General features: G+C 48.7%; 6 protein-coding genes and 1 pseudogene across 6 annotated transcripts; 3 read left to right on the top strand and 4 right to left on the bottom strand.

The window, feature by feature from the left end:
* Positions 1–4,773: 4,773 nt before the first annotated feature.
* On the top strand, positions 4,774–5,623 carry LOC123082840 (dirigent protein 22). The gene has a single exon (XM_044505075.1). It carries the CDS (start codon positions 4,835–4,837, stop codon positions 5,402–5,404), a length of 570 nt encoding a protein of 189 aa, XP_044361010.1. The 5' UTR covers positions 4,774–4,834; the 3' UTR covers positions 5,405–5,623.
* A 17,411-nt stretch (positions 5,624–23,034) lies between these two features.
* Positions 23,035–23,633, bottom strand: LOC123082839 (uncharacterized; annotated as a pseudogene).
* Positions 23,634–29,024: 5,391 nt separating this feature from the next.
* Positions 29,025–31,068, bottom strand: LOC123082837 (uncharacterized). The gene is made up of 2 exons (XM_044505073.1): positions 30,136–31,068; positions 29,025–30,025 (listed from the first exon to the last, which is right to left on the bottom strand). Exon 2 carries the CDS (start codon positions 29,935–29,937, stop codon positions 29,377–29,379), a length of 561 nt encoding a protein of 186 aa, XP_044361008.1. The 5' UTR covers positions 29,938–30,025; positions 30,136–31,068; the 3' UTR covers positions 29,025–29,376.
* A 127-nt stretch (positions 31,069–31,195) lies between these two features.
* LOC123082838 (uncharacterized) lies at positions 31,196–32,242 on the bottom strand. Its single transcript, XM_044505074.1, has 4 exons — positions 32,114–32,242; positions 31,868–31,992; positions 31,618–31,751; positions 31,196–31,457 (listed from the first exon to the last, which is right to left on the bottom strand). Exons 1-4 carry the CDS (start codon positions 32,166–32,168, stop codon positions 31,364–31,366), a joined length of 408 nt encoding a protein of 135 aa, XP_044361009.1. The 5' UTR covers positions 32,169–32,242; the 3' UTR covers positions 31,196–31,363.
* An 11,232-nt stretch (positions 32,243–43,474) lies between these two features.
* LOC123087841 (50S ribosomal protein L18, chloroplastic) lies at positions 43,475–45,793 on the top strand. Its single transcript, XM_044509957.1, has 3 exons — positions 43,475–43,819; positions 44,484–44,645; positions 45,465–45,793. Exons 1-3 carry the CDS (start codon positions 43,619–43,621, stop codon positions 45,612–45,614), a joined length of 513 nt encoding a protein of 170 aa, XP_044365892.1. The 5' UTR covers positions 43,475–43,618; the 3' UTR covers positions 45,615–45,793.
* Positions 45,794–46,553: 760 nt separating this feature from the next.
* LOC123087842 (serine/arginine repetitive matrix protein 2) lies at positions 46,554–47,799 on the bottom strand. The gene is made up of 2 exons (XM_044509958.1): positions 47,347–47,799; positions 46,554–47,024 (listed from the first exon to the last, which is right to left on the bottom strand). Exons 1-2 carry the CDS (start codon positions 47,691–47,693, stop codon positions 46,859–46,861), a joined length of 513 nt encoding a protein of 170 aa, XP_044365893.1. The 5' UTR covers positions 47,694–47,799; the 3' UTR covers positions 46,554–46,858.
* Positions 47,800–64,567: 16,768 nt separating this feature from the next.
* On the top strand, positions 64,568–66,677 carry LOC123082836 (mannan endo-1,4-beta-mannosidase 3). Its single transcript, XM_044505072.1, has 3 exons — positions 64,568–65,132; positions 65,257–65,469; positions 65,598–66,677. The coding sequence occupies exons 1-3, from the start codon at positions 64,782–64,784 to the stop codon at positions 66,447–66,449; spliced, it is 1,416 nt and encodes a 471-aa protein (XP_044361007.1). The 5' UTR covers positions 64,568–64,781; the 3' UTR covers positions 66,450–66,677.
* The last annotated feature ends 3,602 nt before the right edge of the window (positions 66,678–70,279 follow it).

Genomic DNA, 70,279 nt, shown 5'->3' with positions numbered 1-70,279 from the left:
GATCAAATTTTCAAATACAATGGTAACATTTTTTGCAAATACATCTTTGATGTCTACTTTTTCCATAAACATTGTATAGTTTCATATACATCTGAAACATTTATTTGATATATGTTTCAAATTTTCTAAATACATGATTAACAATATTTTATAGTTCACATACATTTTTTTGAAACGCGTTAAAAAATTTAGAATGTCACTTTTTTTATTCTATCAATGTTTTTCATATATACATTTGAAACATTTGTTTTATATATGTTTAGGATTTTTATAGAATATATAATTAATTTGTTTTAAAGTCACACCCATTTTTTTAAACACGTGAACATTTTAAAATGTCACAAATTTCTTTTAGTATGCTACCAACAATCAGTTTAGTTAAGCTAACAATTGTTTCATGTTATGTTAAACTTAGAATAAAAGAAAAAAAAAGTTAAAAAAAAAGAAGGCAAAAACAGGGGAAACCACAAACTTACATGGAACCTACCGGGGCCGGTCCATTCGCAACAAACTGTCGTGAGCGGTCGCTCCAACTCGCATTAGGCGAGGTATAAGCACGCCCCGATCCAGCAGCTCCAGTGTTTTTAGTGAGAACGATTCAGCAGCTCCAGTGTTTTTAGTGAGAACGATCCAGCAGCTTCTTTAAATCTATTTGGCGAACTGTTTTTTTCCTTCTTCAAGGAAAACAGAGAATTTGAACGTATCTTAAGTAAAGTGTTTATGCACAAAAAGAAAGGAAGGATTAAATCAAAATGCTAAACCAATTATAGAGCTCATGCTTTCTATAAAAATAATTGTCGATGGATGATGAACAATAAATCAGAACTGAGAAGTGTGGAAAGGTATATTTAGGCAATTGTCTTTGTGTTTATTGAATTTGTTTTTTCTGTGCCAGGAGCAAATGTTCAAATTCCGTTTTCTCTTTTGATTGTATGTAAATAAACAACAAGCAACATTTACTCCAAAAGATCTCTATTTCCAGAAAACGACCAATTGAAAAGAAGTTAAACTATTATTGTCTCATACTTTACACTGCTACTATCGTATTAACTATTGGCCTCATATTTGCCTAGACATAGCAGTACTGGAGAGCCAACTACTAAGTTGACATGTGTGAAATTGAAATTATCTAGCGTTAGTCGATTTGCCTGCATGTTGAATGCATGATGATTGGTAGTTAATGAATCGAGTGTGTGTGTGTGTATGGACGGCATTAGTGAAATACAGTTGTAAGTGATATGTGTAGTTTAGTTTAGTTTTTTTTGTAGAGTGTCGGCGATGATAGTATTAAAATACATATATAAGTGATATGTGCAGTTTAGTTTTCCTGGAAACTATCGGAGAATACTCAAATGTTTTATGTTTTATCTTTGTGTATGGAGATCATGTGCATGGGTCTCGGTAATGACATTCCCTACGAAACATGTATTGCTATTTATACAAAAGTATAAGTGTCTTAGGTTGGTCGTAATGGGAATATCATAAATTGTATCACGCATGCCAACTAGGCAATTTTGATGAGGTGGCACAAGATTAAATGAAGAAAGAGAGAGTTGAGTATCATATCATGATACCGTATCATAATAAATATTTTGCTATTATGTGTCATGCATGTCAATAAATAAGGTTATCTATGATATTTTGCATTACGAATCCCTCCTCCCCTCCCCTCCCCTCCCTCGCGTCGCCCGCTCGGGCGACTCGAGGGGCGAATCCGAATCCCGCCGCCGCACCTCCCTCCTCCTCGATCTCCCCTCGCCGCCACCAGAGGCAGCCGCCGGGCCTTCTTGGTGTGCTGCTGATGATGGTGGCGGCGGGGTCCTCGCTGCCTCGCCTCGCGCGCGGGGGGCTGCGGGATCTGGGGCGGCGGCCCGTCTGGTGTGGCGCCTCCAGCCCTTTGGCTCCTGGTGGCGCGGGCGTGGGCCGGCTGTCTTGACCGTGAGGACGGTGAGATCTCCGGAGGATGCGGGTCTAGGCTCGGCGTCGGCTCCGGCTTCCGCGGTGTCAGATCTGGCCGCCTCCACACCACCTCTCCAGCGGCGTGCTCCTCCCCCCCTCCAGATCCGGTCTGCTACGACATGGGGGGCTGGTTTCGGTGGGTGGGAGCGGATGGAGGGGTTCCAGGACCGAGGAAACCCCTAGCCAGCCTTGCTGGCGCGACGGCGGCGACGCCCGTGGGCGCCGCTCATCTCCTTGGAGGCGCCGGTCAGGTCCTGTCCTCCCCATCCCATGCCCCCTTGCTTCCTGGGTGAAAACCCAAACTTTGTTGGACGGCGGCGACGCCCCAGGCGCCGTAATCTTCTTGAAGACGCCGTTTTTGGGAACAAGTGGGGCGGCGGGCTTCGGTGTGGTGCGGTTTGGTGTGCGGCGGCGGCGACAGTAAGTCTCCAGCGGCAGCCATGCCTTCCCTGGTGCGGGGTGCTGTTATGGTGGTGCTCTTCGTGCGGCTTTGAGGGCCTCCGGTGCCGTGGATCTCCAGGAAGGGAGGGGATAGGGTTCCCCTCCTCCGGTGGTTTTCCCTCCAGCTCGCCGAGAGTGTTGAGCTTCTGTGTTTTGGTCTTGGCCCTTGCTGTTGCCCTTCATCCTGGCAGCTCACCCTCTTTCTCGCCCGATCTTCGGTTTTGGGGCTGCTTGGCTCTAGGTGAGTCGCCGTCGACATGTGAGGAACGCCTGGTTCCGCTCCTGTGGCTTCCTTGGGTGCCATTCAGATAGGTTCTAGGGTGAACTAGTCCATCGCTCAACGGTGCGGCGCCTTTCGAGCCAGGCGAGGAGGCAGGGGCCTTCTTTGACGATGGCACTGTCTGATTGTGTTCTCCACAAGCCCCTGGTGTTCTGGCAATGGCTTGCCTCTCATCGTCGTCGTTTCCTTGCCTTGAGCTGGCAGCTGCCTTCCCCTTGGTTGTGTGTGTGCAAGAGGTCCCTAGCACCTCCTAGCTATTAGCTTCATGTTGATCTGGTATAGCTGGTTGTGTGCTATGTGAGCTGTCTCCCAGCGCCTTTGTATCTTTGCTGTGTTTTTTTTCCTTTTCTTTGTGTGGTTCGTGGTTGTAATCTCTGTAATCCTGGCCGGTTGATGGCTTTGTTAATTCAAAGCCGGGCTCTTCTGGAGCCTCCGTTCTAAAAATATTTTGCATTACAGATGTAGTATCATATGCATGACACTAAGTTATGATACGGGTAGCCTTACTTCAGCACAGTCTTGGTGTGCATGATGGTTAGACCTACTAAAGTTAGTACTTTAAGTAAATAGAAATGCTAAAGTTGTGCCCGGCTCCCAAGGGAGGGGCGATGACGGCGGTGCGCCTTCGGCTCGCTTCGGTGCTTGTGGTCGTCGCTAGGTGGTCTATGCATATTTTTTTCTGGTGTTCGATGTACTGTCATGATTGAAGATGAATAGATTGAAAGTTTATCACAATTTCTTTTTGCTAAAGAACAGCGGAGGTGTCTCTCTACGAAGTTAAGAAATATTACTTGATCAACAATGCATAACCTGATTTTGTTGTTTCCTATTAGTAGTAGTATTACATTTGTTTAGAATTCTTAGTACACGTTACAGTTATAGACAGCAACTCGTTCGTCATTGGCATACTGAACATTCCGGAAATAGCACAAGCACGAGTGCAACTGATAAGATTGTTTCACATTTTCTTTCATCTTTGGTGCGATTGGATTTGAGAAAAAGACACTAGCTAGTGCAGCTGACCTGGGCAAAGCACGACCCACGAGTGCAAGTGTGCAACTGATATGATTGTTTCACCTTTCCTTTCTTTTTGCTGCCATTGGAATGGAGACACCATTAGCGCTGGTGCATCTGGAAGCACGGCCGGGTCTGACCCTACGTCCACTACCATGTGACATGCACGGGTGTTTTTCAGTTTTCTCAGTTCTGGTTGCTCGGCGTGGAAGCCAAGCACCACAGGATGTCAGGATCGGTCCGCTACCACAAAGGCTGTGACGACCAACATTGTGCACCCTCCCTTGTCTACGAAATACTTCCCTTCTTTCGGTAAAGAGTCTACAAAAATGCTATATAATTTCCATCCAATAAAAAGCTTGTGGATTGAGGTACATGGATGTTTCTGCCGGGATTTTCTTTGTTGTGGCGACTAACCGTGCGGTTTGATTAAGAAAACGACGCTCGCCGACCATCTGTTACGTCTCATGGCAAAAAATTGTGCGCAATTTCAACATGCACTATCGCTAACTCTAAGTACAATGGTAGAAATGCCATCCCAAGAGTGCGCCATGACTCTTATTTTGGTCACATCATGATCATCGATCTAATCAGTGGAAGTTCCATTATCATACATGTAATGGTGGGGTATACTTAACCCCACTATGGATGAATAACATCCGATCCGGTGCCAAAAGTGCCAAGCACGCACCCATCCATCCTTCAAACGAAGAAAAACGTGAAGGTGTACAATTATATGCCCATATGTTGTTGATTTCTGCTTCCATGATTTCACCACCGACAACAGAAATATGGTGATCCAGCTCCACTCACAACATTCCTCCAAAACCACAAGTCCACAATCTAAAATCTACAAGCAAAATCATAGCCGGTGATCCTCTGCATTGTGCTCCCCGGGTCAGGTGCCTATCACCATTGGCCAAGCAAAGTATCATTGTCCATGTTGCCCTACCACTGTCCACTCCACTTCATGGAGCAGCCTTGCCAATTAGAGCCTGCCACTTGCCGCTTATGTTCCCTTTACACTCCCTCCATCCCACTATAAATAGCTGGTGAGCTGCACTTGAAAGATCGCACAAAGACACAGACACTCACGTAAGCATCTACGGAGTAGCACACATTACTTGCTTAGCTCAAGAAATGGCCAAGGGAGCGGTGATGCTTCTTGTGCTCTTCACGGTGCTGTCAGCGGTGAGCCAAGCCCAGCTGCAGCACGGGCCCGGCCACAGGACCTTGTCCCACGGGCACCGCCGGTCCGCCGACCGAGCGGCGCCGACGCACCTCCACTTCTTCTTCCACGACACCGTGAGCGGCGCGTCCCCGTCGGCGGTGCGGGTGGTGGGTCCGGCCGACCCGTCGTCGCGGACCTTCTTCGGGATGGTGAACGTGATGGACGACCCGCTGACCGAGGGCCCGGATCCCGGCTCGGCGGCCGTCGGCCGCGCCCAGGGCCTGTACATGGGGGCGGACCAGGCCGAGCTGGGCTTCCTCCAGACCATGAACCTCGTGCTCACCTCCGGCCCCTACAACGGCAGCACGCTCGCCGTGCTCGGCCGCAACTGCCCGCTCACCGACGTCCGCGAGATGCCCGTCGTCGGCGGCACCGGCGCCTTCCGCTTCGCCCGCGGGTACGCGCAGGCCCGGACTCACTGGCTCGACTTCAAGACTGGCGACGCCACCGTCGAATACGACGTCTACGTCATGCACTAGCCTGAAAATGCTTTGAGGGCTTACTTTCGGCTATGCTTTGAGATTTGAGCGTTTTCTTTGTCCTACATATCGGTGCATTTACTTGGGTTAATTGTGCAAGTTGCAAGAATAAGTGGCCCTATGTGAAATAGTATACTCTTTTTATTAGTGGAACTTGTTTAACGCACATTTTGTTCTTTTTCTTTTTGCTTGAGAGATGCAAAAGCCTCGTATTTTGAACTTTTGTTGCATTGATGTGTAAGATCAAAGACGCAAAATCGCTGGGGCACGCACCTACCAACCCTGCCTGGCCGCTCGATTACCTCGCGATTCCTGAAGTAGTTGGATCCCATACGAGAGCATACTAAGTTTTAAGTTTCACTCGTTGAAATGTACGATTTTTCATCTAAAACTTACGATTTTCTCGCACGCCTTTACCAAGTTTTATAGATAAATTTTTATGACATTTCTTTTGCCCACTAGTAGAAAAAGAGGCTTCCGTCCAGCCTCATTAGTCGCGAAACTGTAGGAACCGCGACTAATGAAGTCTTCAGTCGCGGTTCGGCAGATGAACCGCGACCAAATGCCTGGGCCCAGGGCGCTCGCGGGCTTTAGTCGCGGTTGGCCAGGCCAACCGCGACTAAAGGTGCCCAAAGGCCTTTAGTCGCGGTTGGCCTGGCCAACCGCGACTAAAGCTCGCGGGCTTTAGTCGCGGTTGGCCAGGCCAACCGCGACTAAAGGTGCGCAAAGGCCTTTAGTCGCGGTTGGCCAGGCCAACCGCGACTAAAGCTCCTCCCCTATATATACCAGTTCAGCACGCTCACTTAGCCATTTGGTGCCACTTCTCTTCACAAGCTTCACAAGGGGGTGTAGGTTTGCTTTTGGTTCCTCTTATGCACACAAGGTGTTTGATGAAATGCCCTAAGAGGGTGAAACAAACATGATATGAAGTGTTGGAGCCACACTTGAGGTTCCTCATTTATTTTTTCCTCCTCGATCGCGGTTAGCAACTTGAACCTTTCATGCATGTGTGTCATTGATAAAATATGCATGTGTGCAGTTCATTGTTTAATTTATATTATTTGTAGCTAGTTAGTTTAACAAATGCATGATGGTTAATTATATATTTTATATTATAATAATGCAGATGAATCGGCAATGGATGTACGGTAACCGACTCTCCGGCGAGTTCACTACGGGTTTGAAAGATTTCCTCGTAGTGGCTAATGCGAACAAGCAGGGGGGTTTTGTTATCTGTCCATGTGTTATCTGTAAGAATCAGAAGGGTTACTCTTCCTCAAGAGATGTTCACATGCATCTGCTTCGGCACGGTTTCATGCCAAGCTATAATTGTTGGACCAAGCATGGAGAAAGAGGGGTTATAATGGAAGAAGATGAAGAAGGGGATGATTTCATCGATGAAAGCTATCTTGCTCATTTCGGTGATACTTTCATGGAGGATGCTGAAGGTGAAGGGGAAGGTGAAGAAGAGGCACGTGATGATCCCGTTGATGATCTTGGTCGGACCATTGCTGATGCACGGAGACGCTGCGAAACTGAAAAGGAGAGGGAGAATTTGGATCGCATGTTAGAGGATCACAGAAAGGCGCTGTACCCCGGATGCGATGATGGTCTGAAAAAGCTGGGCTGCACACTGGATTTGCTGAAATGGAAGGCAGAGGCAGGTGTAGCTGACTCGGCATTTGAAAACTTGCTGAAAATGTTGAAGAATATGTTTCCAAAGGATAACGAGTTGCCCGCCAGTACGTACGAAGCAAAGAAGGTTGTCTGCCCTCTAGGTTTAGAGGTTCTGAAGATACATGCATGCATCAACGACTGCATCCTCTACCGCGGTGAATACGAGAATTTGAATGAATGCCCGGTATGCACTGCATTGCGTTATAAGATCAGAGGCGATGACCCTGGTGACGATGTTGAGGGCCAGAAACCCAGGAAGAGGGTTCCCGCCAAGGTGATGTGGTATGCTCCTATAATACCACGGTTGAAACGTCTGTTCAGGAACAAAGAGCATGCCAAGTTGTTGCGATGGCACAAAGAGGACCGTAAGTCGGACGGGGAGTTGAGACACACCGCAGATGGAACGCAATGGAGAAAGATCGACAGATGGTTCAAAGATTTTGCAGCTGACGCAAGGAACATAAGATTTGCTCTAAGTACGGATGGCATGAATCCTTTTGGCGAGCAGAGCTCCAGCCATAGCACCTGGCCCGTGACTCTATGCATCTACAACCTTCCTCCTTGGTTGTGCATGAAGCGGAAGTTCATTATGATGCCAGTGCTCATCGAAGGTCCGAAGCAACCCGGCAACGACATCGATGTGTACCTAAGGCCATTAGTTGATGAACTTTTACAGCTGTGGGGTGGTGTCCGTGTGTGGGATGAGCACAAACAAGAGGAATTTGACCTACGAGCGTTGCTTTTCGTAACCATCAACGATTGGCCTGCTCTTAGTAACCTTTCGGGACTGTCAAATAAGGGATACAATGCATGCACGCACTGCTTACATGAGACTGAAAGTGTACATTTGCCAAATTGTAAGAAGAACGTGTACCTTGGGCATCGTCGATTTCTTCCGAAAATTCATCCAGTAAGAAAGAAAGGCAAGCATTACAACGGCAAGGCAGATCACCGGCCGAAGCCTGCGGAACGCACTGGTGCTGAGGTATTTGATATGGTCAAGGATTTGAAAGTCATCTTTGGAAAGGGTCCTGGCGGACAATCAGTTCCGAAGGGAGCTGACGGGCACGCAGCCATGTGGAAGAAGAAATCTATATTCTGGGAGCTAGAATATTGGAAAGTCCTAGATGTCCGCTCTGCAATCGACGTGATGCACGTTACGAAGAATATTTGCGTGAACCTCCTAAGCTTCTTGGGCGTGTATGGGAAGACAAATGATACAAAGGAAGCACGGCAGGACCAGCAACGTTTGAAAGACCCTGATGACCGGCATCCGGAATGGTTTCAAGGTCGTGCCAGCTACGCTCTGACCAAAGAAGAGAAGGTCATCTTTTTTGAATGCCTGAGCAGTATGAAGGTCCCGTCTGGATTCTCGTCCAATATAAAGGGAATAATAAACATGGCGGAGAAAAAGTTCCAAAACCTGAAGTCTCACGACTGCCACGTGATTATGACGCAATTGCTTCCGATTGCTTTGAGGGGGCTCCTGCCGGAAAATGTTCGAGTAGCCATTGTGAAGCTATGTGCATTCCTCAATGCAATCTCTCAGAAGGTAATCAATCCAGAAGTTCTACCACGGTTACAGAACGATGTGATCCAATGTCTTGTCAGTTTCGAGTTGGTGTTCCCGCCATCCTTCTTCAATATTATGACGCACCTCCTGGTTCACCTAGTCGAAGAGATTTTCGTTCTCGGTCCTGTATTTCTACACAATATGTTCCCCTTCGAGAGGTTCATGGGAGTATTAAAGAAATATGTTCGTAACCGTGCTAGGCCAGAAGGAAGCATCGCCAAGGGCTATGGAAATGAGGAGGTAATTGAGTTTTGTGTTGACTTTGTTCCTGACCTTAAGCCGATTGGTCTTCCTCGATCGCGGCACGAGGGGAGACTAAGTGGAAAAGGCACGATCGGAAGGAAATCAACGATATGTATGGACGGCCATTCTCTGACTGAAGCACACCACACTGTACTGACCAATTCCAGCTTGGTGGCTCCGTACTTTGAGAAACACAAGAATATTTTACGCTCGGACAACCCGGGGAAGCCTGAATCCTGGATTAGGAAGGCCCACATGGAGACTTTCGGCAGTTGGTTGAGAAAACATTTAATGAATAACAATGATGTTGTAGATCAGCTGTACATGTTGGCCAAGACACCATCTTCGACTATAACGACTTTCCAAGGGTACGAGATAAATGGGAATACATTTTACACGATCGCCCAAGATAAAAAGAGCACCAACCAAAACAGTGGTGTCCGCTTTGATGCAGCAACCGAGAATGGGCAAAAGGTCACATATTATGGTTACATAGAGGAGATATGGGAACTTGACTATGGACCCTCCTTTAAGGTCCCTTTGTTCCGGTGCAAATGGTTCAAGCTAACAGGAGGTGGGGTAAAGGTGGACCAGCAATACGGAATGACAATGGTGGATTTCAACAATCTTGGTTACCTTGACGAACCATTCGTCCTAGCGAAAGATGTCGCTCAGGTTTTCTATGTGAAGGACATGAGTAGCAAACCGAGGAAACGGAAAGATAAGAAAACGATCAGTGCATCATGCGATGATCCAAAGCGCCACATTGTTCTTTCAGGGAAAAGAAACATCGTGGGAGTGGAGGACAAGACAGACATGTCAGAAGATTATAATATGTTTGCTGAAATTCCGCCCTTCAAAGTGAACACCGACCCAAGCATTAAGTTAAATGATGAGGATGCTCCATGGATACGGCACAATCGTAAGCAAGCAGGGACACAAGGGAAGAAATGATGTGTAATAATTTATTGTATCAAACCTTTTGTCAAACCTTCAAGGGGTTTTAAAATGAATTAGTTTTATTTTTCTGATTTTTTTGATATATAATTGTATTTTTAAGATTTGAAAATGAAGAAAAAAACAGAAGAAAAAACAGAAGAAAAAACAGAAGAAAAAGCAAACAGAAGAAAAACATAAGAAAAAAGGAAAAACAGAAGAAAAAAACAGAAGAAAAAAGAAAAAAGGAAAAAGGAAGAAAAAACAGAAGAAAAAAACAGAAGAAAAAGGAAGAAAAAACAGAAGAAAAAAACAGAAGAAAAAAGGAAAAACAGAAGAAAAAAACAAACAGAAGAAAAACATAAGAAAAAACAGAAGAAAAAAGGAAAAAGGAAAAAAGGAAGAAAAAAACAGAAGAAAAAACAGAAGAAAAGGAAGAAAAAACAGAAGAAAAAACAGAAGAAAAAGGAAAAACAGAAGAAAAAAACAAACAGAAGAAAAACATAAGAAAAAAACAGAAGAAAAAAGGAAAAAGGAAAAAAGGAAGAAAAAAGAAAATATGCCACCTACTGGGCCACCACGGCCTGAATACGACTAGAAACCCATTAAAGGGCCAGGATTCAGGCCCGCAGAAGGCCCAGTAGGCCCACAGGCACACAGTGACAGAATAGGCCCGTAAGCCTGCATTTGAGAGGAGCTCGAAGTGGTAAGCGCAGCCGCGCTTATAAACCACTGTCGAAGCCTCTCGGCTAGCGAGGTGGGACTAAACATCCCACCGCACCGCGCCAGTTCTAGCACAGCCCTTTAGTCGCGGTTGGGGAGGCGGACCGCGACTAAAGGATACCTTTAGTCGCGGTTGGGGTGGCGGGCCGCGACTAAAGGGTACCTTTAGTCGCGGTCCGCCTCTCCAACCGCGACTAAAGGGTCTTTCTGCGCGGGAACGGAGGCGGCGCCAAAACCCTTTAGTCGCGGTTGGAGAGGCGGACCGCGACTAAAGGGCACCCTTTAGTCGCGGCTGGGGTGCGGGCCGCGACTAAAGGGTACCTTTAGTCGCGGTCCGCCTCTCCAACCGCGACTAAAGGTGCGTCCATAAATACTGCACTTAGCAGTTTTGCCACTTCCCATTCTGCTCTCTCTCGACGCCGAAGCGCTGCCCCGACGCCGACGCCGACGCCGAAGCCCTGCCCCGACGCCGACGCCGACGCCGAAGCCCTGCCCGCCTCCGCCCGTGCCCTGCCTGCCGCCCGCCCGCCGCCCTGCCGCCCGCCGTCGCCCTCGCCCCCGTCGCGCCGGACTGCCCGTCCCCGCCTCTCCTTCGTCGGTCCTCCCCGCGCATCGCCGCCCTCTCCTTGGTGAGCTCCCCATCGGGCCCCGTCCGGCCGTCTCCCCGGCCCCCTCCGAACGCTGCGCCCGCCGGCCCGTCCCGTCGCCGCGCCCGCCTCTGCATGGCGGCGCCGCGTCGCGGCTCCCGCACGTCCCGGTTGCGCGCTCGCCGGACCGGCCACTTCCCCTCCGCCCTGCCGCCCTGTTCCGGCCGGCGCCATCGCGGCCCTTGGCCGCCGGAGCTCGTGCCCGGCTCGTACCCGCTGCCCGCTAGCGCCGGCGCCCGTTAAGGCCCCCTGGCCCAATGACAATTGGGGCCCACGCCCCAGAAACGATTTAAAAAAAGGAGAGAAGAGAATTTAGAAAATAAATAAATAAATATATTAATTAATTAATCAGTTAATTAAATTAATTAACTTAATTAATTGTGTTTAGTAAACCTAATTAAATAACTAATATAACTAATCTGTTAATTAATCTAATTAACTTGGTTAATTAGTTAACAGACAATTTAATTAATTCTGTTAATTCTAAAAATGATATAAAACTTTAAAAATTAATATAAAATAATCCGTAACTCGGATGAAAATACTTTGTACATGAAAGTTGCTCAGAACGATGAGGCGGATCCGGATACGCAGCCCGTTCGTCCGCCACACATCCCTAGCATAGCAAACACGTAACTTTCCCCTCCGGTTCATCTGTCCGAAAACGCGAATCACCGGGGATACTTTCCCGGATGTTTCCCCCTTTCGCCGGTACGACCTACTGCCGCGTTAGGGCACACCTAGCACCGCGTATTGCCAGGTTACGCTTTGTGATGCTTTGATTGCTCTGTTATTTATTGTGTTCCCCCTCCGTTACTTCTTTCCGGTAGACCCCGAGACTGCCGGCGACCCCAAGTTCGACTACGGAGCACCCGTCTCGCGCTCTACCGCGACACCCTCTCCCACCCCTTCCTCGCCCCCTCCTTTTGCCACCGCCCTTTCGCCACCGCCACCGCCACCGCCCCCCTTCTTCACTTAATTAATTTGTTTTTACTACATGTTTTCAGGACTGACATAATGGCGGACGATAGAGCTGACCCGATTATGGACAACTATGATCCGGACGGTGAAGCACATATGTTCGGCATCATAAACGGCGATATTCAATATGTGCCGACCGGAGAAGAAGAAGATGATATCTCTTCTTATCTGAACCTTGACGGTGAAGATGAAGGGCGCCGTCAGCAAGATGATGCCGAACAAACGTCGATAAACGACGATCTTCAAATGGAAGTAGCAACCACCTCCGGCGCCGAGGTATATATATACATTGAGCCTCTGGTGATACAAACTAACTGATTTGAATAAATATGTGTGTACTAACGCGCGCGACTCTTTCTTATTTTAGCCCTCGGCCGGATCGTCGAAACAATCGAGTACGTCGTCAAAGCGTGGCGCAACCAAGACGATGAAACAAGGAGAAACATGCACCATCGAGGTTGTCGACAGTGCAACCGGCAGGCCGCTGGAGCCCCGCAAGAACGCCACCAAGTTTGTCAGCCAATGCGGAGCCATTGTTAGAGACAACGTCTCGATCACCGTCCAGGAGTGGAATGAGCCAAAGAAGGCACGAATTGATGGTTTCACTTTTGTCGATAAGAGAACAAAAAAAGATTGCTTCAAGAAGCTTATGGAACATTTCGTTCTACCTCCGGAATACAACAAATTCGATGAGGAGGGTAACAAGATTGAGGAAAACAAGGAGAGGAGGAGGCTAGTCAAACAGTTCGCTCTTCATAAGATGGCCGACGCATTCCGGAAATTCAAGCAAAATCTAGCCCATGACTTTGTCAAGCAGAACAAGACTCCGGATTTCAAAGGACAATATGAGAAACTGAAAGATGATTGGCCAGAATTTGTGAAGCAAAAGAAATCGGAGCAGTTCATTCAAATATCGAAAAAAATAAGGAAAATGCGGCTAAGAAGGAGTACAATCATGTTATGGGGCCAGGAGGGTATCGCCTTTGGGAGCCTAGGTGGGAGAAGATGGAGAACGAGCTGAGGGCGCGAGGAATCCGTCCAGGTACGGAGGGATGGGACCCAAGGGCCAAAAGCTGGTGGTACGGGCATGGGGGAACGCTGAACCCGGAGACAGGGGAGTGTGTTTACCGGGGCAAATTAATTAAACCCACCCAAGCCCTTATTAACGCAATGAGGGATGCTCAACAGGGGAAGATCAAGTTCAACAGAGAGAACGACGCGCTGACAAAAGCCCTCGGGAATCCTGAACACGGAGGACGTGTACGAGGCATGGGGCACATTCCGTGGAAAATAGGGTTCCCCCAGAACGATGACCCGTACGGTTACAGAAGCCGTAAGAGAAAGATGGATCAGGAAGCAGATGTTGTGGCGCGGTTGGCATCGGAAATGGAGGTGATGAAGAAAACCATGAGTGTACTAGTAGCCGAAAGAGATGCAGCTCGGGTGCAGCATGAAGATCATCCAGCGGATCTCGGAAGCCAGCAGCGGAGAAGCAGCGTGGCTTCCACGGAGGCCCCACCGGAGCCTCTGGTGGTCCAAATTACTGCACCGGAGCCTCTGGTGGTCGAAATTACTTCATCGGAGCCTCCTCGCTACCCCGTGGACGATATAAAGGAGATGAAAGAATGTCATCTGTATTATCCTATCGGGAACATGTCCATGAAGGTAGCCATCGGCAGTGCTTTACCATGTTTACCTGGAGCACTCCACCACAACAACCCCATTCAAGATGGCTATGCTCGTGTCACGGTGGAGGACATAGTCCAAGGGTTTGAGGACCTGGAGATTGACATTGCTACACCTGAAGGGGAGAAAAGACTTGGAGATGTCAAGCGCCATTTCATTCTATGGCAAAAGAAGTTTATCAAGTTTCCAGGCGAGGCGCCAAGGACAACAAGTCCACCCCCCTACGGTGGTGGTGGTGGCGGTGGCGGTGGTGGTGGTGGTGGTGGTGGTGGCGGTTCACCTACACCTCCGTCACGTCAGCCGACGCCGCCCCCCAGTCCACAACGTCCGGCGGGTGATCAGCCGCCGCCCCCCAGTCCTCGTCCGGCGGGTGATCAGACGCCGCCCCCCAATCCACCTCCGGCAAAGAAGCAGAAGCAGTCCTGGATTATTAACCCGGACCCTTATGTACCTAAGACCACAAAGGTACCGGAGCCATCACTGAAGCCTCTCCCCACAAGGCCTTGGGAACGTAGTGCCGAGGAAGTCGACGCGGCCGCGGCTGCTGATTTGGAGAAATGGAAGGCGGACTGCAAGAAGAAAACAGAGCCCGAGCCCAAGCCAGTATTTTCTGATGAGCAAAAGAAGTGGGCTAAGTCATTTTTGAGCACACCGTCCCAAGCCGCGAAGAATCTGCCTAACGACTATGCACGTGAACTTCGCAGGCAGGCACTCATGTTCAAGGAGAACAAAGAGCGGGAGAAGGCCGAAAGTAAAAAAAGCGGGAAACAAGTTGCCCAGCTCGGGGAACAAAGTAAACAATCGATTGCCCCGCTTATAGTGGAAGCCTTCTGTCCTGATGCCCCCGAGATCATACAAGCTGCGGCAGCACAGGGATTGACTGTAACGAGTGCCAGAGAACAAGCGGCCAACTTAGGTATTACTCTTCGTGAACTGTTAGGCCTTGATGAGGCGCCAGTGAAGGAGGTAGTAATTACATATGTCAAGAATGGGCCTCTCGTCGAGCCTGCGGAGGAAAAGGATCTACCTCCACAAATGAAAGGTCTGCTGAAATGGTACAAGGGTTACATAAAAAATAAAAACGCCAAAGAATATATTTATGCGGAAGTTAGACATGAGCATCACTTCAAACATTACTATGTACAAATTGAACTGAGTGAATTGTTCCAGCTTTTCAATCTGCGCGAGCTCGATAAATCTATCATCAGTTGCTACGTTCTGTAAGTGATTTATTAATTTCTACCCCATCTCGTTCATATTGCCTGCACTATATATATGTCCTAACTATATTGTTGTGTCCGCTATTATACATGCAGAATGAAGATTAAGGAATGCAGAGTAAGGAACATCCATGATGTTGGGTTCATTGACCCACACATCGTTAATGGACATGTGTTGGAGCGTTACCCCGCCGACGTGGAGGCAGACCTGTGGCAGTTTCTTACAAAGCAGGAACTCAAAAGTGATATTCTATTTCCTTACCATTTTGAGTGAGTGTTTCTGTCTTGAGCACATTCTCTTTTGTTTACTCCATGCATGGTATGTGGCCGGCTAATCGATGAGTTATGCATGACGTACTGTGCATGTATCGTGTCCGCAGGTTCCACTGGATTCTGCTAGTAATTAAAGTTAACACCTCAGAATGTCTCGTCCACGACTCTGTGAATATGGATCCAAAGCTTTGGGGCGGCATGAGAAGAATGCTGCAGAAGTAATTATTTTCATTCATTTGCGCTCTATATCGATCGGCCTATTTCGTTCATTTCCTAATATCAAGTAACTAATTAATAACTCTCTTGTTCATTTAATTTTCTTTGCCTCGTAGGGTTTGGAGACGGTTCGTAGATACAAAGGTCGGTGAATTCAAAAAAGAGCTAGAATTCAAAATGTTAAAGGCTAAGAATGCTGGGGATATTCAGCCACCGGAGACCAATCTATGTGGATACTATGTCTGTGAGATGATCCGGAGATACACCTCTGAGCGGGTTCCGAGTGATACCAATGCTAAGAGGAATAACCTCCGGTGGATGCTTAGTCCAGAAGCTCGCTTCCGACCACTTCAAGAGGAACTAGCTGGATGGTTCAGCAGGGAAGTCCTCCATCCTAAAGGAGAACACTATTACGAGGACGTAGAACTTTATATGCATTAAATCATGTATGGAAACTTGTTCAAAATTGTATATGGTCATCCGATGATATTGAATATATATTGTATATTCCTCTTGAATTCTTTTTGGTTCTAATTTCAAATTTATTTGAAATTGTACATTCATATGCATGTATGTAGTACCGTAGAATATATGAAACTCCTTCAAAATTAAAATAAAGCACAAAAGAAATAAAACAATACAAATTAAACAGAAAACAGGTTTAAGGGGGGAGGTTTAGGGGGGGCTAAAACCATAAACCTGCGGCGGCCTTTAGTCGCGGTTGGCCAGAAGAACCGCGACTAAAGGTCCTCCGCCCCGACGGCCACCTGGCGCCCACGTGGACGGGCCTTTAGTCGCGGTTCTTAAGCAACCGCGACTAAAGGGGGGGGGCCTTTAGTCGCGCCCGGTCGGTCGCGGTTGCGCAACCGCGACTAATGGCAGTTGCGAACCGCGACCAAAGGCCTTTTTTCCACCAGTGGCCAGTTGCAGGCACAAACATTGTGATCTCATCGGTCGCACGTGCTAAGTTTCAAGAGTGGAAACTTAACATTTATTTCAAGATTTTTCAAAAATTATTAAAAATTTGGATCTTATTTGAAAGTCCTTGCCAAGAGAAACACGAATACGAACATTTGATCTTTTTGTTCAAAAGATATATAAGTTTGAAAATCGAAAGCCAAAAATAAAAGCACGCCTGAGGGACTGCATGTTGTGAGACCTGCGCGCCACACATCCTTGTCCAAATCAAAGAAGGGTGACGTCCGATGGTTACAACACGGCTTCTCTTACTGGTAGACACTGCCATCGCCTAAAGCAACGTCGCAAGGCCTCTCGATTGCCTTGTCATTGTTTGTTCAGAAACTAATAATTTTCAAGTATTGTGGAGAAACGGACTTCTTACAGATCATTAGCTCACTACTATCTTCATTTCACAATGTAGTGTATATTTTGAAGTAAAATGCACGTATGGTCCTTAAACTTGGTGGCGTTGCCCATAATGATCCTCAAATTCAGAAAATGCTTCAATACGGTCCCAAAAGCTGAGAATACTACTTCAATATGGTCCTTAAATTTGGCGAACTAATCCTGGGATACGTCTCACACACCTTTTGTGTGCATCGCGCACAAGGGATTTTTGCAGAAAACCGCCATAGATTTTATTTAATTACATAAAAAAACTAAAATTAGAAATGTGAGTCCCACATGTCAATATGGGAGTGATTTTTTCGGAATTCCGACATTATCCGGTTTAAATAATGGTGCGATGAGCGCACAAATATCACTCATCACCACACGCAAATGCAATCCAGGCCTAGTCACGCCAAGCGGGAATGGTTTTACCATGTGGATGTGCATGGAGATATTGGCCTACTATATCTCATCGATGCATCCAATAAGTTGCATCTGATGTATTTACCTAATGAGAGCAGGGCAAGGGGACAAAACTCTAATATATTGGAGTACTAGACACATCCGTTCAACCAATGCATGCATTTTTTCACTCCTCGTGCAACGATTAAATCTTCGATCAAGCCACATGATAGTAAACGTGGTAGTAATGAAATGCCTCAAACGAGATTTTTTAGAAAAGGAAGATCAAACCCCGGCGTCTGAAACAACATAGTATCTTGCGGTTACATTCTGTAATTAGAACTGACCTGATGGTTATAAAAATGAAACATAGTATTCCTAGTGACAGAAAGGGGGATATTCACATGTCTATATATGCTCATTTTTATGTGTCTCCATATTTTTGGGAGATGTTACGAACCTATGAACAAGAACCCCTTCAAACAAAATACCCACATCAAACATGCATTGCGTACATTAAAAGCTAGCAAGTATTCTTATTTTCCCGACACGGCGAATGAAAGGCCAACATGCCAAATAAAAAAAGCCAACATGTAGCCAGGACGTGTTATTGGAAGCCACTCGTCGACCTTGGATGAAGCTTCGGATGGGAAGTTGGTACCTCGCAAAAAAAACTATTTGTGTGGGAGGGGGTACACCAACTACTGAAGTGTGTGGATGTGGGTGGGGGAGGGGGGGGGCTTGGCCCTCCTCTTCCTGATCAAAGCTTCATATAGAGAGGCCTATTAATCACTAATTGTACATATGGCACATATAGAGCATATACATGACACTCACATGCATTGAGTACTTAACAATATTTTCTCAGATGTGGCGAACCAAATCTCGGGGTATAGTCGACACATGTCGCTGGCAGCCAATTATCGCCTTGAATGAAGTTCCGGACAGTGCCTTCTGGAACACCACAGCCGGGGCATCAAAGAAGAAATTAATGGAGCCTTCGATCTAGCATTCATAGTAAATCTGCCTATGATCCCTGGCGTAAAGGGTGTCCTGGTAGCCGAGGATGGCGCACAGTTAGACAACAGACCTGTCAGACTCGGACAAGAGTGTCGCTACCTCGTGCTTTGGGGGCTCCTACCATGTTTTCAATGGTCATGTCGTGGGCGATGAAGCCTTGCCCTAGAATTATAACTCGAAGCTCACAAGCTAAACGAGTAGCTTATGACTCGGCTCAAAATCCTTGGCTAATGAGTCAAGCTGAGTTTTAATCTGAGCTCGTTAACAAAATGAGTTTAAGGAGTCGAGCAAACAAGTTACTTGTTTAACTCTTAAAGCTTGTTAATCAGAAGGAACATAAGTTAAGCATCAATATTGTAGTTGATTGTTGTCATTTGTGGCGTGCAATATGTGTCCCTTTGGCGTAATGTTTTTATTGGTATGACTTGTGAAGAAAACCAGGTGTTCATTTTATATATATATTACTACATATATAATAAATATTATTTGGTGTGCACATTTTACAATATTTTACTTGCAGTTTTGGTTAACCGAGTCAAAATTTGAGCTTGTTATGATAATGAATCAAGCTAAGCTAACTCATTATCCTAACAAGCTCAAGCGAGTCGAGCCAAACCATCTTGGATCGAATACTAGCCCTGACGGTTGCCATTGATCTAGCACACAAGTGAAGTTGCGCATGCATGTTGGCATGCATACAAGTATATTGTTGGGTGTGACAAAAGCTCAGCGGACTAAGATTTTGTTTAGGTAATTGATCACACGTATAACTCTGTCGATCACATACATCTCTACACCTTTCATGAAGGTTTTTCATTGGCTACATCTGAGAGCTGGCATGTGAGGGTATTTCTAATAGTTGTAAGATAAGTGTTGATAGAATTTTCCAAAAAGGAATATTTTGGGATGTGGCATAGAATAAACGAGGAGAGAGAGTAGGGTTGTAAGTACATGAACCAACAACCCTTGGATAAGCTCCAAAGTGAAATGAGAGATCAAGATTATAAATACTCTCAACTCTCACTGGAGACACTACATACACTCTATTAGAGTAGTTGTATGATGAGTTGTTGACTGATGACATGGCTACTTTTACCAACAAACTATTAGAAATGACCAAAGAGAGTGCATTGAGGGTGAGATGGAAGAATTAATGTTAGCAGATTAATATATGGCTTGGTTCAAAAGAAGTGGACCTTGTGGTGGAGACTGTTTGTGCTGAAGCCGAGCAATTAGTTTCGGCATCCCAACAAGATTATTCTGCTCACATGCATAGAGTTATGGAGATCAGTTGTTGTTATCTCAAGAAAGGAGGATTCATATAGTTAAGATCAAGTGTAATGTAAATTTAGCTAGTCATACTCTTGCTCAAATGGGGCGCATGCAACAATGTACTGCTTGTTGGCCGCATACGTCCCCCGATGAGATTGTGAGCATCGTTGCCGCTGGTTGTAATCACATTACCAGATGAATGAAATTTCCTTCCCCGCAAAATAAAAGTCGCCCTCAGGTCTGATAAACCCGTACGGAGGGAATATGTTTATTCCCCGAAGGTCGGTTTCTGGTTTGTTTCTCGTAGTGCATTGGGCATTTGGGCTGCACCACACGACAAGACTTATCATAATGCTTGCGGTTTTATTTTGTCTTTTAGGCTGAGCTTGCCTCTACATATGTTGTGTTCTGCCTTTTTTGGCTTGGCTCTTCTCGCCTAGGCTGGTGTTTCTTTGATCTTTTCCCTTTTCTGAAACAAAAGCAGTGGGTTAGGTCTTACCATTTGGGAGCTCCTATGTGACTGACACATTAAGTATCAAAATGCTAGCGTTTGGTGCAGGCATGCCCGAATGGTCCGACCTATTGTTGTCATTTGTGGTCTGCAATATGTGCCTCTTTGGAGTAAATTTTTTATTGTTACGATTTGTGAAGAAAACTGTGTGTTAATTTTTTATTAGATTATTACATATATGATAAATATACATCACATATTACAACATTTTACTCACAATTTGCGCAAGGCAAATCAAGTCTAAATTTGAGCTTGTTATGTTAATGAATCCAGGTATGCTAACTCCTTATCCTAGCGAGCTCTAGTGACTAGCAGACTAAGATTTAGCAAAGGTGTATTTTTTTGTGAAAGAGCAAAACTATACTCCCTTTGTTTCAGAATATAAGATGTATTGTTTTTCGTGCAAGTCAACCATTTCAATATTTGACCAAAATTATAGAATAAATTAACATCATATGTAATATAAAATATGAAACTAGTTCTCATGATGATCAAATGATGTAAATTCCATATTGCAGATATTGGTATATTTTTCTAAAAACTCGGTCAAACATGCACTCATTTAAGTTTTTTAAAAATACACCTTATATAAAGAAACAAAGAGAGTATCGTTATAATACTATTATTGGAGCAAATATTATTATACTATCGCCAAGGTCACATGAGCAACAATAAAAACATGACATGCCGCATAATACTCACTCCGTTTTTTTAGTCTGCGCATAAGATTTGTCTGTCAAACTTCATAAAGTTTGATCGACTTTATGGGGAAAATATCAATAATCATAATAAAAAATCAATATCATTAGATGCATCACCAAATTTACTTTTATATTATGTAACTTTAGTGTGGTATAGATGTTGATATTTTTAATGTAAATTTAATCAAACTTCACTACATTTGACTTCGGACAAATCTTATATGCAGAGTAAAAAGAAATGAAGAGAGTAATATAGAAATCAAACATGGGCCAAGCCACTTCAATTACATGGCGGGTACGTAAGTATTTACAGGGTTATAAGGGCATCTCCAGCCGTTGGCCCCCCAGAAGGGGCAAAAAATCGCTCCCTGGGGGCGCACCGGCGCTAAACCGCGCACTGGGGGCGTGATGCCCCCCAGTTGCGGCGCCCACGTTTTAAAAAAAAAAGTCAAATACGGCGCAAACACGACTCAAATTTAATGCAAACATTGGCGAGTTCGTTCAAACTTAAACATAATTTCCAAAAAAAAAGGAAAAAACTACCGCGGGCTACCTCCGCCGTCTCCCTCGCCGCCCGCCTCGCCGCCCGCCCATGCGGTTCTACATGCCGAGGAGGCGGTAGAACCGCGTGTAGTCACCGCTGTCGTCGTCGTCGTCGTTGTCGTCACCCCCGCCGACGCCTCCGCCGTCCCTGCTGCATCCCTCCCCCGGTTGGCGCGGCGGGTTGGACGGTCCGGGGGCGTCGTCATCGTCGTCGCTGTCGAGGACCACGACGCCGTGCTCATCCTCGCGCCCACGCTTGCGGGCGGCGATCTCCTCCAGGGCCCGGCGCTGCCGGACCATCTCGTCGCGGAGGTAGTCGTCCCGCGCCCACCGCAGGGCGTCCTCGTCGGAGAGGCCACGCCGGGCTACCTCCTCGTACTCCGCGGGAAGGCCGAGATCCGGCTTGGGCTTGACGAGGACGAAGCGGTCAGTGGGGGAGGCATTGTCGCCAATGCAGACGCCGGAGCTGCGGGTGCGTGCGCTGACAGGCGCGCCCTGGGGCTCCGGCTTGACGGGGCGCGGGTGGAGGCAGGGGGAGCCGCCGGACGAGGAGGAGGACCCCCCGATCTCCATGCGCCTCGGGGTCCAGGAGCTTCCCCGGCGGCGTGTGAAGGACGGGGGAACGGGGTACTCGAGGCGCGGCGTGTTGCCGCCCTCGATGTACTCGAGGACGGTCTCCAACGTGCGCCCGGGCACGCCCCACCACCGACGCCGGCCGACGGCGTTGAGCCTGCCGGAGGGCTCGACGCCGTTGGTGGCCTCGAGCTGCTCGGCGTGACGGCGGCGAAAGTAGGGCTCCCAGAGCGGGCTGTCGGGGACGTACCGTGGCCCCTCCCTCGCCGCACGCGGCAGGGACGAACGGATGCGTGCGATCTCCGCACGCGGCGCCGCGCCGGTGGGTATCGGGGGCACCGGCACGCCGCCGGCGCTGATCCTCCACGCCCCGGATACCCGCATGTCCGGCGGGACTGGGTACTCGGCCTCGAAAAGAAGGCGAGCCTCGCTCTCGTGAAGATGGCGGCGGCCGAAGCCGTTCGCCGTCGCGCCGTCGCCTGGGAAGCGCTCGTCCATGGGTGCTGGAGACGGCGAGAGAGAGGAGAGGGAGGAACGACGACGGCGAGAGAGAGGATAGGGAGAAACGACGACGGCGAGAGAGTACGAGTCGCCGAGTGCGCTGGGGCGCATCTTATATAGGCCGAGGCGCCGCCCGTGCGCGAGCCGCCGTGAGTACGCATGGCGGGCGAGGGAGGGCGAGGGACGCGCGTCATCCGGCCTTCACTGCGCCGCCCGTGAGGCATCAATGGCGCAAGCTGACCGGCGCGGCAGCGCGGCAGCTTTGGCATTGATTCGCCGCGGGAAACAAGGCGATGAGGACGACGAAGGGGCGAGAAGAGGGTAGAGTCGCTGACGCGGCGGGCCCGTGGCTGTTTCGCGCCAAAACAGTTCGCCCCGGCGCCCCTGGGCGTCCCCAGCGCGCCGGGTTCTGCCTGGGTCCGCCGGCGCTGTTTTCGGCTCAAGCCGGCGAAAATTGGTCTCCTGGGGACACGACTGGACCGATTTTTCGGTGCCGGCGCAAAAAAAACGCGTGGGAAGGCCTTCCTGGGCGCGGCTGGAGATGCCCTAAAGCTGGCCGAGCAAACTAATTAAAGGTGACGATCAGACGGCGGCGGCGGCGCCTTGCCCAACGCCCCTCTCGCGGCGCTGCTGCGGCGGTGGCTCGTTGAGGAACGCCCAGCTGCTCCTCGTCCACCTGCATGCACACAACCGAGGTACGTACGTCATGGATGCACGTACACATGCATCCATGCATCATGCATGTTACGAATATGTACTCAAGCAGCTCATGCTAAGGTATACGTACCAGTCGCGGCTCGTGCTGGGGCTAGCGGCAGCCTCGCCGGCCGTCACCGTCCACGCTGCCCGTCATCACCGGAGGCGACGAACGGGCGTAAGACAGAGTCGACGGACGCGACAGCGGCGAGGTGAGGACGGTCGTGCCGCCGTTAACGTTGTCCTCGGGCGCCGGCGGCTTTGTCTGCTGCCTCCAAAAGGCCTCCACGTCCTCCTTGGTGAGCGACCGGTTCCTCATGAAACGAACTGCATAGACGCGTGTATGTACTGTCAGGGCTAATTATTCGACCAGCTGCTCTTGCAGCATCGATCGATGATGGTGGACGGTTGCACACGGCGATAGATAGTGTGTGCCTTTGTGGTGGTAGCGCATGTGAGCTCCAGCCAGCCATCAAAGAGCCCATATCGGCCTAGCAACTCGACCTACTAGCGAGGACGCGTGGTCCACGAGCGTGCACACAAGTGATCGATCGGTTGTGAATACCTGTGATAAACCTCTGCAGGTCATTTTATACACGCTTGCAAGCATGCATGGATAAGCCTGAGCTGTCCAAGCACGTAGTAGCTTGCGTACACATCGGCGTCGCCCGGCCGGTGCTGCGTGTATGGCATGCACGCGCCCGCGATTCAGTGCATGCATGAAGGCTGGTGCGTGTGCGTGCGGCTCATTTCGTCGATCGTCATCCTCTTGACCGTCCTGTTCGGCCGTCGGTCGGTCTCTAGTTAAGCTAGCTGCAGGTCATCGTTGTCGGCAGCTTTGAAGGCTAGATGCGGCTGCACTGCATGCATGGATGCCGTACATTCGCTGCGACGACACGAACGCGCTTGGGATGATGTCCATTCTCCTTTCTCTCTGTTTTCATTTCGGCGCCTTCGTATGGGAGGTGGCCGTGCGACGGTCTTGATCATATGCAGTAACAACTGGACACATGAAGCACAAGTATTGTCGCATGATGAGACCATGGTCATACCGCCGAGTCATTACTGTTAGCGTACGTGTGTGTTCACGTCGTGCGTCTGTGCACGTACGTGGGTTAGTCATGTGTTAAGCCCAAGTGGCCCGAGTCTTAAGGCTGGCTTTGTGTGTATGGTTAGGCATGTACAGCTATATATGGTGTAATCTCCGAATCAATCAATACAGAGAGAATTGCACGAGTTTCCTTTCCCTGCTGTCTTTCCAACTCTAGCATGGTATCATCCTGTTAGATCCTCAACTTCCACTGCCTCCACTCCTTCCTCGCAACATGAGCTCCTCGTCTGATCTCTCCTCCGGCGGCTCTGATTCCGACGAGGAGTTCGGCCCTCCCGTCGTCGCCACCCAGAGCCTCCCCACTCTCCAAATCCAGAGCCTTCGCATCCGCGATCATGTCATGGTCACCCTCGACTTCGAGAAGGAGAACTATGGCCTGTGGCGTCGTCAGTTCCTCGACGCCCTCGCCAAGTTCGGGCTCACTCATCATGTCGATGGCTCGCCGGCGCAGGCCACCTCCGACTGGGTGCTCGCCGACTTCGCGATCCTATCGTGGTACAACGCCACGGTGACTCCCTCGACCCTGGAGATCGTTGCGGACCGCAAGGACAAGGCGTACACGCTCTGGAGGTCCCTCCGCTCCCTCTTCCGCAGCAACCGGGATGCTCGCATCACCTACCTCCTCGACGAGTTCCATGGCTTCATCCAGGGTGAGCTCTTCGTCGTCGACTACACCTCCAAACTCAAGCAGATGGCAGACACTCTGCGGGACCTTGGGCATCGCGTCAAGGATCGGGATCTCGTCCAGAACGTCATGCGCGGCCTCGACGACCGCTTCCAGCACGCCGTGCCGCACATGACCAGCGGGCGCCTTCCCACCTTCATCAAGCTCCGCGCCTTTCTTCAGCTCGAGGAGCAACGGCTCGCCGCCCGCTCCGCCCTTCTGGCGCAGGCGCACGCGTTCTACGCCACTCGCCCTCCAGCACCGGCCCCCTCCTTCCACATGGCGGCGCCCGGTGTTCAACCGGCAGGTGCGGGCCCCTCGGCTGGTTCTCCAGGGTCGCGCGGCCGCAAGAAGCGCAAGCACAACTCGTCTTCGGGCGCCGGCTCCTCCTCCGGCGGGGGCGTGCCCGCTCTCGGTCACCATGGCGCTGGCTCACGCCCTCCTGCTCCCACTACTATTGCCGGGACGTTCCAGGGCATCCTCGGGGCGCGACCTCCTGCTCCCGCGACCCACCACGCGCTCCAGGCCACGTCCAGCCCGGCGCCGTCTCCGCAGTGGGACCAAGCCGCTCTCATCGCGGCGCTCCACCAGATGTCCGTACAGCCGCCCTCGACTCTTGGAGGCGACTGGGTGTTCGACAGCGGCGCGTCGTCCCACATGAGTTCTGGTGCTGGTATACCCTTCTCCTCTCCCACCCCATCTTCTCCTTCCTCCGTCGTTGTAGGCGATGGTTCCACTCTTCCCATTGTAGGACTAGGTTCTGCTTCTCTTAACACTCCCTCCCGTTCCCTCTCTCTTCTCGAAATTCTCATCTCTCCCTCCCTTATCAAAAACTTAGTTTCTGTTCGAGCTTTTACTCGCGATAATTCTGTTTCGGTTGAATTTGACCCCCTTGGCTTCTCTATTAAGGATCTAGCTACCAAGACGGTGCTTCTCCGATGTGACTCCACCGGCGACCTCTATACGTTGACGCCTCCACGCCACTGCCTCGCCGCCACCGTCACTGCCACCATCTGGCACCAGCGCCTCGGACATCCCGGTGCCGCCGTCCTCGCCAAGGCTTCTACCTACTTCAAGTTCACCAACAATAAAAGCTCCACGCCGTACTGCGATGCTTGTCGTCTAGGCAAACACACTAGGCTCCCATTTGCTTCTTCTACTTCGCAAACAACTTTTCACTTTGAACTTTGTCACTGTGATTTGTGGACAAGTCCCGTCTTGAGTGTATCCGGTTATCAATACTATTTAGTTATTCTCGATGATTTCACTCATTATGTGTGGACCTTTCCGGTTCGTCGCAAGTCCGACATTCATCGCCTACTCGTTCTCTCCTACGCCTATGTCCAAACACAATTTTCTCGCCCCATTCTTGCCTTTCAAACCGATAATGGTCGCGAATTCGATAATCACGCCAACCGCACCCTTTTCGCGTCCCACGGCACACTTCTACGCCTCACATGCCCATACACTTCTCAACAAAACGGCAAGGCCGAGCGTATTCTCCGCACCCTTAACGACGGCGTTCGCACCCTTCTTCTTCATGCCTCCATGCCGCCACGTTGGTGGGCTGAAGCCCTAGCTACTTCTTCCTACCTCCTAAACCGGCGTCCATGCAAACCTCGCCTCATCACTACACCGTTCGAGTTGCTTTTTGGCCGCCCACCTGAGTTCCGTCACTTGCGCGTGTTCGGATGCCTATGCTATCCCAATCTCATCGCTACGACACCTCACAAACTCTCCCCACGTTCGGTCGCATGTGTATTCCTTGGCTACCCAGACGATCGAAAAGGATATCGCTGCTACGATCCAATCTCGCGGCGTATCATTTTTTCTCGGCACGTTACGTTTGTGGAGTCTGTTTTTCCATTCAAAACGCTGCCTGATTCATCCTCTGTCTCCTCAGATCTGCCAGATAATCCCGCATCGCTTGATTACGTAGATCCCGCCGCCCCTGCATGGGCGCCGCCCGAGCCGGCCGCTTCATGCGCGCCACTTGGCTCGGTACCTACCTCCCCGATTCCAACTAACCCCGCCTCCCCGCCCATGCCATCCGGCCCCACGTGCATGCAAAACTGCCCCGCCTCCCCGCCCATGCAGTAGCGCCCTTCTCGGTCAACTGCACGTGAGTCTCCTCCCACTCCACCAGCCTCACCACATGCCTCCTCACGCATGCAGCCATGCAGTTCACAATCCCATGAGCCACCGGACCCATCCTGCCCGCGCATGCAGCAGCACAGTTCACAGCGCACTCCGTCCTCCAGCTCTCCAACTCCCCCCGCTGCGCCCGCATCACACGTCCATCCAATGCTTACGCGCGCCCGTCACGGCATTTTTCAGCCAAACCCACGTTACGCCAACCTGCAGGCGACGACCATCTCTCCGCGTCCATCCTCTGTCCGCGCTGCTCTGAAAGATCCAAATTGGCGCGCGGCTATGCAGGTGGAATACGATGCTCTCATGGCTAACTCTGCCTGGACACTTGTACCACGGCCGCCTCGCACTCATATCGTCTCCGGCAAGTGGGTTTTCCGGATCAAAACCAACGCCGACGGCTCGCTGGATCGCTATAAAGCCCGTTGGGTTGTTCGTGGTTTCGCTCAATGTCCGGGCATCGATTTTGGGGAGACCTTTTCTCCGGTGGTCAAACCGGCAACGATTCGCACCGTTCTCACCTTAGCATGCTCACGCGGCTGGCCTGTTCACCAGCTTGACGTGAAAAATGCTTTCCTCCACGGCGTTCTTGATGAGCAGGTTTACTGCTATCAGCCAGCTGGGTTCGTCGACGACACTCGTCGTGATCATGTATGTCGACTCTCTAAGTCGTTGTACGGCCTCAAGCAGGCGCCACGAGCCTGGTTTCATCGCTTCGCCACCTTCGCTGCCACCATCGGGTTCACCGCGTCCCGCTCGGACGCCTCACTCTTCCTACTACGGCGGGGCGGCGATACTGCTTACCTACTGTTGTACGTCGACGACATCGTCCTTGCTGCTTCATCGACGACCCTTCTTCGACACATCGTTGATCAGCTTCAGCGCGAGTTCGCCATGACGGACATGGGCGATCTTCACTACTTTCTCGGCATCCGGGTTCATCGCACGGCGCGTGGGTTCTTCCTCAACCAATCCCAGTACGCCGACGAGCTTCTTCAACGAGCCGGCATGTCTCAGTGTCATCCTGCATCTACCCCTGTTGATACGTCACCCAAGGTTCCTGCTGATGCTGGCTCCCCGGTGGATGATCCGTCTGAGTACCGTAGTCTTGCTGGCGGGCTTCAGTACCTTACCATGACGCGCCCTGACTTGGCCTACGCAGTTCAGCAGGCATGCCTACACATGCATGATCCTCGTGACTGCCATCTCGCCATCATCAAGCGCATCTTGCGGTATGTTCGTGGCACCTCCACCTATGGCCTCCTTCTGTCATCTTCCGCCTCTACGGAGATCGTGGCTTACTCCGATGCGGATTGGGCCGGCTGCCCGGACACTCGACGATCTACCTCGGGCTATTGCGTCTACCTCGGCGGCACACTCGTGAGTTGGTCCTCCAAGAGGCAAACCACTGTCTCTCGCTCCAGCGCGGAAGCAGAGTATCGCGCCGTTGCCAACGCCGTTGCTGACTGCGTGTGGCTACGGCAACTCCTTGATGAGCTTGGTTGTTCTCTCCCGAAGGCCACGATTGTGTTTTGTGATAACATCTCGGCGGTGTACATGTCCACCAATCCAGTGCATCACAGGCGGACGAAACACATCGAGCTGGACATTCATTTTGTCCGGGAGAAGGTGGCTCTCGGCGACTTCCGGATTGTACATGTTCCCACCACTCAACAACTCGCAGATATTATGACCAAGGGCCTCCCGGCAGCAGCTTTTCAAGCCTTTCGTTCCAGTCTATGTGTCTTGCCAAGCGACGACAGCTCGACTGCGGCGGGGTGTTAGCGTACGTGTGTGTTCACGTCGTGCGTCTGTGCACGTACGTGGGTTAGTCATGGGTTAAGCCCAAGTGGCCCGAGTCTTAAGGCTGGCTTTGTGTGTATGGTTAGGCATGTACAGCTATATATGGTGTAATCTTCGAATCAATCAATACAGAGAGAATTGCACGAGTTTCCTTTCCCTGCTGTCTTTCCAACTCTAGCAATACATTATACACGATCCCACCATGGAACATACTTACATACGTACGTACTGTATACAACTACAAACTCCTAAACACTACACTACCCTGCCTCTGCCTGATGATCCCTGGCGGGCCCAAAAACAAAAGATCCACCCACCAGGATACAGACAGGGATTCGGCAGTTAGCAGAACCAGACCTACTAACATACTGCTACTTGCAACTATTGTACGACGTACTTGGACATCACACCGGCAGCACCGCCACCATTACACTGCACTACAGATCCACCCAGCACCCAGCAGGATACAGGATTAAGCAGACACATGCGTCATCGTGAATCAGAGATGCACGGTGACGACGACGCTGCCGGAAGAGCCCCAGAAAGCGTCCGGCACGAACAGGAAGTGTTGGGGCTGGCACCCCTCCAGCCGGCGGACGTACTGCACTCTCCCCGACGCCGTCAGCGAGGGCGACCCAGGCCCGGGCTCGCCGCGCATCACCACCATCCTGTACTCAACTTCCTCGTCTTCTTGGTCGGGCTTGGGATGCGGGCAGATGCGGACCAGCGACAGCGACCGCCCGGTCAGGACGTCGCCGCCGTTGAGCAGGAGGATCACGCTCACCCTGTCGCGGTGAAGGAGCGTGTGGACAGGCTCGTCCCGTCGCAGAGTGACCGTCGCGCCCCGGAGCAGGCCGCCCACCATGTCACAGTTGGGCACCGGCGCCGGCGCCTGCGCGTGCTCGTCGTGGACGTGGTCGTAGAGCAGCGCGCCGCGGTAGGCGCAGCCGTCGAACGGGCAGCTGTAGGTCGCGTATGGGCACGCCTCCTCCTCGTGGCTCCGCAGCTCCGTGAACTTGACGGTCTCCCCGCAGCCGAGCTTGCGGAACTTGTGGTTCATGGATGTCGCCGATGCGCTCGTGGCAGCAGGAGCACTTGTGGTTCATGCCGATGCAGCAGTTGCCGCACGCCGCATGTCCGTTCTTGCACTGCTCGTCAATCAAGTCAGAGAAACAAGCCATGCAAGTTATTAGCAGAGTAAAGATTGAACGAAATCATGCTGCAACCAATGCAGAAGTCAAGTTTTTCAGACACTTGCCATGAAGATCTGAGAATCAAAAAGGCAGGGAGCAGATTTCACATTCAAGGGTGTCCATGTCGTGGGAGAAAACATTGTCCGTCTCTAATTCTTCCTGCGGCGCCGTCATGCGGTCCCGAGTTTCGGTGCTGATTTTCGCCTTCTTGGAAGCGCTCCTCTCTAATTCTTCTTGGAAGCAAACAACGACGACGGTTCAGCAACATGAACACCAAGCAGCATAATGCAGAAGAAGCATTGCATCAGCATGCTCGCCTGAATGAATGGAGGTCGGGGCGAAGGAATCTGCACCGGGAGGCGGAGGCCCGTCGTGTTTGGCGATGTCTCCTGCGAGGCCGGGTTTTCATAGGCAAGCACGAGAGCACTGGCCGACCAACGTGGCCACACGGCAGGACATGGCAGGGAACAACTGGACACGTCAACACGCCGCTTAATGTACGGACGCCACGCAGACCCACACGCGGAGCGGTAAAAATGATCCGTGTAGACAAGTGTGCCCGCACGGGGTTGTTGTGCTGTGGTCACCCTTCTGGTGGGACCCATCCGTCATAATCGTGCTCAAAACGGTCTAATTCGGTGGCTAATTTTTTTATAAAAAAATATGAAAAAATAATACTTTTTGACACAATTCTGTAAATATGTTTTTTACCGTTCACTCCCCCTAGCGGAGGAGCCCCGCAACCTAAGACAAACGATCTTGGCCATCACAAGCTGGAACCCAGCACCTGCACCGTAGCCTCCACCTCTTCCTTTGTCAGCGATTGGTTTCTTATGAAACGAGCTGCACATCTAATCTCGAGGTCAAATGCACTGCATGAACCGTAAATTCCGAAAGTATAGTAAAAAACAAAAAACACTGATTTTTTTAGGTCAGTATCAACAAATACTCTTCATCCTGCAAATTTTCTCCCCGAAAAGACATCCGCAGTGCTCCAAAATGCTTCCCCTGAATTTTCGTTTTTTGTAACATCTGAGATGCCAATGCAGAAAGTGACATATACACATAGTATATCTCCAAGGTTACATGAGTGATAATACAAAAGGTGACATGCACTCCACATCGTATAGAAATCAAACATTAGCAAAACCACCACTCCAATTACATGGCTGGTACGTACTCTCTCCGTAAACTAATAAAAGAGTGTTTAGATAGTGATTTAATAGTTTAAGAGAGTACTTATTTACAGGGATACAAAGCCAGCTTATAGCAAAGTAATTAAAGAGATGATGATCAGACGGCGGCCGCGGCGCCTTGCCCAACGCCTCCTCCTTCGCGCTGCTGCGGAGGTGGCTCATTGAGGAACGCCCAGCTGCTCCTCGTCCACCTGCATGCACGCAGCCACAACCAGCCGTACGTGATCGATACATGTAAACATGGATCCATGCATGCTATGAATATGTTCATGTATGAACTCAAGAAGCTCATTTCGCAAACAAAAAAAAAACTCAAGAAGCTCATGCTACTATGCTATAAGGGATACGTACCAGTCGCGGCTGGCGCTGGGGCTAGCGGCAGCCTCGCCGTCGCCGTCGCCGTCCACGCTACTCGTCATCACCGGCGGCGACGAACGGACATGAGATAGAGTCGGCGGACGCGTGGTCAACCTCGGGCTCCCCTTCTAATTAACCAACACATGCAAGCAGAGTTAAAAAATCAAGTATACGCATTTGACAAGCTTGCTTAAGGAACCCGATGCAAATCCGACGGACGCACGCATGGGAACCGGTTACGTACGCGGGGAGAGGAGGCGACGACGGTCTCGCCGCCGTCGACGTTGTCCTCCGGCGCCGGCTTCTTGTGCTGCCTCCAGAAGGCCTCCACCTCGTCCTTGGTCAGCGAACGATTTCTCATGAAACGAGCTGCATAGATAGAATGATGATAGATACCATTATACTACAAGGCTAATTAGGAATCTTGCAACGTGAAGTTGCATGCACTATCGATGGTGGATGGTTGTACGTAGATACACGGCGGACGTACCTTTGAGGTCGTCGTCGAGCGCATGGGAGCTCCATCCAGCCATGAGAGAGCCCATATCGACCTAGCAAACTCGATCTTTATCTGGAAAGATGAAAAAGATCGATGGATCGGTGGTGATAAGCCTCAGCGGACAGCATGCCATTTTATACCCGCTTGCTAGCATGCGTGGATAAGTATGAGCTGTCCAGCACGTAGCTTCCGTACATATCGTCGTCGCCCAGTGCTGCGTGTCTGCCATGCACGCACCTGCGAGTCAGTCCATGCATGCTCGCTGGTGCGTGTGCGTGCGGCTCCTTTTGTCGTCAACCTCTCGATCGATCGTCATGTCCGTCGGTCGATCTCTAGTAGAGCACTAGGTCATCGTTATCGGCAGCTTTGTACGCTAGCTGCGAGTGCACTGCACTGCATTCCGTACATTCATTACGACGACACGAACATACGATGAAAATAGAGCGGATCGATGTCACAAGTGCGGCGGGCTGTAACCGTACATATCCACCTCACATACGACGGCGCCGAAATGAAAACAGAGGGGGTGTCACAAGCTTTCACCCGAAGTTCGTTGGCCTTCGTTTTGAACAACGAAAAGAGTACTCTTTGTAAATTTACTCTCATTTCTCCTGTGCTGATAAGTGATGCACTGCATCATTTATCACAACCCGTTAGGTTTTTCTTTCTTTTTCATAGATTTATCTTTCATCCCTTGAACAAGACGTCCAAATTGTTAATTGTTTTCATCATTATATTTCTAGCGCTGAGATCTTCAAAACTAGATTATATGTTAAAAGATGTTGATGATTTTTATGGAAAAAAAAAGTAGAACGCTCAAAATGGCGGAAGGCATTTTAGCCTAGTGCTCGTAATGGGGAAGGCACTAGTTTTTTTAAGGCGGAACACTCCTAGAATTTGGCGGAAGCACTATACGTTTTATTTTTATTCTTCAAGTGCTACACACTCTTATCTTTTTTTTCAAGTGCTCACACTACTCCGAGCGATAAAAAAACTAATACATACGCACATGTTTGGCGGAAGGCACTAGTGACAATATTAGGTATTTGATGGAAGGTAATTGTTGTTAGACTCGTATAGAGTTGGATGGCCGGCTCTTGTATCGTGTCTGCGGATGCGTCCGGACACGACCAACGGATGGATAGTGCGTCCATTTTAAAAGGTAGTGTTGAAGATGCCCTTATACTTATTTGAAAGAAGGGCCAATTTTGTTCTGTGACTTAAAAAGAGAATGTCTTTATTCGGTGGTTAGCCAGATGCAGGGCCGGCCTTGAGGGTATGGCGGCGGGGCGACGGCCCAGGGCCCAGGCGAGGAGGGGGCCCATGATAGAGTATATATCTATATTATAGCCCAGCAAAAAATAGGTAAAAAAATACAAAAAAACTCGAGAAAAGAAATAAGATGGGCTAGGCCCATCAGATAGCTAGCAAGCCATCGCTGATCGATTAACGAACGCAAAGTCGCGAAGCGACACCGTGACTCATGCCAGTTGGCAGACAGACGACTGCTCGTTTTCCTTTTCCTTCGTAGGTTAGGTTCGTCAGGCGCCGTGACGCCCGTCGGCCTCCTCGCTCCGTCGCTCGGCGCCTTGCTGTGTCATCCTCGCCTCGCCTGCCGCTAGCCCGCTGGCCGCTGGAGCTGCACGCGCGGCGCGCCGCACGACAGTCCAGCAACCCAGCGGCCCGGCCATCCGGCATCCGGCAAGGCGGCACCGCGGCAATACGTATACAAGTATACATCCGACTAGCGACTACAAGTCTTGAAGTCTGCAACGCGGCCGTCCCCAATCCTTAAAGTACGTTTGAATGTTTCCATCCATGTTCCTCAGTTCCCGTCCATCCCCCAAACCCTAATTTGACAATTTCAGTACTTTATTTATTCTTTATTTAGTATTTAATTACGTATTCAACTATACATCCATGATCCATCCTCCAATTTCAGTATGCATGAAGTTTTAAATTTTCTAATTCAATCAATCATTTTTTTGTCATTCTATGTACATGTCTAGGGTTCCAATCATCCGATGTATAAATTCCTAATTCTTTGTATCCTCTTTTGATCTTTTCTTCATGATTTTAGGACATTAGCATGCCATGTTACCTAAGAAGAAGCAATTGTCGGGTGCTGAAACAAGAAGGAAAAAGAAAGAAAGTGATCCGAAAATTCTACCATTGAAGGATTCTTTGAATAAGTTCTTTACATCTTCAAGCAATGTTAATGTCATTGAAGAACAGGGGCAAAAAACTACTCCTGAAGAAACCTTTTTTGAAGCACTGAAGTATTATTGTTGTCGATGGAGTCAGTCTAATTTGGTTCTTATTTGAGGTAATTAATCATGTCGTGTTAGTTTCATTTTGCGATTTTTTAGTATTATTGTTGTTGATGAAATCCGTTCGAATTTGGTTATTATTGTTCTCGATGAAGTCATTTGAATTATTATAGTCAAATTTTAAACTAAAGATGTGTGACTAAAAGTTACTCTTAATAAGTCATATATATAACGCACATACATACATATATATGGTCTTAGGACTTAGACATAGGGGCCCATGTTGTCGAGTTCGCCTAGGGCCTCCCAAAACATAGGGCCGGCCCTGGCCAGATGGAATGATGAGGAGTGACAACTTTTGTAAGGTGTAATCGGTTGATTATTCGCCCTTGAGGCTTAATGTTGTATTCCATTTATTTATCTCCCTGCCACAGGCATTCTAGAATAACAGGATGCTATGGTGTTTGAAAAAAAGATAAAGTCTTGTTAAAACAAACCAAATGCAGCGTACTATGTTTTCACCATTTATGGTTCTACTGTGTGATTTTGGCAAGAAAATATAAGTATGTGGCTGTTTATGTAATACCGTTGCATAATGGAATTGTAGAAACTAGAAACGACCTCATAATATATCATGTTTTGTTACAAACACAATACAACCACAAACTTTCATAAACACGCACGCACACTCGCCTCTATAAACGCACGCATGCACTACTTACCAGGGGTGGCGCCAGGGGTCTTCTTGGGTATTCGGTTGAATACCCAAGATTTTGACAAACCATTGAAATTTTATATAAAACAAGCGATTTTTTTTTGCAAAACAGTGATGATTTAGGCAAAATGAATACTCTCCTTCAAAATGAATACCCACCCTCTAGAACCTGGCGCCGCCACTGCTACTTACCCATATGAGCATTTTTGAGAGACTGGGCTCATAATTGACCATATAATGACACAATGCAAAGTTATATATTTCCCAGACAATATTTAAATTTTTGTAAATTCAAAAGGTCAATTACATATAGTTAAGTTTGGGACTAAATTTTCACGTAAGACATAGATATATGTTGATTAACATTAGTTATGTTCTTTCTTCCACCATTTGCGAATTTTTAAATGTATAATGATTGCTTTTCAATGTTGAATTTTATCAATGAAATAAAAAATATTTATAAAATGCCTAGAAAATAATGAAACATACAAAGTTCAAATATTTTCCTTACAATACCATCTGTAAAACACTAAAACCAAAAAAATACACAAACCAATGAAAACAAAAATACCTAAATATTATACCAACGACGGGTTGAGCTTGGACTAGGAGACCGCTACTAGTATGATATGCCTCACGGCTAACCAAGGCAAAATCAGACCCATATTACTGGTGGCGGTCACGACAAAGTGCTCACCACTTGTATATTTGGCCACGGGTAACCTGACACTAGTAGAAAAAGGATTATTTGTTCCGGTTCATAAAGGCCTTCTGTCCCGGTTTTGGAACCGGGACAAAAGATCGTTACTAATGTCTTTGGCTTTTAGTCCTACTTCTTACACGAACCGGAACAGATGGGCCTTCACGTAGCCGTTGCGACCAGCCTAGGCAGGGGGGACTTTGGTCCCGGTTGGTGACACCAACCGGGACCAAAAGGCGAGCTGAGGTTTTTTTTTTGAAAGGGGCTGGTTTAGCGGGTTTGGGGGTTAATTTAGGTTGTTATTAGCTAGCTAATAGAGAGAAGTGTCCTCTCTTATATCTCCGTGCTTGGTTTACCAACACTACTGCTATGCCTAAACATGGCTTAGATTAAAGTGAAGGCAACATGTGGTGCATGTCGAAAGTAATACTAATCCTAACTTGATCAAGTTTGGACCACATGCATGTTGCCTTCACTTCAATCCAATCCATGTTCATTTCACCCATTGATATATAATAACTCTTCATGCTCGCATCATGCACCATCATATATAATAACAAGTCTACTAATCATCATCATACAACTTCTACTCGTTATTAATAATGAGTCATGCGATCATTATCCTCATAGTCATCGAACCAACCCTACTTAATTGTTCTTAGCACATGATCATCAGTATTAGATAGGACCTAAATACCCTCTTCAAGGTAAAATAGCATAAAACAATATATACCCTGACTCTCCATTATGGAGAATGGAGATCATCCTGTCTCCAATTCTTGCGCTTCGCTTCCTTTTGCTTCCAGGAACCTCCTTGCGACTGTCTATACATTTTTTCCATCCTTTGATTTGCATGTCACCATTTCTTTTAGAAATCTGGTATGGACAGTTGAGATTCGTAGGATGACACTACTAGGGAAAAGCCTAGCAGCAGCGAGGGTTTTGGGCCTCTCAGTAGCGCGGGTGCCGGCGCTACTAATAAGACGCTACAGCTAACGTATAGCAGTAGCGTCTGTTGTCCCACGCTACTGCTATACATGAATAGCTGTAGCGCTCTTTGGGAAAGGGCGCTACTGATATTATCTGCAGCGCTGTTTGCTGGGAAGCACTACTGGTAAGGAGGCGCTACTGCTAAATTTCCCCCCTCGCTACTACTAGTTTATTTATTAGTTTTTTCCTGCATATTTGTTTTGTATTTGTTTTGTATTTGAATAGGCTTTATACAATAATCTTTAGCATATCATACACATACAAATGTAATGATAGCATATACATACAATTAGTCTCATCAAATCATATCATCATCATAATCATCATCCAACACAAAGTGGTCTCTCGTCATCATCTCGAAAATAGCGATACAAGTCTCGATTACTTGCAAATACATCGTCATCCATCTAAACAATGATATACACGAGAAGAGCTATCACTTTGAGAACATGAGTTTGTATCCCTCTCTCGCATTAGCGTGAACCTAAACTAACTACTGCCTGTCGCTCGGAAATCGGAAACCGGTACACCTGGGCGGCCTGACACTCCGGCCACTTGTCGTATATATACTCCTGGCATAGCACTTCTTCGCCATCTATGATCTATGCACCTGCATCATCACATGAGTCGATGATATGCAACATATATAGTTGAGCAACAGAAAGAGACAGACTTGGCAAAAATAGAAACAACATATCATAAGTATAAATAACAAAGTTCATCGTACCCCAAAATACCCTAACTAGAGTGATTTTCGCTAGTCAAGGAGAAGGACGGTTTAATTACATCACAAATAAAGTTTCACCGTGCATAACTCAAAGTTTTGTCATACAGAAAGTATGGACTAAACGGACACATTGTCATATATCGACAATCACTCCAACATGTTGTTCCATCCATCCAAGTCAGGGAGATAGTCCCCGAGCCTAGTGAAAGGCTTCAGGTCGAGACGCTGAGAGGCTATCCATGTTCGGACGTCTTCCCGCGACATTTGTCCTTCTCCGTAGAACATCCCTGTTTTTCCGACGACCTCCTTCATGATGATTTGGGCAAGTGCGCTGGATGTTATAGAACTCAGCTCGAAGTCGATGATCCTCGATATCTCCTATGTCCTTTGCCCATTGCAGAATATGGGCATCGCCGGAAGAAGGTGCCATGCGAAGGTTCTGGTGATCCCGTCTGTACTCCAGCATGTGGTGTAGGACATAGAATCCATCATTAAGAGAATCGTTCGGTTGCTGGATGCAGCAGAAGTCGGTCTTATGGCCGAAGGCGACCCTGCCGCCCCTTATCTTCTTGTCCCTGACCTCTCCACCCATTGATTGGTAGTAATACATAGCACTGTCGAGAACATCCTTGATGTGGGTGTAATCCTTTGTGTGAATGTTCTTCGACGAGTCCAAGTAAAGAGCGTGGGAGAATCGGGGGTAGAGGATGATGAGGACGGCGCGCCCGCCGCTGCGCAAAATAAGTCCTCAAATTAATTAGCCTCCACCGTGCAAATGAATGATTGAAATCGAAGGACGAAGGATAGCAGCGCGGATGACTTACACGGGATGATAAGGCACGAGAATCGCCCCCTTGTCCTTATTGGCGAGCATGAAACTGACGATGTAATCCCTCGCGTATTCATGGTGATTTGCGCAGACTCCCAAGAAGCCCTCGTGCATGTAGTACGGGTCAGCGACACAGATATGAGATATCTGCTCAACCCCGATGATGTAGTTCATGTGCAAGGCATAAAGGCGGACAAACGTAAAATCCAGCTTCTTCACGTGAAACATGTCGAATATGTAATCGAATCGGAGGAAGAACTTATCCGCGGGGAAGCTGTCGACGTACGACATTTGCCGCGGAACGTTAACCACGTAGAGTGGGTACCCTGGATCTTTCGAGGCGAGGAGGTCTTTCTCTACCCGCAGCACATCGTCATGAAGTCTCTTTAGATCGCCGAATCTGGCCCGTAGCGCTGTTGCAGGTAGGATTGGTTGACCGGGGATATGCCATTTATCCGCATCAGGGATATCTATACGGTCCTGAAGCTGAGGCTGCTGAGGTGGCTGGATCATAGAAACAACTTTTTTGCCTTTTCTCGCTCTCTTCCTAAACTTCTTTACTACCGGAAGGTCGTCCATAATATGTTGAGACGGCAATTCAGGCACCGACTCATGACGCTCAAACCCTGAGGAGGCGCCAGTATAGACATACTGTTCAGCAGCACCATCGTCGTCCTCATCCTCATCCATGGCGACGTCATCAGCGACTAATGGAGCCTCCTCCTTACCCCGTCCGCTATCACCCAACCCGACACCCGACGCTAATTGGGTAGGTGGGGTGTTGATGTTCATACCTTGCTGAGGCTGCGTGCTCGTGGGTGTGCTCCCGGCCGCCTCCAGATGAAGCAGACTCTTTGACCACAACAGGACCCACCCAGCATTGCAAAAATCACCAAGCCGCCACGGTGTCTCGTCGTCATCCCCCAGTAGTACTGGAGGAGGCAAATTCTCGTGGCCCGGTTTGACACTGGCCACGGAAACCTTGAAGACGTTCGGGGGATCGGCCGGCTGTGGAACAATGGTTCCTTCGGCTCCATTATCGTCGCCTTCCCCACGTCCACCTTCTGGTCGCCGATGGTGTACAATATGGTGCACGGGGTTTCGTCGGCCTGCAAAGAAAAGTCTGCGATGTGAGACATCCGGAAGGAAACAAAAACGGGAGATTATATATTTATATTGAAGGGGGCCGGTGTGACAGATACCGTGAGGGTGTCGAGCTCAGCCAAAGACGAAGCACCGCCTAGCACGTCTGGTGCGGGAGCCGGTGCGGGAGCAGGTGCAGCTGCAGGTGCTGGTGCAACGCTAGTCGAGCTGCTCCCCGCCAAGAAGTCAGCAAGGGGAAAGTCCGCTGCATTTTTTTCTGGATTTTGCCTGGTCCAATTGAATACGGCCGGAACCAAGGTAGTAGAAATATCTACAGCCACCTGTTTTGCGGCAGCTACCGCTGTTGCGACTGTCTGAGTTGATTTCTTCTCAACCGCAATCTCAACCCTTTTGTCGATGTTTTCTTCATTTAACCTTCGTCTTTCCTTTCTCTCATCTATGGTCTCACGGTAGTACTTCTTCCACGTGGCGCCGTCTCCGACACCGTGCACGTGTCCATACGACGGTCGAGTATCCACCGGTTATCGTTTCAATATGTTCAACGCCCGGTTGAATGGAGTGTCCCACTTGGGCCTCGCCAATGCCTTGGACGGTGAGTCGCTTTCGGCCGCAATCCTGTGTTGCTCTCTCTGCAAAAGGCACAACGATCGTTTACAAATATGACTAACGTGTGCAGTCGAATTGATCAGAAACTAAAATTACCAGTAGTCTTATGAACTCCGTAATGACCGGTGTTGTCTCGTAAACCTTTTTCACTGGGTCCCAATGGTGCCGGGCCCTGAGGACGTCACGCTCCTACTGGACGGTGAACTCCGCCAAGGGGTCTGCGATGCCCAGACTCGTGGCTTCCGCGTCCTCCTTGGCCCATTTGGACCTCTTTCCGCCGTAACCACGGCTTCCGAGGTGGTGGCTTCCAAAGTTCCTCTCTTGAAGCCCCTTCATGTACTTAGACTTTTTTTGGCCTCTTCGGCCTCGCAAGCCTCCTTGAATATTTGAAAGTGCTCTTCCGTGATTTTTGGATTATCCTTTACAATCTCGGAGTAAGGTTCCTTCTTGTCGATGATCCTTACTTTCACTCGATTTTTCCAGGCGGCCAACGCGTCGCTAAACTTGGTCATGGCGTGTTTGTTTATCTTCTTCATTGCCGGGTCCTCATCTGGATCTTTATAATCATTCTCATTCCGGCCCGGGAACAAGAATATCTGGTGAAACTTCTTTAGGAGGGAGCTCCTCATATTTTCTATCTTCTGTAGTTTCTCATCGTTGATGGTGGCGGTTGTCCGTACGATGCAGCCTATTTAATTGTCGTAGCATCGACGCGCTTCCTCGGGCGCCGTTGGCTCAAAATTGTCGTCGTCCACCTTTGTGACCACCGGCCACTCTAGTAGTCCTGAGTTTGTTAGGAACCCGTTGCCTCTTTGCTTTCGGTTCTACACCGGCTCCGCTCCCCGAGGCAGCGCCGGTCTCAGTCTCAGCGCTGATCTCGATGTCGGTCTGAGTCTGAGCGCTGGTCTCAGTCTCAGCATCGGTCTGCGTGTCGGTCTCAGTCCTCGATGCCACCGGTGGGCCCAGCAATAACATCGGTTGATCATCGGTAAGGCTAAAAAATTCGTCTACCGCCCGGTAGGCGTCGTCGCAATCACCAGAACCCTGTCCTTCATTGTTGCTAGCCATGTTTCCTATGATTAAATCTAGTCAACTAATTCTAGACCTAATAAAATGAATAATGACATAAAAAAGGCCTATTGTTTTGTAGGAATGTTGACTCCTTCCTGGTGCGGCAAATCACGGGCACTCGATATGTCCTAGTTTGTAGCACAAGTCATGCCGAAATTCACGGAAAATTTCGGCATGACCTTTGCTAAAAAGTGGACAAATCAAGAACCTGAAATTTGCCGGAAAAAAAATGAATCAACATTCCGGCAAAACATAGGCCACTAAACATCATTTCCTGAAAACAGTGTCCAAATATACACGAGCAACCACATGTCCAAATTTCGCAAGCTAATTGAAAAACAAAGTGTAGAAGAAAATCCATTTAACTAATAATAGAACAAAATTCAGTTAACTTTAGTGTTTTATAATGATGAAAGGAAAAAAATTCAGTTAACTACTAATTTCATTCATTTAGGTTATTCATTTAACATCACCTAATTAACCTACTGTACCACTACTACTAGCAGCACTACTAACCTAATTAACCTAGCAAAATTCTAGTGCCCTAACTGAAAAACATCTAATTAACATCTACTAGTACGACTATTGCCCTAACCTAATTAACATCTACTAGTATCACTATATACTATACAAGCAGCATCTACACTAATTAAACCTTACTGCCCTAACTAACTTTTGCTCTACTAATTTTTTTCTCTAAAATGCAGAGAGAGATGAGTGGGGGGAGGGGTGGGGGACTTACAGAGAGGGGAGAGAGGGCGGGCTCGGGCTCGGGCAACGGCGGTCCTGGGCGGGCTCGGGCGGCGGTGAGGTGGAGGGCGCCGACGGTGACGTCGAGGGCGGCCTCGGGCAGCGGCGGTGAGGCTGAGGGCGGCCTCGGGCGGCGGTGATGAGGATGGCGACGGCCTTGGGGGGAGACGGTGAGGTTGCGGGCGTCCACGCCGGCAGGAGACGGCGGCGAAGTGGGCGACGGCGAATTGGGGAGATGGCGGCGAGGGCGAGGGATTTGGGGAAGAAGTGGTGGCCGGGGGCGGGGGAGGGGGGACCGCTGTTTAAGTGAAACGTAACGGTAGCGAGTTTCCGGAAACGCGTTATAGCTATGTTAACTATAGCGCGTTTACTGAAACCCGCTATTGCTATTCATTTCTCCTTTTTTCCTTTTTTCTTTTATTTTTCTTTACATTTTATTTTTTTCTTTCTTCCTTTTCTATTTCTTTTATTTTCATTTACTTTTCTACTTGTTTTTCACTTTATTTTATTTCCGTTAGCAGCAGCGCCTTACACGTAAGCGCGCTACAGCTAAGGAGCGTAGCAGTAGCGCTGGGCCAGTATACGCGCTACTGCTAGGTTGGGCTAGCCATGTGCGCTCAGTTAAAACATAGCAGCAGCGCTTTTCGCCAGTACGCGCTACTGCAAAAGTCATAGCAGTAGCGCGGTTTATTTACGCGCGCTGCTACTAATTAGCAGTAGCGTTTGATTTTGTACAGCGCTACTGGTAACATTCTGTGTATAAGGTTTTCCCTAGTAGTGTGACATGACTGTATGTTTAAAACATTAAGGTTACCTTTCTGATACATCAAATGAGGCACATAATTTTCTGGGATTATCTGTTGAAAGACATAGTAATAATTTCATAGTTAGCAATGATGTATTAGTTTTAGAAGTATGCAAAAGATGCACGGATGTCGTAATAGTAAAAAATCTTATCAACTTATCTCCATGGTAGTTACCGTAGTTCAACACGTGCACTAGTGGCACGTATTGACCACAATGTTGAGAAGTTTGATTGTAGATATTGTAATTCTCAATATCAGTACAAAATCTGATCAGATGATTTTTTTTCTGGTAAGTTAATTCGGAGCCATCGGTGTAGTGAGTTTTGTCTACCATCTTCCGCACATTCTTTGAAAAATGAAAATAAGCTGTCAACTATTTTTTTTAGCATCAGTACAGACACAAGCGCTCATATACACGCGCATACACTCACCCCTATGAACGCACACACGCACACTCTACCCCTATGAGCACCTCCGAGAGACTGAATCGGCATATCATCTTGAGATTTACGAAGTCACCGTAGGCGCCTCGTCGTCGACGGGAACGTCTCCTCCCACTGAAAGCGTATCGCCGGAAATCCTGAAATAAATCCAGAAATAATGCGAGCACCAAGATTTGAACCCTGGTGGGTTGAAGATACCACTGTCCACCTGACCTACTCAACCACAGGTTGATTCGCAGCTGTCAACTATTTTAAAGATTGACGAAGCCATAAGAAGCCTTGTTACACTGTATGTATTTTCCTTTTCTCTGCTCTACGGGACGATATATGTTCACAAATGACCAAAGTACGAGGTCTTTTCTGTAATTCGGTCCAGCAGAGCAGAGCAGCTTAAAGAAACGCGAGAGGGTGGATAGGATAAGGCGAGCCATTAGGCGCGTGAGACGACGAACCCCAGCGACCAGCAGAGCAGCGCAAAGTGAGCCATGCTAGCCTCGCCGGCGCTCGCCGGCGCCACCCACTCCTTCCCGGCCTTCGTGTCGGGCAGCCGCGGCGTCCACCTCCCGTCCGCCTCCGCGCCCTCGCACTCGCCGGCGCGGCGGGCCGCCCTGGTCGTCCTCGCCAAGGCCAAGGTGTCCACGCCCAATGCCGACCGCATCGCCCGCCACGACCGTCTCCGCAAGAAGGTACTAGTACTAGTGAACCTCCGGGACGAAGATTGGCCTCCGTTATTTTAAGTCTCTCTTCCAATACGCGGTCAATTGTTTCACTGGAAGCGCGCGCGCTCTCTCTGCATGGAGTTGATAGGGCAATGCCATGCCGTTAAAGCGTTTGACGAAATGTCCTTAGTTTATTGCGGCAGTAAATTAAACGCAGATGTCTTTCGTGTTGCTGAACGTCTGCAATATGTCAGATTGGGCACTTGAGCAGTTGAGCTCCTGTTGATGCATCTAGTTACCATACAAGTGCCTCCCATGGTTAGTTTTGCAGAGAATTGTTTGTACCAGTGACTGCCGCCGGATGTAGGCAGAGTCGAGGGATTGCAATGTAGCTAGCGCATCTATAAAACGCCATGCCACTTGTATGTAATCCTATGCCAACTCAGATTCTTGGTGAGGTTGGTGATGTAGAAGAGAGATGGTTAACTTAATGTTGCACTAGATGCAATCTAGGCACACAAATCGAGTGATTGGACACAAAAATTATATGCATCGGAAAACTTTTCCACACCAACCAAGATAGAAGGATGGTTCAATGGGTGACGAATGGTGTGATGTTTACACTGTATAAGCTTATATTATTGTCAATGGAATCAGGACTGATATGGTCATTACACATTTTCCCTTTCAGGTGAGTGGCACCACAGAGAGGCCAAGACTGAGCGTTTTCCGCTCAAACAAGCATTTGTATGCTCAGGTGATCGACGATACAAAGTCATGCACTCTGGCTTCTGCCTCAACAATGCACAAAGCTCTTTCAAAGGAGCTTGAGTACTCTGCTGGGCCAACAACTGTAAGTTGGTTTTGAGTTGTATTTTCATTCATATTAAGCTAATATGGCCGCAACATAATATCAACTTGTTTTGCGGTTCTATGTTCCCTTTCGTATAAATAAGACTGTACAGTACTGTATACCATTTTAACTGGCTGAACCTTTGGAAAAGAAATTGGTTTCAGTAAGGAATTGCTGTCAAACTCACTGTCTGTTATACTCCCCTATATATTTTTTGTTTATAATAGAATTGTCACTAGGAGTCTAAGCAGAATTTTAGATTTATCATTGTACATTCCCAAAATGACCAAACTTGTTTCCTATTTATATGTGGGTAATTCAACATTTGCTATAGATAATTGTACAATTGCTGGCATTGTGACATTTTTCAGTCAAATCAAACGGCCATTCTTAGTTCTTATATCCACCAAGTTGAAGCCTACACTAGGTGGAGATGAGTGGAGCCATATTGGCAAGGCAGTAGCTTCTAGATAGACTATTGGAACTTGGATATTTGAGGGAACATTGTACTGATGTATCTCTCAAGAGAACTTGTAGAGGTCTGTGCTCTGTTTTCAGAAAATAAAAGATGCTTCTAACTTGTATGGTTGCTTCTGCTGGTTTTAGACATCTAGGTTTTCAGTGACAGAACTTGCTTTTGTGCGATACACTAATAACATCAATGTTCTACAAGTCTGTAGAGGCCCATGATGCTCTGAGGACATTTGTTTTTGGTGTATTGCAATCAACAAACTAAAACTTGCATCTGTAATTGTTTGTTACTCAAAGGCACTGCTTAGTTTCTGATGATAGTTCAATGTTGTGGTGCTTGGTTTCCAGGAAGTGGCACAAAAGATTGGTGAAGTGATAGCCAAGTCCTGCTTGGAGAAAGGAATCACCAAAGTGGTCTTTGACCGAGGGGGTTTCCTCTACCATGGCCGCATCAAAGCTCTAGCCGATGCTGCTAGAGAGAATGGGCTCGAGTTCTGAATTTTCCTGTTGATATTTCCAGGGTCGCATGTAATATTCTCTCTTTTTTCCCGTCTGTTTGAACAATCCTTTCTGTAGTCATTGGAGTCGCTCTGCAGACATGGCCCCTCTTTAATGTTATCTGATCTTTGTATCAACATTGAATCAGCGTTGCAAATGGAAGATTCATTTTCTGTCTATTTCTGCACTTTGGCTTCTGCCCATGCAACCTTGTAAACCAACACTTGGAAATGGAGTATTCAGTCTGCGAGCTTGGGCAAAATAACTGAGAAGAATCATGCACTTAAGCAGATTTAATAGTTTAGTACTGCTAGTTGGAAGAGAGAACAGAAACAGGTGCGATATCTGTAAACCTCTTTGTTATTGGCATGTCAAATACTGAGTACAGAATTCCAATCACACAGTAATTCATCTATGCTTGTTACCTGAAACTAGATATATACATGATGTATATCATTTTGGTAGCTGATAATTGGGATACACTGATTGGTCCCTAGACTACGCTGACGGCAACCAAGCATTATTAGAGCAGTAATTATGGTGACGCCGAAGTTTCAGGCTTTCAGAGCAACACGCTGATAGCTTGCATAAACGTGCTGGTTGCAAGGAGGCACTGTCACAAATATAAATGAAGATAACATCAATCCGCACCGTCCTCTTGGTCTCTGTCAATCATATCATGATATCTGTGCATCATCTGCAGCAAATAGATACGAGCGGGGAGGAATTGCAAAAGGTGCCAAATGTACTATGTGGATTAAAAAATTAAGTAATCAGTAAATTGATGAATAGGGCAAATGATCAACAATTCCAGGTAAAATGGGGGCTAATCAAGTAATCCCAAGTAAAGGGTTGCAAATGATAAGTCCCTGGCAAATGATCAAATTTCCCGACAGCAAAAGGCAAAACACACCCTTCTGAAATGAGCATCAAGCCAAGTTTTAGCAAGGTTCATCTCCAACAATTAAAAGCACTGGTTAGATATACATAGCTTACATAGTTGCCTTCTTATGAACAATCACAGGATCAACATCTCCATCTAAGAAGGATTTCTTCATGTGTTTCTTTCCCCCTTTTCTCATCATCATGGCCAGTCTCAGAATCATCTTCTGAATCATACCCATGCTCACTCTTCCTAGAACTTGTGCTGTTGTCATTCCCTTTTTTCCTTCTCTATGCTTTTTACCATCCTTGAAACTTGAAAGCCTTCCTGTCGTTCTGAACATCAATGTCCAACATACTCTTCAGAATCCAGCCTTCCCAGGTACAAGCTCCCCAGACTCCGGATCACTGTCTACTTGAGAACTCTTCTTCTGTCCAACCTCATCATCTAGCCCAAGAGCAGCCCTCATCGCCTCGAGCTTCTTCTCCTTGCGTGCTGCGACATGGTGGCTCTGCGTGCCCGTGAACCTGAGAAGAGTTTACCTTCTTGTCAGAAACTATTGCCAATCTACCTAACAGAAGATAAACTGCACACATGAACTGTAAAATAACAATACAGGAAACCAAGATTATGCTTCTTCACTACGAACAGCATAAGCTATAAATTGTGATACTGAGCCAAAATTCAGGAAACAATTATGTTTTCAATGTGAATATCCTCCAACAGCAAATGAAGAGATCAGATTCAAAACTTGCACATGAATGTATTTGTCAAAAATCTGTCACTGGCCTCCTTATCCAACAGTTTCACATTACAAAACTGGTATATGAGCAATTCTTAGATCCATACCCTTCGCCTGGACGCGGTGCTGCACCCGCGGCGCCGCCGCCGGCAGCCTCCAGTTCGGCTTGCTTGCGCGCCTCCTCGAGGCGCTCCTCGATCTCGGCTTCCGTGTAGCCCTGCTCCTCGAGGGCGTCCCTCAGCTCGACCAGCCGCAGCTCCACCTGCCGCCTCCGGTCGTGCTCCAGGATCTCCTTGTTCGGCTTCCGCATCCCACCGGCGCCGTCGTCGTGGCTGTGGAGCGGCGCTTTGGGCGGCGGGCCGCCGGTCCGGGGCTGGATGAAGAACTTGTTCGTCTGGACGTGCCCATTCGTGCCGGACCCGCGCGCGCTCTGCAGCCCGATGCCGTTGTACATGGCGCCGACGGCGAGACGGCGGCTCGGCGAATCCTAACCCTAGGTTTCGATTCGAGCGAGTTGGATTTTTCGAGCGAGGAGGGAGTGGGCCTGATTTTACCCCCGAGGCCCCGACTAGTTTGAGACGGTGCCTGATTCGGGTGGGCCGTGCACGTGTCTGTGCAGTGGATTCTATCACTTGTCTTGTTGTTCGTGTTCGTGTTCTTTTAACAGCGTATACTTTTTTTGTCAAGAGAAATTTTTTAATCTATTCATCAATCATGGTAGTACAGAGAACACAAGAGGTAATAAAAATTACAACCAAATCTATGGACCTCCTAGCGACGACTACAAGCACACTGGAGCGAGCCGAAGGCGTGCCGCCGTCATCACCCCTTCATCTCCGGAGACGGGCAAACCTTATTGTAGTAAACAGTCGGAAAGTCGTCATGCTAAGGTCCCAAAGGACTAGCGCACCAAAGCAGCAATCATCACCGATGAAAAGAGTTGTAGATCGGAAAGATCAAACCTGGAACCACATGAACGAGGACGAACAAAAACTGGATCCGGATAGATTCACCGAAGATCAGCACCGACCAAATCCCATGAGATCCGACAGAGACACACCTCCACACATCCTCCGACTACGCTATTCGTACCATCGAGACTTGAGATTTACGAAGTCACCACCGACGTTTTGTAGTCGACAAGAACGTCTCCTCCCACTCAACGAATATAGTTGGAAAATCTAAAACAAATTCAGAAAAAAGTGAGCATCGGTGTCAAGTTTAGGACATAAATCTTAGTGGATTGGTTCCACTACAAGGATTCTAATCATCTGAGCTACGCTCGGTTTACATTTGTCTTCTTGTTTCAAACAGTATTTTGTGATATTTTATAAGATTGTTTTCTTTGGGAAAGCTCTCAAATCTATTAAAAATAGCAGTGCAAATGCCCATGTAAATCTTTATCTTTACCTCTTTACTTAATAATGAAGCAAATTAGATTTCTTTCTTTCGTCATGACATTTTTCAGAAAAGTTCCTTTATTTCAGTGAAATCAACCGGCGGTCCTGTTTTAAGTTAAAACGAAACGTTTTTCATATTATACACAAAAGTCTCTATGTTTTTTTGAAATCAACCTGCAGTCCGGATTTAAGTCACAACCGAACCGTTATTTATATTTTTTTAAAACCCCTGATGTTTTAGGTAATTCATCCACGGATCATATTTAAGTCAAACAATGTTTTTTTAAATCATCCATATCTTTTAAACGGTAACTCCGATTTGAATATGTTATATATGAAATTTGATTAAAAAACATGTAAAATATGAATATGAGATTATTTTTACCTGTTAAGTATTTTTAAATATTATTTTGAAATATATTTAAGTCAAACAAGTGATTTTCTAAATTATCCATATCTTTTAAACCGTAACTTCGATTTTAACATATTATATATAAAATTTTATTAGAAAAAATGTGTGAAATCTAAATATGATGTTAATTTACCTGTTAAATATTTTTAAAATATGGTTTTGGGAGCAAACTTATAATTTATAGCGTAAGATCCGTTTTCCTTTCGTACCGGCGATGATCCGGATTGGAAATAAAAAGCCCACTATAACAATATAAGGAAAAGTAAACATCGATAACTACACATGCATACCTCGGAAAAATGTCATAGGGGAAAACGACAGATTTCTCATCGCGAGAGTGAGAGAGAGAGAGACGCCTTAACCATATTCAAACACATTTTTGTTTTGTTTTGTATGAACACCGAGGCCATCGCCGGCGAGGGTGAGAAGGAGAATAAGCGGCAACACAAATATGATGCCTCGCAAAAATAAAAGAGATGAACCTATTATGGTCTTGAGTGATGGTTGTTGGGTTAAGAGTGTGTGTTATGTTTTCTCTTCCGTTGCAACGCACGGGCCCTTTTGCTAGTAATAATAAAAAAGGTTATGTTAAAATCCCAGGGTTCGACCGACTTCATCCTATACACAACGAAAAGATGGTGCACCACCGTATTGATCGTGGACGGGAAGTCATTAGGGCGAGTAGGCGACAGTCCTGCCGAACCAGCGCCCCGTAGAAGAAACCATCACTACCGGAAGAGCTGAAAATTTAAGAGCCAAACCTCCATTATTTGAGACATGCTTCACGCAAGCACCAAAGGCTACATCGATATGATGAAGACAAAGTCGAAGGAGCAAACTACATAGAGGTGGCAACATGGTGCGCAGGGTTTGGAGAGGAATGGTTTTTTTTTTAATTGGGCCATGTTCTTAGTAAAAAGACAACAAAAAAACACATGGGCACGTTTCTTAATTTTAAGTTTTCTTTTCCTCTGAATGGGTTGTCTGATTGGAGGGACTTGTTTCTTAGGATTATTTCGTAGTCCTATAAAAACCTGGCAACATCCAACCATTATTAGAGCGGTAATTATGGTGACGCTGAAGTTTTAGTCTTGCAGAGCAACACACTGATAGCTTGGCATAAACGTGCTGATTGCAGGGAGGCATCATCTGTGGCAAATAAATGAAGACAGCATCAATCTGATTGTCTCTGCACCGTCCCCTGTTTCTTCGTTTTCTTATCTTGATCGGTGTCAATCATATTGTGGTATCTATCTTACAGATGGCTATGCACCTGTGGGAAAAGGAGTGCTACAAAATGCACGCTGCAGTTTAATTTTAAACTGCAAAAACATCTTATATTTTGATACGGAGAAAGTATATTGGTGCACGGGCGCCGCGACACGACAAAAGCAACCACGACCAAATGGGAAGAACCATCGAGATTTGTTTTACAAGGTTGAACAACATGCGAGGAACTTTTATTAACAGATGGCGGTGCACATTTCATGCAAACTGTTGTTAAAAATCAGAACCTACATTTTCATGCATTCACCGGTTACCCTGTTGATCGGATTATTATTGTAAAAGATGAGGTGGAAAACAAATCAGAAAAAAAGTCGGAAAGGGATTGATTTTTGCATCATGAACATTGCCGATTAATTCGGTATTTATTTCCACGTGCCGTCGTTTTCAGTGTGATTTGTTTCAGTTTCTCGTGGTGTTGCTGCTGGATTGGATGAGGCGGAGAAGGATCGAGGAGGAGACGAACATGTCAGCTACCGACCTGCATTAACTTGATTCAACTCATCATCCAACCTTCCGAGGCCCCACGGTGATCAATCTTTGTTTTCATCAGGCACAGTAATCAGACGTGATGATGCCAACGCATGCCTGGATTCACTGCTCAAAATTCACTCCATCGATAGAGCCGTCATCTTGCACTCAGCTGACCTCGCACCGCAAGGCCAAAGGGAGCTGATCACAAGACTTTGTCTTCAGTTTCTCAAAGAAGGAAGTTATGTCGACACTGACAGTTCATCCCAAAGAAAGAAGGAGGTGAAAGAACATGAGTTGATCAGAGTGAGTGAGACGCATCTGAAGTGACCAAAGCTGAGCTATGTCACCATGTCTACATGTCCTGACACGAGCGGTCCAGGCGAAAAGAGGCTGGAGATGTGTCCGGCCAGGCCAGGCCATCCATCAGTAGACAGCTCTGGAGCCAAGCATGATCCTTCCTGGGCGTCCATGGCGAATGCGTCCTGAACGGAAAGAACCGTGCTGCTCTGGGAATGAACCCAGCGATCACTCAGTTAAGACAGATGCCGTCTCGGACACTGTATGCAGTAGTAGAGAAGTTCACATCGAGCGACAGGTCTCTGTCCCGTGCTACCATCAGTCCATCGTGTTCGATCAGGGTTCGTTTCACAGCTCTTTTCAGGGATCTCCGCAGATGCAACACCGAAAGCGATCAAATTTAAGACTATCTCGATCGATCGGGTTGCTGCACTTTCTGTTGCGCATCAAGGGAGTTCGTGCAGAGGAAGCTTGGTTGGCTTGTTTTATATTTACCCTGTCGGCTGTCGAGCAAACGTAACAAAATGGCAAGCATATCAGCACACACTTCTCCTCCACAAGTTAACCTCAAAGTCAAAACACGGCCGGCCACTGGACGGTGAAGTCGCAACTTGGCAAAAAGGCAGAGCGCTGTACGCAGGGGCTGATGATTTACTCTCCCATCATCTCGATGTTACTGCGTCCCACGCTGGTGAAACATTAGTTTCTTCAGTTAGACAGAGTTTTACCAAGTTAAACGGTTCACGATGCAAATTTTAGAAAAAGGCTCTCTGTTTACCTCATCTCAAGCACAGGTAAGCTAGGCCGGAGCGGAGCGGCAATCCAGCTGATTAAAGCTATAATTTGCGGAGTCGCTTGAAGCCTGCTCCGCGCGCTCCGCTCCGCGGATGACTACCCAACGCGGCCCTAGTATATCGCCGACGTGTCCAGCTTTGGGGCTTTGCTGTTGCTGGTGTGATCAGTTGGATGGGTTGCCAACACGAAGCACAAAACCAGGTGCAGTTATCCTCCTCGCAAGCAAAAAGTTACTCTCTGTGTTTTCTTGTGCCGGCTTGACACGGTCCATTATTTACACAGCGACTGCTATTCGTAATTATTAGATGAGGAGGAGGAGTTGGATCTTCCCAATTAATCAACTCGGCACGTGTTACACGTGTGATATGATCCCTGACATCATGTGAAAAGCATAAAATGAATGACAACTAGCCACATACTAGAAAACAGTCATCTTTAACAAACGATATATCGATTTTTGCGTATGAAATATAAATCGCTATGACGGCTTTCTCTCTCAAAAAAAGCAGTCATTTCTATGTATGGCTGAATTAGCGAGGTCTATCAACTTGACAAAATTAAGTGTGGTCGTCAACGGGAGACCTCTTGCAGGGAAAAGTATCATAAAGTAGTGGTGTTTGTTAGACGTAATAGGTCGGGACTGACACAGAGCCAGAACACCCCCCCCCCCCTCGCCCGAGCGACGAGGGGCTAACCCTAGCCACCGCCGGTCTCGGCCCCGTCCCATTCCCTTGTTGGCCGCAGTTTGCGTCTCGTGAGGTGGCTGGCGATGCTAGTGGTGGCTGGCGATGGTAGCATATTGGCAGGGGGTGGTCCGCGCGGGTGGTGGTGGCTGGCGATGGTAGCGTATTGGCATGAGGGTGGTGCGCGTGGGCAGTGGTCATGTCGGTGATGCGGGTTTCCCCAAAATTGGGCGTTCAACGACAATGGCCGTCGTGGGCTAAGAGCTGCGCGAGCGGTGGTGGTGGGCAAGGCGTATCCAGGAGTAGCTATGGCACCGTTGGGCGGATCATCGCGAAGACCACAGGTGTGCCGTCGTGCGGGCTTGCCTAGGCCTAGGCAAGAGGGCTATGGTCAGGGCTTGCTTGTCGATGGCTGTCGATAGTCACTAAGTCGTTCCTCTAGTCCACTGGGACTTGATGGGGAAGCATGTATTGGTGCTTCATTGCCAGACCGTCGTGACTTGGTGGCTAATGCCAGGCTGGGAGTGGAAGGAGGTGCCCTTTCCCCCACCCCTTGGTGGTTGCTCATCGCGGTTGTCTTGGCTACCTCGTGATGGCACATGTGAGTTGTCGAGCGGATGGTGGCGCCTCATCGTTCAGACTGCCGCCCCGTGTCGGCTTCGCGTCACTCCTAGCTTGGTCTCGTGAGACGTCCCCAAGCTTCGCCGCCACTCGACGTGACGCCCTTGTCAATGTCTTAGATAAACTCCAATAGCTCCCCTATCTGTAAAAAATAATATTGTTTACCCGAAGTTGAGGCCAAAATAGCCCCCTAAAAGCTCCCATAAATCCAGATTGATTTTACGGGATCCCGTGTAATTTCCCCCAATTCTCCTCATGGTTACGGTATGATGATCTTCCCGTGTAATTTTGGTGGGTTAAAACCGCTTGAACTTACACACCCAGATACCCTCATGCCGCCGCCACGCCGCGCTACCACACCACCCAACAGCACCATCGGCCCGCCACCACCAGCACAGCCAGCCACCGTTGCCATGCCACCACCAGCACCGCCTGAAGTTTCACGCCACGTCGTTAGGAGAGGAGCTCTCTCGTGATGTGCCTCGTGCGCCGCACCCCAGCTATGCCGGCAGCTGTTGACGATGCCGCTCGTCGGTGAGCCTCCCCACCGTCACGCCTCTTCTTCCTCCTTCGGCTGCCGCCATGCCACCACTAGCACTGCCGACCACCGCCGCTCTAGCGAGTTCCTTCAGCGTGCCGCATGCCCACCCGCGACACCTCGTTGCGGGCAGCAGGCTATTAGCTAGGCTTTTTGTAACCAAAAATAGAGAAAAATAATTTTATGGTAAGATATTTGTGAAAACTGAGAAACGTAGGTGCTAGACAACTTCACATAAATTGTGCGATCGTCCCATAAAATGACCTTTAGAGAAGGTTTTTGGAGGAGCTATCGGAGCTGGTCTGCTTAATTCGCATAAAATCGACCGACGACGCAAATTAGATTCTCCGGCAACTGACGAACAGTAGGTGCTTAGACCAGTCAATATGTCAGTGCGCTTTATAAGTCGGCCATATATATACGTCAACGTCGATCGGCGTCGGCGTTGTCTCTGGTCGGCCGACGGACGAGCCACTGCGGCGTACACAGCGCGCTTCCTATACCGCCACGTGGTGACGGGTCAGCACGAACGGTGGTGCACAACTCGTCTCTCTCCCTCTCCGTCGACAGTTTTTACATGCACCCGGCTACTGTGTCTGGTGCATGGGATCTATCCCAAGGCGAAAACCTTTTTTTTTCTTTGCATGGTCCCAAGGCGCAAAACCTGGAGTGGAACAATTGCTTCTTTCTTCTCTTCCCGTATGTGGGCCCCGTGAAACTTCTATGTGCAGCTACGCGTCAAACGGCACACGCTCTGGAGTCTGGACACAGGACGAGGCCTTCGATGAGACCAACGAAACCTCAGATCGCCTTTCAAAAAAAAAAAAACGAAACCTCAGATCGGCATGGTGATCGATGCGTTGTGAGTTGTGACGGTGGTTTAACCGCACTAGTATTGCACGTGCGCAGCATGCAACACATCAGCATGCAACACATGGTATGACGGTGGTTTAACCACACCAGCATGCAACACATCACATAACTTTTTTTTTGAGAACCGCCCTCAAGGCCTTTATTCATTAATAAGACGGTTTACATCCAATTGCGCTAGGGCAATCAATGAAGCAGGGAAAACATCAAAAAAGTTTACAATCGAAGCACTATCCAGACTCTCTCTGGCGCACCAGTGAGCAACCTCATTGGCATCTCTACTAGCAAATTTTAGTTGTAACCCCTGAAAGTGTTGGAGATAGGATTTGATCTCGCTGATGATTGGGCTACCCGTCGACCTGCACTCCATTGCCATATACTCGTTTATAACAGTCTTGCAGTCCGTCTCGACGATCACCCGCGTCCAGCCCTTCTCCATAGCCAGACGCACAGCCTCCCTCACAGCTAGCAGCTCTGCACAATACGGGTCCGTAACCCCGGGAAGCTTGCGGCCTCTCGCGAGCTTCAATTCTCCATCATGGCCCCGTGCCACTAGTCCGATCGCTGAGGAAACCCCGTTTCCATCCAGCGCAGCGTCCGTATTGATCTTCAACCAACCAGCTCCCGGTGGCTTCCATCTCTCCTTCGTAATACACCTCCCCTCTGTATTGGGCGGGATGTACACAGCTTGGATGAGTTCCTTCACTAGGACCATCGATCTCCCGGGCTGATATTTGACTTCCTCATGGGTGTATTTGTTCCTGCTTGACCAGATTGCCCACATGACTGATATAATGACAGCCGCCCGGTCTCTCCCAATGAAACTGGGATCAAGCAAATCCCGCGACCACGTCGCTGGATGTAGTTTTGGTATCTTGAACTCGAAGAAATCTTCTGCCTCTATCCAAAACAGTTTGGCATGATTGCATGTAACCAGAGAGTGAAACAGCGATTCCTCCTTATTGCCGCACATTGGGCAAGTATAATCTTCCCCTATATGTCTTTGGTATTTTTTTTCCGAAAAGGGGGATCCCCGGCCTCTGCATCAGCATGATGCATACGGCCATCTTATTAATAATAAAACATCCACAAAGTCTCGAAGTCTGAGTAGTAGCAAACTAAAAAGAAAACGAAAAGGCTCACACAGAACCCAAAGGCTAGATACATAAGCTAGCCCAACAAAGGATAAACCACAGCCGATTGGCTCAACAAAAGACAGGTAAACTAATTGCCTATCCTATTACATGACCGCCATCCAAACCGGCTGAAGATATCCCGAGCTACCGTCTCCCATCGGATAGCACCAGTAACCAAACGCTCCCTGGCCTCCGTCGGAGTGAGTAGCGACCAGGAACGGATAAGTGCCGTGGCTCTGAAGATAACCTGCAAAACATGAGTTTTTGTTGTTCTGTTAAAAACAAGATCATTTCTGCAATTCCACAGTGCCCACACTAAGGCGCACACCCCCACGCAAATATGTTTAGCTAACCCGGGCTCTACCCTATTAAGCCAAGCTCCAAACATCATATTCACCGAATTTGGTGGAGTAATATTGAAAGCAACATGAACAGTTGTCCAAAGAATTCTAGCTAGTGGGCACTCAAGGAATAAATGCTTAATGGTTTCACCCTGATCACAGAAACTACACCTAGTAGGACCTGTCCAATTGCGCTTTTTTAAATTATCCTTTGTTAAGATGACTTGTTTATGAAGAAACCACATAAACACCTTAATCTTCAAAGGAACTTTGACATCCCACACATGCTTGGAAGTAGGAATCGAGCTGGAGTTGATAACAGCAACATACATGGATTTAACTGTGAATTCCCCCGACCTAGTGAGATTCCAGCGCAGTTTATCAGGTTGTTGTGAAAGCTGGACCTGCATCAGTCTCCTAACTAGATGCAGCCACTGTTCCCAATGATTGCCCACTAACGATCTTCTAAATTGAATATTAAGTGAATGGAACGAAAGACTGTTGCAACCAAAGTATCACGCCTTTGTACAACACGATACAACGCCGGATACTGGATTGCAAGGGGCGTATCACCGAGCCAACAATCCTCCCAGAATCTTGTGCTGGCACCATTTCCAACAACATGCTTTGCCCTCTGAAAGAATGAAAGCTTAACTTTCATTAGCCCTTTCCAAAAGGGTGAATCAGTCGGTCTAACCGTGACCTGAGACAAAGTTTTGGTTTGAAGATACTTATTACGAAGGATTTGAGCCCAAGTGGCTTCAGTTCCTGAAGCTAACTTCCATAACCACTTACTAAGAAGGCATCGGTTCTTGACCTCGAGATTTTCAATCCCCATACCCCCTTGGTCTTTCGGCCTACAAATGATATCCCACTTCGCTAACCGGTATTTTCTTTTTAGCTCATCTCCCTGCCAAAAGAACCGCGATCGATAGAAGTCCAGTCTTTTCCTTACCCCAACCGGTACTTCAAAAAAAGACAAAAGGAACATGGGCATACTCGTCAACACCGAATTAATAAGAATTAACCGGCCTCCATATGACATTAGCTTACCCTTCCAACAGCTTAGCTTTTTCTCAAATCGATCTTCAATACACTTCCATTCATTGTTCGTAAGCCTACGGTGATGTATTGGAATCCCTAGGTATGTGAATGGTAACTCCCCCAAACCACACCCAAACAATTGTTTATAGGCTTCTTGTTCCTCTTTGGCTCTACCAAAGCAGAACAACTCACTTTTATGGAAGTTAATTTTGAGCCCACTCAATTGCTCAAACAAACAAAGCAACAACTTCATATTTCTTGCTTTTACCAAGTCATGCTCCATGAAGATGATAGTGTCATCAGCGTACTGCAGGATGGAAATACCTCCATTCACTAAATGAGGCACCAAGCCTCCAACTTGGCCTGCCTCCTTGGCTCTCCCTATCAGAACTGCCAACATGTCCACCACTATGTTGAACAGAATAGGGGACATCGGATCACCTTGCCGCAAGCCCTTGTGTGTCTGGAAGTAATGACCAATGTCGTCATTCACTTTAATACCAACACTACCCTTCTGCGTAAACGATTCAATCTGGCTCCTCCAGCCCTCGTCGAACCCTTTCATACGCAGAGCTTGTTGCAGGAAAGGCCACTTAACTTTGTCGTACGCTTTCTCAAAGTCCACTTTAAAAATGACTCCATCTAGTTTCTTAGAGTGAATTTCATGGATCGTTTCATGCAAGACCACCACCCCTTCTAGGATGTTTCTATCCGGCATGAAAGCTGTCTGGGATTGCTGCACCACAGAATGCGCAATCTGTGTGAGCCTATTCGTCCCAACCTTGGTAAAAATTTTGAAACTAACATTGAGAAGACAGATAGGCCGGAACTGCTCAATCCTCAGAGCATCTGTCTTTTTTGGTAGCAACGTTATGGTTCCAAAGTTCAGGTGAAATAGATGAAGCCGTCCAGCAAACAGGTCATGAAACATGGGTAAAAGATCCCCCTTGATAATATGCCAGCATTTTTTATAAAACTCCGCCGGAAACCCATCCGGCCCAGGAGCCTTATTGTTCTCCATCTGGGAAATGGCATCGAAAACTTCCTTTTCCGTAAACGGTGCAATCAAGCTAGCATTATCAGAAGCAGTTAGTTGAGGCACATCCTCAATCCTGGACTCATCTAGGGACACCGCGCTATCCTCCGGCGGTCCAAATAACTGCTTATAATATTCGGTGATGTAGATCTTTAGATTATCGTGACCCACAATTGTGCCTTCATCTTGCTCGAGCTGAAAAAGAATTTTCTTTCTGTGTTTGCCATTTGCAATAAGATGAAAGAATTGAGTGTTCGCATCCCCTTGGATTACCTTGCGAACCTTTGCTCTGAGCGCCCACTTCAGCTCTTCTTCACGGAGAAGTTCCTTCAACCTCTTCTCCGCATCAAGCTTACAAGACAAATCAGCAGACTGCAGAATTGTAGATTCAGCTTTAACATCTAGGGATCGTATAAGATCTAGGAGTCTATCCTTTTCAATCTTATAAACTCCACTTAGGTGTTTAGCCCATCCCCGGAGAAAGCTCCTCAAATGCCTGATCTTATTCTGCCATCTCACGATGGACGATTTTCCCCCAGTATCCGTAGCCCACTCCCTAGCTACGAGATCCAGGAAGCCTTCTCGTTCAAACCACGCCGTTTCGAAAGAGAAGGTATTTTTGTTTCCCACATGCCTTGGTTCACCGGAGTCTACGAACAAAGGCGTGTGGTCCGAAATCCCACGCGTGAGAGCCTGAACCGTGACGAGAGGGAATTTCTGTTCCCATTCGGGACTTGCTAGCACCCGATCCAACTTCTCGTATGTCGGATTGGGTAAAGAGTTAGCCCAGGTGAATTGGCGACCAGAAAGCTCGATCTCTCTCAGATCCAAGCTCTCAATGATGGTGTTAAACATAAAAGACCATCGGCCGTCAAAGTTATCATTGTTCTTCTCGTCCCTCCTCCTAATGATGTTGAAGTCCCCCCCAACCAAAATAGGAAGTTGTTCAGATCCGCAAATACGAACCAGGTCTGCCAAAAACTCCGGTTTAAGCTCAGGTTGTGCGGCCCCATAGACCGCCACCAGAACCCAGTTAAACCCATCTACTTTAGACCTGACTCGAAATTTGACCGCGAAGTCACCCATAACAACGCTCCGGACTTCCAGGGAGTCACATCTCACACCAAGCAAGATGCCACCGGACCTCCCTCTTGGAGGAAGACAATGCCAATCGAACTCCACTCCTCCCGACAAAGTGTTAAGAAACTGTGGCGCAAAATTCTCCCTACCAGTTTCAGAGAGCGCAATGAAGTCCAAACTGTGCTCTAAAGATGCCTCCGCTAGAAACCTACGTTTAGCCAAGTCCTTAAGACCTCTGCTATTCCAGAAGATTCCTTTCATAGGTCATCATGGAATTTTTTGGCAGTCCGAATCCTAGCACTCCTACGTACCGCGGATGCAGGATACACCTTCCGCTTCCACTTACGCTTAGGAATGTTATTATCCGTAACCCGGTCCTCATAACCGTGCTCCGGTTGTGCAATTACTATTTCCTCCACACCTACTTCCTCCTCGTCAGACTCCGCCGACGTAGGAACAAGATCCGCACAGAAGGTGTCCAGCACCCTTACCCCCAATGCGTCAATCTCAGCATCATTCATAGGTTTTACTGCCGCTAGGTTTCTAATGGTTTCTAAGGCCCGTTCCGCTTCCAAATCTAAGAGATCATTAACCGAGTTCGAAATTTCAGCATTATTATCCCCAAGAGACACACCTACTTGGTTTGCATTATTAATAATCTCATCCTTAGAGAAATGCAAAATGGAATTAGATAAATTAACTGACATACCAGTAGTGATCTCAACATCACGAAGCTTGGCCGCCCGCATAGCGCACCGCTGCTGCATGTCATCCACCTCCGGAAGGTCCTGGAGACGAGAGCTCATCCGTCTCCCCTCGGAAACCGGGTCTCGAATCCCACCGAAAGCAATCACCTCCTCCCGAGTAACGGAACCCGGAGACGGCCTAGGTGAGGGAGACCTCCGAAGGGAGGGGGAGATGGCAGGAGGAGTGGGCACCAGAGCCGCCTGCCCTAGTCCATCCCCCCTGCTCTCGCCCTCGAAGCCGAGTGCAACGCCGGTTGAACCACCGTCGGCACTAGAGGGTCTGGGGCCACCTGCCCCTGACGCGTACGTAGTGCCTCCTGCGACTCGTCCACAGTCGGAGCTCCCGCCTGGCACTCCTCCAGGGCCACCTGCCCCAAAGGTGTACCGCCACCGCCGGACACTGACGCCAGCCGCGTCGACATAGGCGACGAGACGGGAGAAGAGGGCGTCGTGGCCGCCTGCCCCGACACCCCTTCCCTCCGGGAAGAAACCAAGCCGAGCCCCTCCCCTCCAGGAGTGAGCCCCGGCAACCCCTGAGGCTCCACCTCACGTCGAACGTCGTCCGAACGCCGGAGAGCCTGTCCAAAGTCCAAGGCCGGTAGCGTGTGCTCAAACGCGTCGTGAGAGTCAACCCGATCACTCCATAGACGAGGAGGAGCCGATGTCGGCTGAAAAGATCCAAACCGCAAAGTGCTATGAGGCTGAGACGAAGTGGGAGACTGCTCCATCCCGGATCCGTTCTCAGACTCCTGAGCCACAGGCCCCGATCCGTTGGGCTCCTGTGCCGCCTCATCAGTCGGTTCCCTGGAAGCACCATCATCATCACCCCCTTCGTGCATATCCACGTCAGTGCCAGCAGCCACCTCAGCAAATAACTCCGTATCCTCAAACTCGATCTCAAGGGGAAAAACCTCACCCCTATATGTCCAGTTAACGACGTCCGGAACATACTCTATGTCCAAAATACTGACTCGCAAACGGGCCACCCCCTGAGCTCTCGTGAACGCCATATCAACCTTCTCCGTTTTACCAACCATAATCCCCAAGCTAGCCACCACACGAACATCAGCTAGAGCCTCAGATGGTGCCCCAGAGAATCTCAGCCACACTTGAGTAAGAGGCTTCCCCTTAGGCTCAACTTTCTTCCACTCGTGAAACTCCAAAATGCCGTTGGTGCCTGGAACCTTACACATCCCAAAGCTCAACAAGCGCCGCAAGTCCTCAACCGAAGGGAACTCAGCTCTGAACACTCTTTCTTCAACAGATACCAGGTCCCACTGAAAATCACCCGGAGCCAGCTCCATAAGCCTCTGCACAATCTGAGCGTGTGAAACATCACCCTGGGTCACCTTCACCAATCCAGTAGTGAGGCTCTGGGTCTCAACTGGAGCCTCCCTCGCAGCCGCTGACTCAAAGAACATCAGCTCAGCACAGTACACACCGTACACAGTAAGAGCTGGAACCTGCTCCCTCAGAAAAGGACACTCCCCCGAAGCATGCGCTAGCTTGCCACAAGACTCACAAAGCTGAGCCACGCATTCTGCAATGAAATGACCTTTCTCACCGCACCGGTAACAAAGCATCCTCTCTTTCTTGCGAGCATACTTGGATGCCCGCTCTGCATCAGCCCGGTCAGCAACCTCGTCGTCCTTCTCAGTCCCAGGAACGTCCACAACAGCCAGTGCATTCACCACCTCCATCGCCTGGGGTGGTAACTCAAGGGGGGTCTGATCAGTCTCCATTGCCGACCCGGTAGAATCAGTAACCCTGGGTGGAGGCGGCCGTCGAAACCTCCCTCGGCCTCCACCACGACCACGGTATCCACGGAAACCTCCTCTCTGTCTGTTATCTGGTCCTGAGGCCCCCTCAACAAAGCCTCCAGCTGGCCCTAGAAATGGTCTCTCTGCAGACCCGTCACTCTGCCAAGCATATCCACGACCTCCTCCCGCTGACGAAGATCCTCGATGTTGACCCACACCATATGCATCGAAACCGTCATCTCCCCACTTGCCTCGTGGTGCATCAACCGGCCCTCCACTGGAATTCTGTCTGGTCTGAGCCTGCGTCTGCCCCGAGCGGTTCTGCGCCTGTCGAATAGCAAGATGAGGAGGAGGTGCACGCTGACCCCCCGAAGGCACGTTCACAGGCTCAGAGGTAACACGGGCAGTCGGAGCCACTCCCGGCGCCGCGGGTCTGACCATAGCCGGAGCCGCCGCCGCTGTCACAGGAGTAGGCGCCCTCTGCGGAGGTGAGCGAGGGACCCCCCGACCAGCAGCAGCCGTAGTCAAAGCCGGCGTGTGGGGTCTTAGCACTCCCCGCCCAGCCGCCGGCGGCAACGCAGCCGCCGCCCGGGCTCCCAGGTTGCCGTTCTGATGCCTCACTGGGGGCGGAGGAACACCCCGAAGCTGAGGGGGCGGCGCTCCTCCACGCCCTGCAGCTCCCGGGGCCGGAGCCGGCGGCCGCTGCCCGATCGGCGGAGCTCCACGGCCCGACCCATGGGGCGGCGGCGGGGCAGCCCCAGCACTTCCCCCCGTGCCACTCGCGGCCGGTGTGGGGGCCGATCCCCGGCCAGCCATATGAAGCGGAGGGATTTTCCTTGCCCGGCGCACTCCACACACCGGGTAGCCGCGTCTCCCACACCGACGAACCCTAGCGCCTCCCAACGACGGCGCAGGAACGATCGAAGAGGTAGATGTATCGGACGTGCATGGCTGTAAACTCAACCCGGGCCGGACAAGAGAGCAACAGTGGGCCTCATACCCATTGTTCTCAAGCCCAAAAACAGCAGAGCCCGCAGCCTCGCGATCCAGCCCAGCCGCACACAGCAGCCGAGCTAGCGCGGCTGCCCTCGTCGTTTGAATCGCGGCCGCCGCGTCCGGCCTGGCCGGCGCCGGCGATCTCAAACTCCGGTATAACTTCCGCGTCTTCTTCTTTCGCTTAACCGTAATCCAATCCTCGGGACGAATCAGATCAAACACAGTGAGTTTCGGCAAACTAACCTTAGGAAGCGGCCCTTTCCATGGCCGAAGCGCCGTTGTCGCGGTCTTCCGATGAACAATCCGTCGAATCATCTCGACCTTCTCTCCGTCGTCAAGCCCCGCGCGTGCCGGATCGTCAGGAGGAACGACCCGATCTACCGTCGTCGCCACCTCCTCTTCGGAATACCCACAATGAAAAAACTCGCAAATAAGGTCCGACGGAGAAGGAGACGGTGGCGACTCCCCCGGCGGCGCCGGCCCATCATCTTCCGCATCCTCTTCATCAGATCCCGCTAAAACCCAGAATCGGCCTCCCACCCGCCGGCGATCTCCGGCGCCGTCCGGTGGATCCGCAGTTGGGTGCGGAGCGCCCTCGCGGTCGCTCCAAACGGTCGCCATTTCATCAGCTGGGACTTTAGTCAATGTCTTCGGTATAACTCTTCCTTCGCCGGCAGGAATCCTTTAAGGACCCGCCACCAGAAAATTCGTATCTTGGGCTGGACCTTCAGCCTCCATAATGATTTCCACACCTCCTCCCCTTGGGAGGAGCTGCCAACCTGGTTCAAAACCTCTTCCCGATCTCCCATCAACATTCTGTACGCTGATCGAACCGTGAAGATCCCGGACCTCTCATAGCCCCATGCCCAAAAATCAGGTATAGCTACCCGCGGCCTTGGCATGTTCATGATAGCATTTGCATCCGGGGCAATGAAGGTTCTCTCGATAATTTCATCATTCCACTCGCCCTCCTGCGTCATCAGATCAGATACAAGATGTATGGGATCACTACCCATATTGCATACAGGTTTGAAGGTGTTGCTTCCTTGTATCCAGTTGTCATGCCATACTTCCGTAGTTGTTCCGTCACCAATTCTACGTATCAAACCCCTCTTGAGAACACATCACATAACTAAACCTGTATGTTATGTCGAAAGCTTGATACTCCTGGTCCAGCTCGGTCGAGACCAACACAAGTGTAGAGCACTCACTGTAGTCTGTACCCTGTACGTAGGTCATCTCCGCGGACCACGCGCTGACGCGCGAACGTTGACGTCGAGTTGACAGCCGACACTTTTTTGAGCATCAGTACAGACACAAGCGCTTATATACACGCGCATACACTCATTCCTATGAACGCACACATGCACTCCCCTCGTGGCTCGTTGCATACGCATACGCTCGGTATATATACGTGCGTCTCTGCTCTTCTACTCACTTTCCATCGACATTTTTTACAGTTAATCTTGACCGTTGATCCAAGCCGGCCGATTTTATCACGTGACGGGACCGGCTAGCCAGGCACCACAAGCTCTGGTGGCTCGTTGTGGTGGAGCGGAGCGTTTGGAAAACAGATCCAAGTTCCCCTTCTCTGGGAGGTGGGCCCCACGGCCGCTACGCCTGCCTTGCCTACACGTCAAATGGCAAGCGCTCCAGTTCGGCCGCCGGCGTCAGCGTGTCTCTAACACCAAGCTCAATTCGAAGACAACAATGGCCTGAGTACATACACCGAGCACAATGCTATTCAAACACAGCAGTCGCTTTCGTGGGATGATCCGCGCGTCGACGTGTTTGTCCACGTAGAAAGTGATGAGGTGCCTGCGTGTTCCAGGCCTGAGCTCTGCCTCGCACCGGCCGTGCTCTATTACTACGCCTGCCGGCCCAGCACCGGTTAAGTTGGCGCCAAATTAGGCAAGCTAGCTCGCACTGCACGTACGCGTCAGCGCGCTCTGTCTGCTGCCAAAGGGGCGTGCACACCAAAGCTCCATTAGCTAGCGCGCGGCGGCTGCGGCCATACGTACGTCCGGCGATGAGGCCACGGCCGCCGGCTGATCTCGTGGTCGGCCTTTTCCTCCTGGCTGTCCTCGTCGTCGTGCCGTGGCATGCCGCCGCGGCCGGAGGGGACGGCGGCGGCATGGTGCGGACGGACGGCACGCGCTTCGTGGCGGGGGACGGCGACCGGACGGTGTACCTCAGCGGGTTCAACGCCTACTGGCTCATGGAGATGGCGTCCGACCCGTCGCGGCGGGGCGGGGTGGTGTCGGCGTTCCGGCAGGCGGCGGCGCACGGCCTCAACCTCGCGCGCACCTGGGCATTCAGCGACGGCGGCGACCGCCCGCTGCAGTCCTCGCCGAGCGTCTACCACGAGGATATGTTCCAGGTAAGCTAGGCCACCGTTCAATCCGTCTGTCGGCCTCGATGCCGACGTTAGGTGCCGACAGGTGGTGCGAGGCTAGCTTGCTCGGTGCAAAATGACAGCTTGTGTGTGGGCTTTTCGCATGCAGGGTCTGGACTTCGTCGTCGCCGAGGCGAGGCGGCATGGGATATACCTCCTCCTCTGTCTTACCAACAACTTCGACGACTTCGGCGGCAAGCGCCAGTACGTCCAGTGGGCGAGGGAGGACGTCGCCGCCGGCGCCGGCGCTCACAACCTCACCTCCGCCGACGACTTCTTCGACAACACCCTCGTCAAGTCCTACTACAAGAACCACGTCAAGGTAATCACCAGTTCATTCATCACCACACGTGCCATATAAGTACGTACGTGTCAGTTAGCACGTTGTCACGTCGGTGATCTAAATCCAAATAAGTATTGATGTCTCTTCTCTACGTACGTGTGACACAGACGGTGCTGACGAGGGTGAACACGGTGAGCGGCGTGGCGTACCGGGACGACCCGGCCATCTTCGGGTGGGAGCTGATGAACGAGCCCCGGTGCGGCGCCGACCCCACGGGCGCCATGGTGCAGGCGTGGGTGGAGGAGATGGCGCCGTACCTCAAGGCCATCGACGCCGCCCACCTGGTCACGGCGGGGCTGGAGGGCTTCTACGGCGACGGCGCGCACGAGAGCAAGGAGCTCAACCCGTGGGGCATCTACTACGGCACCAACTTCGTGGCCACGCACCAGGCCGCCGGGATCGACTTCGCCACCATCCACCTCTACCCGGACGTCTGGCTCTGGGGCTCCACCGCCGACCAGCAGGCGCGCTTCTTCCGCAACTGGACGGCGTCGCATGTCAGTGACACCCACCGCCACCTCCGCAAGCCGCTCCTCGTCACCGAGTACGGCAAGTTCCTCTGGGAGGAGGGCGGCGAGAACGCCACGTCCGCCACGCAGAGGAGGGACCGCTTCCTCGGCACGGTGCTCGACGCCATCTACGAGTCGGCGTCCCGGGGCGGGCCGCTCGTCGGCGGCGCCTTCTGGCAGCTGCTGCTCGACGGGGACGGCATGGACGCGCTCAAGGACGGGTACCAGATCGTGCTCCCCGAGGACGCCCGCGCAGCCAGCATCATCAGCGATCACTCCGAGAAGATGGCCGAGCTCAGCGAGCAGGACGCGGCGGAGTCCGGTCGTCGAACGACGAGGAAGATCGGCAGTTTTGTCAGCTGGGATGGTACTCATCCTTACGTCCAAAGATTCTTGATTCGTTTCGTCTCTCTGCTCAGATCCGTTTCTTCACTGTTTGGTCCCATGTAGCTAAGCTAGCTAGGCTGGACTGTGTAGTAGAGAAATGTTCAGATACCTCCCCTGAGTGTAGCAATTTTGACTTTTTTCCACGGTGCCGTCTGAGACTTTCCAAAAGTTTTAATTAGCTGACTCAAGAGTTGTAAATGGAAAGTACTACCTAGAAGAGAACTCGGCGTGAGTGATCTGAGTAGTACATATGAAGATGGGCAATCAGAGTATATTGCAATTTCTTGTTTATGCATATATGTGCCACCGGGATCTTTCTTCAGTTTGTAAAATCCATTTCAAACGAATTGCTTTGTGTCCCTTTGGCATATCAGTGATCTCCCAAGTTTCATTACTCTTAAACAAGCTGATGTCTGTCCATATCTTCTCTCCATGGCACTTCTTTACCTGCCACTTCAACAGATGTGGGTTCCTCTGCTCTACTTCGCCCGACGCTCATTCTCAGCGTCTATCTTCTTCCAACACAACATCTCGAGACACACAATTTCTTTGCACAAGGATCCAACATCCTATAGGCCTTACTGTCTGGCTCATACCCGATCAGTGCCATCTCTGAACTTTGGTCGGCTAGTTTTGTTTGTGAGGTGACCACCAACTTCCTTCATGTGTCCGATGCAGCCAAACGTGTGCAAGTGCTCAATTCGTCGGTGCACGATTCAACAGATAAACTGCAGTGGACACTACTGACTTCACCCCAAAACTGTCCAGGCTGACCCTTGCTCTTTAGTAGACTTTTTGCCATGTCAACCATAGTCGGATTCCATGATTTCCTTCAGTAGAGCATGAAAGCTTTTGTGTGCAACTGCAAAACGAGCATGCCATAACCAAAGGAGTTTCTGAAACTTTCGACAGTGGGCAGACTGTTCAATGTTCAGTATGTACAGTCTGTCAATGCCCTTCTTACTTTCGCCAGCACCTTGCGCTCTTTGTCCAGTACTGTCATCAGCCCCTCGTCCACTGAGTACTTGCAGATAAATTCATCTAGTTGCCCCAAACTGATGATATTGCTACTCAACTTCGGAATGAAGTAAACATCTGTCGGAAGCCAGTGCTCTTCATTGTGGGCGACAAAGAGGACTGAGCCACGCCCCTCAATGCCCACCACTGAACCATTTCCAGTGATTCTTCAGTCCAGTTCGAAAAACTTCTCAACATCCCTGGTCATATGCTTGCTCACATCTCTGTCCAAGTACCATGGCTTGTTTGCCAAACTTGACAGCTTGGCCACGACCTTGCCAAACTCTTCGTGCCCATCACCTTTTCTCCTGAAATACGTGACCTTTTTTTAATGTCATGAATATTATTTTTGAACGATGCAAAACATTTTTTCAAACTGCACGTACATTTTTTACATTATATAAAAATTCCTTTCAAATTTTCAAGAACGTATTTTTGAAATGCGTAAATAGTTTCTAAAATCACAAACTTTTTTCCAATGGGACGGATATTTTTTTCTGAATTAGGAAATACTTTTTTACATTGTACTCCCTCCGTTCCTAAATATTTGTCTTTCTAGATATTTCAACAAGTGACTACATATGGAGCAAAATGAGTGAATCTACCCTCTAAAATATGTCTACATACATCCGTATGTGGTAGCCATTTAAAATGTCTAGAAAGACAATTATTTAGGAACGGAGGGAGTATATTTTTTTAAATATGTCACAATCTTTTAGAAACACATGTACATTTTTTAAATGTCAAAACATTTGTTTTGAATACTATGATTTTTTTAATAACTTTGCACAAATTGTTTTTCACACTGCGTTAACATCATTTTAAATGCTCGATAAAAATATAAGGTTATTATTTTTTCGAAATATATAATATATTTTATTATATTTTTTAAATTTAAAATAATTAAAAAATAAAATATAAAAAAGAACGAACCTGACACTACTGGTCGGCCCACCACATGCCTGCTTAAGGCAAAACTAGCTTCTATCTCGCGTTTAAGTGAGATATAGGAGGCATTTGGCTACCTGCGTAACCCTCAGTCAGGCACGCTGGATGCAACTTTTTTCATTGTTCAATGCAAACACTATCGGGTTTGCACGACACGCTTCTCAAACCATCTCCGAGCCTGTCTCAGTGGAAACGGCTGGATCAACCGTTTTCAGCAAGCCGGGCCCGAGCGATGTTCTCCAGTGCACGTGGGTAGCTCTGATGGTACATGGTTATAGGTGGTTTGCAGGTGGTTTTCTCTATTCACCTACTTAATCTCCTTTATTCCTTCTACACAACTGTGCTTTGATTCGAGATAAGCGGTGCACGAAAAGGATGCACCTCGATGTTCTGATTCTATTCGGGCGATCGGATCGTAGTTTCTTTCACTCTTTATGTTGAATTTTGTGTTCTGGAGTCTTTTTGGATGAATTTTGACAAAATTGTGGCACACATTTGACCATTAGAAATTTCCTTTGATGAGTAGCTTTACTTTGCTGTTTGACACGACTTTCGTGTTGTACGTTTTCTGTTTCACAGATTCATAGATGAGTAGATCTACATGTGACCAGTGTACTCTAATATGCATATCACCCTCCTAATCTTGTTCGCTAGTATCTTCTAATCCACACACCCGTCCTTCGATTCGCGATAAGTTGTACACTAAAAAAGATGGACATCGAATGGTTCCATTCAGGTGATTGGTTTGTGATTTCATTGACCGTAAATGTTTAATTCCATGTTTATGTTTGAAGTTATTTTGGGCCTTAAGCAGGCTTTAGACTGGGGCCTTTTTACATAAATGGACCACTGCTTGGGCCATGCCACATGTCGACTTTCAATAGGTGCATCTCGTCCATTGGATGTGTGACACATGTCACGAGGTCGACTTGACGCGTGGCTTCACTAGCAAATGAGAGGCTGACACGTGAAAAATTGTCATTGGTCATGGCTGTTAAGGGGCATCGGATCCAGAACACGCACCCGATAGCTTAACGGTGACCCATTACGGTGGCTACCACGTGTCGGTTATCTTCGACAAAAACTTCTATGACACGCCATTTATCATCATGGAAGTGGTCACTTACGCGATGAAAAAGTGATTATTTTCATAGAACACATTCCCGGCAACACAAGTATGGCTATCTTGAATCTGTCATAAAACCATCACGAATGTATATGGGCAAGAGAAAACGTGACCTATTGTGACAAAGGTGTATCATCACGAATGTGTCTTTTTTTTGTACTGTAAGGAACGTTTAACATGCCTCTACTATGATCAAGAATCTTGTTAGCGACTTCATTTTATATAGAGATGGGTTTAAGGTAGTTTATAGTCAAATAAAGTATAGTTGTGTTAAAATATGGATAATTTATAGGCAAAGTCTACGAGTGTGAAGGCTTGTTCCAGTTTTCTTTTCTGGATTTTCGCAACAAGCAGTTAGTAAACCAACGTTGTACCAGTGCTAATGATGATGCGAGTATTTGGCACTCTCGTTTATCTCATGTTAATTTTGGTTTAATGTCTTGTCTATACAACATGGGTTTAATTTCAAATTATACTATTGCCAAGGTTTTATATGCCATAGTTGTATGCAATCAAAACAATCTCGAAAGTCTCGCATAGCAGTCGAGGAGAAACTAGGAACCTCTATAACTCATATATTCTGATCTGTATGAGATGAATGGTGTGTAGACAAAAGATGAAAAGAGATATTTCATGACATTTATTGATGATGCAACTAGATTTTGCTATGTTGATGAGGCTTTAGACTACTTTAAAATCTATGACAAAAGATGGAGTCGGAACTTACTCTTTAGATGCAACCAGTGTTAAGGAAGAGTGGTTGCATGAGCATGATGGACTTGCATGTTGCTAATAAACCAGT

This window comes from Triticum aestivum, chromosome 4A, assembly GCF_018294505.1.
Source record: "Triticum aestivum cultivar Chinese Spring chromosome 4A, IWGSC CS RefSeq v2.1, whole genome shotgun sequence".
Classification (NCBI taxonomy): Eukaryota; Viridiplantae; Streptophyta; class Magnoliopsida; order Poales; family Poaceae; genus Triticum; species Triticum aestivum.
The sequence above is the reverse complement of the archived record's forward strand: the minus strand, read 5'-3'. Positions and strand labels throughout refer to the sequence as shown.

Excerpts from the sequence above, each read along its gene's own strand:
- LOC123082838 (XM_044505074.1), bottom strand. The coding sequence starts at position 32,168 with ATGGGCTCTCTCATGGCTGGATGGAGCTCCCATGCGCTCGACGACGAC. Across the intron at positions 31,993-32,113 it reads GCTCGACGACGACCTCAAAG|CTCGTTTCATGAGAAATCGT; the intron begins GTACGTCCGCCG and ends CTATCTATGCAG. Across the intron at positions 31,752-31,867 it reads TCGTCGCCTCCTCTCCCCGC|AAGGGGAGCCCGAGGTTGAC; the intron begins GTACGTAACCGG and ends TTGGTTAATTAG.
- LOC123082837 (XM_044505073.1), bottom strand. The coding sequence starts at position 29,937 with ATGAACCACAAGTTCCGCAAGCTCGGCTGCGGGGAGACCGTCAAGTTC.
- LOC123087842 (XM_044509958.1), bottom strand. The coding sequence starts at position 47,693 with ATGTACAACGGCATCGGGCTGCAGAGCGCGCGCGGGTCCGGCACGAAT. Across the intron at positions 47,025-47,346 it reads GCACCGCGTCCAGGCGAAGG|GTTCACGGGCACGCAGAGCC; the intron begins GTATGGATCTAA and ends AACTCTTCTCAG.
- LOC123082836 (XM_044505072.1), top strand. The coding sequence starts at position 64,782 with ATGAGGCCACGGCCGCCGGCTGATCTCGTGGTCGGCCTTTTCCTCCTG. Across the intron at positions 65,133-65,256 it reads ACCACGAGGATATGTTCCAG|GGTCTGGACTTCGTCGTCGC; the intron begins GTAAGCTAGGCC and ends TTTCGCATGCAG. Across the intron at positions 65,470-65,597 it reads ACTACAAGAACCACGTCAAG|ACGGTGCTGACGAGGGTGAA; the intron begins GTAATCACCAGT and ends CGTGTGACACAG.
- LOC123082840 (XM_044505075.1), top strand. The coding sequence starts at position 4,835 with ATGGCCAAGGGAGCGGTGATGCTTCTTGTGCTCTTCACGGTGCTGTCA.
- LOC123087841 (XM_044509957.1), top strand. The coding sequence starts at position 43,619 with ATGCTAGCCTCGCCGGCGCTCGCCGGCGCCACCCACTCCTTCCCGGCC. Across the intron at positions 43,820-44,483 it reads ACGACCGTCTCCGCAAGAAG|GTGAGTGGCACCACAGAGAG; the intron begins GTACTAGTACTA and ends TTTCCCTTTCAG. Across the intron at positions 44,646-45,464 it reads ACTCTGCTGGGCCAACAACT|GAAGTGGCACAAAAGATTGG; the intron begins GTAAGTTGGTTT and ends CTTGGTTTCCAG.